The sequence below is a fragment of the Schistocerca serialis genome, unplaced genomic scaffold (assembly GCF_023864345.2).
Source record: "Schistocerca serialis cubense isolate TAMUIC-IGC-003099 unplaced genomic scaffold, iqSchSeri2.2 HiC_scaffold_1417, whole genome shotgun sequence".
In the NCBI taxonomy this organism is placed as follows: domain Eukaryota; kingdom Metazoa; phylum Arthropoda; class Insecta; order Orthoptera; family Acrididae; genus Schistocerca; species Schistocerca serialis.
Genome location: NW_026047644.1, coordinates 31003745 through 31075833, shown reverse-complemented (window position 1 = coordinate 31075833; position 72089 = coordinate 31003745).

The following is a 72089-nucleotide window of genomic DNA, read 5'->3' as shown; positions in this document are numbered from 1 at the left end:
TCGTAATCTAAAACTGGACTCACAGGAAAGGTTCAAATCATAGAACGTGACAGTGTCAGTCCTCTTGTACTTAAGTGGGCATTGTGGCATTTGTATTAAATTCGGATGCAATTTCTGTGTTTCATCGTCAATAAGAATGTCCAAGGGATATAGTAAACCTGAAGTGAAGCATCGGAATTAAAACTGGACTCACGGGAGAGGTTCAAATCATAGAAAGTTAGAGTGTCAGTCCTCTTGTACTTAAGTCGGCATTGTGCCTTTTGTATTAAATTCGGATGCAATTTCTGTGTTTCATCGTCAATAAGAAAGTCCAAGGGATACAGTAAACCAGAAGTGAAGCATCGGAATCTAAAACTAGACTCACAGGTGAGGTTCAAATCATAGAAAGTTAGAGTGATTGTCCTCTTTTACTTAAGTCGGCATTGTGCCTTTCTTATTAAATTCCGATGCAATTTCTATGTTTCATCGTCAATAAGAAGGTGCAAGGTATACAGTAAACCTGGAGTGAAGCATCGGAAATTAAAACCGGACTCACAGGAGAGCTTCAAATCATAGAAAGAGAGAGTGTCAGTCCTCTTGTACTTAAGTCGGCATTGTGCCATTTGTATTAAATTCGGATGCAATTCCTGTGTTTCATAGTCAATAAGACGGTCCAGGGGATACAGGAAACCTGAAGTGAAACATCGGAATCTAAAACTGGACTCACAGGTGAGATTCAAATCATAGAAAGTTAGAGTGTCAGTCCTCTTTTACTTAAGTCGTCATTGTGCCTTTTGTATTAAATTCGGATGAAATTTCTGTGTTTCATCGTCAATAAGAAGGTCCAAGGGATACAGTAAACCTGAAGTGAAGCATCAGAATCTAAAACTGGACTCACAGGAGAGGTTCAAATAATAGAAAGAGAGTGTGTCAGTCCTCTTGTACTTAAGTCGGCATTGTGCCTTTTGAATTTAATTCCGATGCAATTTCTGTGTTTCATCGTCAATAAGAATTAGCAAGGTATACAGTAAACCTGAAGTGAAGCATCGGAATCTGAAACTGGACTCACAGGAGAGGTTCAAATCATAGAAAGTGAGAATGTCAGTCCTCTTGTACTTAAGTCGCCATTGTGCCTTTTGTATTAAATTCGGATCCAATTTCTGTGTTTCATCGTCAATAAGAAGGTCCAAGGGATACAGTAAACCTGAAGTGAAGCATCGGAATCTTAATCTGCACTCACAGGACAGGTTCAAAACATAGAAAGTTAGAGTGTCAGTCCTCTTGTACTTAAGTCGGCATTGTACCTTTTGCATTAAATTCGGATGCAAACACTGTGTTTCATCGTCAGTAAGAAGGTCCAAGGGATACAGCAAACCTGAAGTGAAGCATCGGAATCTAAAACTGGTCTCACAGGAGAGTTTCAAATCATTGAAAGTGAGAGTGTCAGTCCTCTTGTACTTAAGTCGGCATTGTGCCTTTTGAATTTAATTCTGATGCAATTTCTGTGTTTCATCATCAATAAGAAGGTGCAAGGTATACAGTAAACCTGAAGTGAACTATCGCAATCTAAAACTGGACCCACAGGAGGGGTTCAAATAATAGAAAGTGAGTGTGTCAGTCCTCTTCTACTTAGGTTGGCATTGTGCCTTTTGAATTAAATTCCGATGCAATTTCTGTGTTTCATCGTCAATAAGTAGGTCCAAGGGATACAGTAAACATGAAGTGAATCATCGGAATCTAAAACTGACTCACAGGAGAGATTCAATCATAGAAAGTTAAAGTGTCACTCCTCTTGTACATAAGTCGGTATTGTGCCTTTTGTATTAAATTCGGATGCAATTTCTGTGTTTCATCGTCAATAAGAAAGTCCAAGGGATACAGTAAACCTTAAGTGAAGCATCGGAATCTAAAACTGGACTCACTGGACAGGTTCAAATCATAGAAAATTAGAGTGTCAGTCCTCTTTTACTTAGGTCGGCATTGTGCCTTTTGTATTAAATTCCGATGCAATTTCTGTGTTTCATCGTCAATCAGAAGGTGCAAGGTATGCAGTAAACCTGAAGTGAAGCATCGGAATCTAAAACTGCACTCAAAGGAGAGGTTCAAATCATAGAAAGTGAGAGTGTCAGTCCTCTTGTACTTAAAACGGCATTGTGATATTTGTATTAAATTTGGATATAATTTCTGTGTTTCATCGTCAATCAGATGGTCAAAGGTATACAGTAAACCTGAAGTGAAGCATCGGAATCTGAAACTAAACTCACAGGAGAGGTTCAAATCATTGAAAGTGAGAGTGTCAGTCCGCTTGTACTTAAGTCGCCATTGTGCCTTTTGTATTAAATTCGGATCCAATTTCTGTGTTTCATCGTCAATAAGAAGTTCCAAGGGATACAGTAAACCTGAAGTGAAGCATCGGAATCTAAAACTGGACTCACAGGAGGGGTTCAAATCATAGAAAGTTAGAGTGTCATTACTCTTATACTTAGGTCGGCATTGTGCCTTTTGTATTAAATTCGGATGCAAACTCTGTGTTTCATCGTCAATAAGAAGGTCCAAGTGATACAGTAAACCTGAAGTGAAGCATTGGAATCTAAAACTGGTCTCACATTAGAGGTAAAATCATAGATAGTGAGAGTGTCAGTCCTCTTGTACTTAAGTCGGTATTGTGCCATTTGTATTAAATTAGGGTGCAATTTCTGTGTTTCATCGTCAATAAGAAGGTCCAAGGGATTCAGTAAACCTGAAGTGAAGCATCGTAATCTAAAACTGGACTCACAGGAAAGGTTCAAATCATAGAAAGTGACAGTGTCAGTCCTCTTGTACTTAAGTGGGCATTGTGGCATTTGTATTAAATTCGGATGCAACTTCTGTGTTTCATCGTCAATAAGAATGTCCAAGGGATATAGTAAACCTGAAGTGAAGCATCGGAATTAAAACTGGACTCACGGGAGAGGTTCAAATCATAGAAAGTTAGAGTGTCAGTCCTCTTGTACTTAAGTCGGCATTGTGCCTTTTGTATTAAATTCGGATGCAATTTCTGTGTTTCATCGTCAATAAGAAAGTCCAAGGGATACAGTAAACCTGAAGTGAAGCATCGGAATCTAAAACTAGACTCACAGGAGAGGTTCAAATCATAGAAAGTTAGAGTGATTGTCCTCTTTTACTTAAGTCGGCATTGTGCCTTTCTTATTAAATTCCGATGCAATTTCTATGTTTCATCGTCAATAAGAAAGTGCAAGGTATACAGTAAACCTGGAGTGAAGCATCGGAAATTAAAGCCGGACTCACAGGAGAGGTTCAAATCATAGAAAGAGAGAGTGTCAGTCCTCTTGTACTTAAGTCGGCATTGTGCCATTTGTATTAAATTCGGATGCAATTCCTGTGTTTCATAGTCAATAAGAAGGTCCAAGGGATACAGGAAACCTGAAGTGAAACATCGGAATCTAAAACTGGACTCACAGGTGAGATTCAAATCATAGAAAGTTAGAGTGTCACTCCTCTTGTACTTAAGTCGGTATTGTGCCTTTTGTATTAAATTCGGATGCAATTTCTGTGTTTTAACGTCAATAAGGAGGTCCAAGGTATACAGTAAACCTGAAGTGAAGAATCGGAATCTAAAACTGGACTTGCAGGAGAGGTTCAAATCATAGAAAGTTAGAGTGTCAGTCCTCTTTTACTTAAGTCGTCATTGTGCCTTTTGTATTAAATTCGGATGAAATTTCTGTGTTTCATCGTCAATAAGAAGGTCCAAGGGATACAGTAAACCTGAAGTGAAGCATCAGAATCTAAAACTGGACTCACAGGAGAGGTTCAAATCATAGAAAGAGAGTGTGTCAGTCCTCTTGTACTTAAGTCGGCAATGTGCCTTTTGAATTTAATTCCGATGCAATTTCTGTGTTTCATCGTCAATAAGAATTAGCAAGGTATACAGTAAACCTGAAGTGAAGCATCGGAATCTGAAACTGGACTCACAGGAGAGGTTCAAATCATAGAAAGTGAGAGTGTCAGTCCTCTTGTACTTAAGTCGCCATTGTGCCTTTTGTATTAAATTCGGATCCAATTTCTGTGTTTCATCGTCAATAAGAAGGTCCAAGGGATACAGTAAACCTGAAGTGAAACATCGGAATCTAAAACTGGACTCACAGGAGAGGTTCAAATCATAGAAAGTTAGAGTGTCATTACTCTTGTACTTAAGTCGGCATTGTGCCTTTTGTATTAAATTCGGGTGCAAACTCTGTGTTTCATCGTCAATAAGAAGGTCCAAGTGATACAGTAAACCTGAAGTGAAGCATCGGAATCTAAAACTGGTCTCACATTAGAGGTTAAAATCATAGATAGTGAGAGTGTCAGTCCTCTTGTACTTAAGTCGGTATTGTGCCATTTGTATTAAATTCGGGTGCAATTTCTGTGTTTCATCGTCAGTAAGAAGGTCCAAGGGATACAGTAAACCTGAAGTGAAGCATCGGAATCTAAAACTGGACTCACAGGAAAGGTTCAAATCATAGAAAGTGAGAGTGTCAGTCCTCTTTACTTATGTCGGCATTGTGCCTTTTGAATTTAATTCCGATGCAATTTCTGTGTTTCATCGTCAATAAGAAGGTGCAAGGTATACAGTAAACCTGAAGTGAAGCATCGGAATCTAAAACCGGACTCACAGGAGAGGTTAAAATCATAGAAAGTGAGAGTGTCAGTCCTCTTCTACTTAGGTCGGCATTGTGCATTTTGAATTTAATTCCGATGCAATTTCTGTGTTTCAACGTCAATAAGAAAGTCCAAGGGATACAGTAAACCTGATGTGAAGCATCGGAATCTAAAACTGTACTCACAGGAGAGATTCAAATCATAGAAAGTTAGAGTGTCACTCCTCTTGTACTTAAATCGGTATTGTGCCTTCTGTATTAAATTCGGATGCAATTTCTGTGTTTCGTCGTCAATGAGAAGGTCCAAGGGATACAGTAAACCTTAAGTGAAGCATCGGAATCTAAAACTTGACTTCCAGGAGAGGTTCAAATCATAGAATGTTAGAGTGTCAGTCCTCTTTTACTTAAGTCGGCATTGTGCCTTTTGTATTCAATTCGGATGCAATTTCTGTGTTTCATCGTCTATAAGAAGGCCCAAGGGATGCAGTAAACCTGAAGTGAAGCATCAGAATCTAAAACTGGACTCACAGCAGAGGTTCAAATCATAGAAAGTTAGAGTGTCAGTCCTCTTTTACTTAAGTCGGCATTGTGCCTTTTGTATTAAATTCCGATGCAATTTCTGTGTTTCATCGTCAATCAGAAGGTGCAAGGTATACAGTAAACCTAAAGTGAAGTACCGGAATCTGAAACTGGACTCACAAGAGAGGTTCAAATCATAGAAGGAGAGAGTGTCAGTCCTCTTGTACTTAAGTCGCCATTGTGCCTCTTGTATTATATTCGTACGCAATTTCTGTGTTTCATCGTCAATAAGAAGCTCCAAGGGATACAGTAAACCTGAAGTGAAGCATCGGAACCTCAAACTGGACTCACAGGAGAGGTTCAAATCATAGAAATTGAGAGTGTCAGTCATCTTGTACTTAAGTCGGCATTGTGGCATTTGTATTAAATTCGGATGCAATTTCTGTGTTTCATCGTCAATAAGCAGGTCGTAGGGATACAGTAAACCTGAAGTGAAGCATCGGAATCTGAAACTGGACTCACAGGAGAGGTTCAAATCATTGAAAGTGAGAGTGTCAGTCCTCTTGTACTTAAGCCGCCATGGTGACTTTTGTATTAAATTCGGATGCAATTTCTGTGTTTCATCGTCAATAAGAAGGTCCAAGGGATACAGTAAACCTGAAGTGAAGCATCGGAATCTTAAACTGGACTCACAGGAGAGGTTTAAATCATAGAAAGGTAGAGTGTCTGTCCTCTTGAACTTAAGTCGGCATTGTACCTTTTGTAATAAATTCGGTTGCAAACTCTGTGTTTCATCGACAATAAGAAGGTCCAAGGGATACAGCAAACCTGAAGTGAAACATCGGAATCTAAAACTGGACTCACAGGAGAGGTTCAAATCATAGAAAGTGAGAGTGTCAGTCCTCTTTACTTAAGACGGCATTGTGCCTTTTGAATTTAATTCCGATGCAATTTCTGTGTTTCATCGTCAATAAGAAGGTGCAACCTGAAGTAAAGCATCGGAATCTAAAACCGGACTCACAGGAGAGGTTCAAATCATAGAAAGTGAGAGTGTCAGTCCTCTTCTACTTAGGTCGGCATTGTGCATTTTGAATTTAATTCCGATGCAATTTCTGTGTTTCAACGTCAATAAGAAGGTCCAAGGGATACAGTAAACCTGAAGTGAAGCATCGGAATCTAAAACTGTACTCACAGGAGAGATTCAAATCATAGAAAGTTAGAGTGTCACTCCTCTTGTACTTAAATCGGTATTGTGCCTTTTCTATTAAATTCGCATGCAATTTCTGTGTTTCACCGCCAATAAGAAGGTCCAAGGGATACAGTAAACCTTAACTGAAGCATCGGAATCTAAAACTTGACTTGCAGTAGAGGTTTAAATCATAGAATGTTAGAGTGTCAGTCCTCTTTTACTTAAGTCGGCATTGTGCCTTTTGTATTAATTTCGGATGCAATTTCTGTGTTTCATCGTCTATAAGAAGGTCCAAGGAATACAGTAAACCTGAAGTGAAGCATCAGAATCTAAAACTGGACTCACAGGAGAGGTTCAAATCATAGAAAGTTGGAGTGTCAGTCCTCTTTTACTTAAGTCGGCATTGTGCCTTTTGTATTAAATTCCGATGCAATTTCTGTGTTTCATCGTCAATTAGAAGGAGCAAGGTATACAGTAAACCTAAAGTGAAGCACCGGAATCTGAAACTGGACTCACAAGAGAGGTTCAAATCATAGGAGAGAGTGTCAGTCCTCTTGTACTTAAGTCGCCATTGTGCCTCTTGTATTATATTCGGATGCAATTTCTGTGTTTCATCGTCAATAAGAAGGTCCAAGGGATACAGTAAACCTGAAGTGAAGCATCGGAACCTAAAACTGGACTCACAGGAGAGGTTAAATCATAGAAAGTGAGAGTGTCAGTCCTTTTTTACTTAAGTCGGCATTGTGAGTTTCGAATTTAATTCCGATGCAATTGCAGTGTTTCATCGTCAATAAGATGGTCCAAGGGATACAGTAAACCTGAAGTGAAGCATCGGAATCTAAAACTGGACCCACAGGAGAGGTTCAAATCATAGAAAGTGAGAGTGTCGGTCCTCTTGTACTTAAGTCGCCATTGTGATTTTTGGATTAAATTCGGATGCAATTTCTGTGTTTCATCGTCAATAAGAAGGTCCAAGGGATACAGTAAACCTGAAGTGAAGCATCGGAATCTTAATCTGCACTCACAGGACAGGTTCAAAACATAGAAAGTTAGAGTGTCAGTCCTCTTGTACTTAAGTCGGCATTGTACCTTTTGCATGAAATTCGGATGCAAACACTGTGTTTCATCGTCAGTAAGAAGGTCCAAGGGATACAGCAAACCTGATGTGAAGCATCGGAATCTAAAACTGGTCTCACAGGAGAGTTTCAAATCATAGAAAGTGAGAGTGTCAGTCCTCTTGTACTTAAGTCGGCATTGTGCCTTTTGAATTTAATTCTGATGCAATTTCTGTGTTTCATCATCAATAAGAAGGTGCAAGGTATACAGTAAACCTGAAGTGAACTATCGGAATCAAAAACTGGACTCACAGGAGGGGTTCAAATAATAGAAAGTGAGAGTGTCAGTCCTCTTCTACTTAGGTCGGCATTGTGCCTTTTGAATTAAATTCCGATGCAATTTCTGTGTTTCATCGTCAATAAGTAGGTCCAAGGGATACAGTAAACATGAAGTGAAGCATCGGAATCTAAAACTAACTCACAGGAGAGATTCAATCATAGAAAGTTAAAGTGTCACTCCTCTTGTACATAAGTCGGTATTGTGCCTTTTGTATTAAATTCGGATGCAATTTCTGTGTTTCATCGTCAATAAGAAGGTCCAAGGGATACAGTAAACCTTAAGTGAAGCATCGGAATCTAAAACTGGACTCACTGGACAGGTTCAAATCATAGAAAGTTAGAGTGTCAGTCCTCTTTTACTTAGGTCGGCATTGTGCCTTTTGTATTAAATTCCGATGCAATTTCTGTGTTTCATCGTCAATCAGAAGGTGCAAGGTATACAGTAAACCTGAAGTGAAGCATCGGAATCTAAAACTGCACTCAAAGGAGAGGTTCAAATCATAGAAAGTGAGAGTGTCAGTCCTCTTGTACTTAAAACGGCATTGTGATATTTGTATTAAATTTGGATAAAATTTCTGTGTTTCATCGTCAATCAGATGGTCAAAGGTATACAGTAAACCTGAAGTGAAGCATCGGAATCTGAAACTAAACTCACAGGAGAGGTTCAAATCATTGAAAGTGAGAGTGTCAGTCCGCTTGTACTTAAGTCGCCATTGTGCCTTTTGTATTAAATTCGGATCCAATTTCTGTGTTTCATCGTCAATAAGAAGTTCCAAGGGATACAGTAAACCTGAAGTGAAGCATCGGAATCTAAAACTGGACTCACAGGAGGGGTTCAAATCATAGAAAGTTAGAGTGTCATTACTCTTGTACTTAAGTCGGCATTGAGCCTTTTGTATTAAATTCGGATGCAAACTCTGTGTTTCATCGTCAATAAGAAGGTCCAAGTGATACAGTAAACCTGAAGTGAAGCATTGGAATCTAAAACTGGTCTCACATTAGAGGTTAAAATCATAGATAGTGAGAGTGTCAGTCCTCTTGTACTTAAGTCGGTATTGTGCCATTTGTATTAAATTAGGGTGCAATTTCTGTGTTTCATCGTCAATAAGAAGGTCCAAGGGATTCAGTAAACCTGAAGTGAAGCATCGTAATCTAAAACTGGACTCACAGGAAAGGTTCAAATCATAGAACGTGACAGTGTCAGTCCTCTTGTACTTAAGTGGGCATTGTGGCATTTGTATTAAATTCGGATGCAATTTCTGTGTTTCATCGTCAATAAGAATGTCCAAGGGATATAGTAAACCTGAAGTGAAGCATCGGAATTAAAACTGGACTCACGGGAGAGGTTCAAATCATAGAAAGTTAGAGTGTCAGTCCTCTTGTACTTAAGTCGGCATTGTGCCTTTTGTATTAAATTCGGATGCAATTTCTGTGTTTCATCGTCAATAAGAAAGTCCAAGGGATACAGTAAACCTGAAGTGAAGCATCGGAATCTAAAACTAGACTCACAGGTGAGGTTCAAATCATAGAAAGTTAGAGTGATTGTCCTCTTTTACTTAAGTCGGCATTGTGCCTTTCTTATTAAATTCCGATGCAATTTCTATGTTTCATCGTCAATAAGAAGGTGCAAGGTATACAGTAAACCTGGAGTGAAGCATCGGAAATTAAAACCGGACTCACAGGAGAGCTTCAAATCATAGAAAGAGAGAGTGTCAGTCCTCTTGTACTTAAGTCGGCATTGTGCCATTTGTATTAAATTCGGATGCAATTCCTGTGTTTCATAGTCAATAAGAAGGTCCAGGGGATACAGGAAACCTGAAGTGAAACATCGGAATCTAAAACTGGACTCACAGGTGAGATTCAAATCATAGAAAGTTAGAGTGTCAGTCCTCTTTTACTTAAGTCGTCATTGTGCCTTTTGTATTAAATTCGGATGCAATTTCTGTGTTTCATCGTCAATAAGAATTAGCAAGGTATACAGTAAACCTGAAGTGAAGCATCGGAATCTGAAACTGGACTCACAGGAGAGGTTCAAATCATAGAAAGTGAGAATGTCAGTCCTCTTGTACATAAGTCGCCATTGTGCCTTTTGTATTAAATTCGGATCCAATTTCTGTGTTTCATCGTCAATAAGAAGGTCCAAGGGATACAGTAAACCTGAAGTGAAACATCGGAATCTAATACCGGACTCACAGGAGAGGTTCAAATCATAGAAAGTTAGAGTGTCATTACTCTTGTACTTAAGTCGGCATTGTGCCTTTTGTATTAAATTCGGGTGCAAACTCTGTGTTTCATCGTCAATAAGAAGGTCCAAGTGATACAGTAAACCTGAAGTGAAGCATCGGAATCTAAAACTGGTCTCACATTAGAGGTTAAAATCATAGATAGTGAGAGTGTCAGTCCTCTTGTACTTAAGTCGGTATTGTGCCATTTGTATTAAATTCGGGTGCAATTTCTGTGTTTCATCGTCAGTAAGAAGGTCCAAGGGATACAGTAAACCTGAAGTGAAGCATCGGAATCTAAAACTGGACTCACAGGAGAGGTTCAAATCATAGAAAGTGACAGTGTCAGTCCTCTTGTACTTAAGTCGGCATTGTGGCATTTGCATTAAATTCGGATGCAATTTCTGTGTTTCATCGTCAATAAGAAGGTCCAAGGGATATAGTAAACCTGAAGTGAAGCATCGGAATCTAAAACTGGACTCACGGGAGAGGTTCAAATCATAGAAAGTTAGAGTGTCAGTCCACTTGTACTTAAGTCGGCATTGTGCCTTTTGTATTAAATTCGGGTGCAATTTCTGTGTTTCATTGTCAATAAGAAGGTCCAAGGGATACAGTAAACCTGAAGTGAATCATCGGAATCCAAAACTAGACTCACACGAGAGGTTCAAATCATAGAGAGTTAGAGTGTTTGTCCTCTTTTACTTAAGTCGGCATTGTGCCTTTTGTATTAAATTCCGATGCAATTTCTATGTTTCATCGTCAATAAGAAGGTGCAAGGTATACAGTAAACCTGGAGTGAAGCATCGGAAATTAAAACCGGACTCCCAGGAGAGGTTCAAATCATAGAAAGAGAGAGTGTCAGTCCTCTTGTACTTAAGTCGGCATTGTGCCATTTGTATTAAATTCGGATGCAATTCCTGTGTTTCATAGTCAATAAGAATGTCCAAGGGATACAGGAAACCTGAAGTGAAACATCGGAATCTAAAACTGGACTCACAGGAGAGATTCAAATCATTGAAAGTTAGAGTGTCACTCCTCTTGTACTTAAGTCGGTATTGTCCCTTTTGTATTAAATTCGGATGCAATTTCTGTGTTTTATCGTCAATACGAAGGTCCAAGGTATACAGTAAACCTGAAGTGAAGCATCGGAATCTAAAACTGGACTCAAAGGAGAGGTTCAAATCATAGAAAGTTAGAGTGTCAGTCCTCTTTTACTTAAGTCGGCATTGTGGCATTTGCATTAAATTCGGATGCAATTTCTGTGTTTCATCGTCAATAAGAAGGTCCAAGGGATATAGTAAACCTGAAGTGAAGCATCGGAATCCAAAACTGGACACACGGGAGAGGTTCAAATCATAGAAAGTTAGAGTGTTTGTCCTCTTTTACTTAAGTCGGCATTGTGCCTTTTGTATTAAATTCCGATGCAATTTCTATGTTTCATCGTCAATAAGAAGGTGCAAGGTATACAGTAAACCTGGAGTGAAGCATCGGAAATTAAAACCGGACTCACAGGAGAGGTTCAAATCATAGAAAGAGAGAGTGTCAGTCCTCTTGTACTTAAGTCGGCATTGTGCCATTTGTATTAAATTCGGATGCAATTCCTGTGTTTCATAGTCAATAAGAAGGTCCAAGGGATACAGGAAACCTGAAGTGAAACATCGGAATCTAAAACTGGACTCACAGGAGAGATTCAAATCATAGAAAGTTAGTGTCACTCGTCTTGTACTTAAGTCGGTATTGTGCCTTTTGTATTAAATTCGGATGCAATTTCTGTGTTTTATCGTCAATAAGACGGTCCAAGGTATACAGTAAACCTGAAGTGAAGCATCGGAATCTAAAACTGGACTTGCAGGAGAGGTTCAAATCGTAGAAAGTTAGAGTTTTTGTCCTCTTTTACTTAAGTCGGCATTGTGTATTTTGTATTAAATTCCGATGCAATTTCTATGTTTCATCGTCAATAAGAAGGTGCAAGGTATACAGTAAACCTGGAGTGAAGCATCGGAAATTAAAACCGGACTCCCAGGAGAGGTTCAAATCATAGAAAGAGAGAGTGTCAGTCCTCTTGTACTTAAGTCGGCATTGTGCCATTTGTATTAAATTCGGATGCAATTCCTGTGTTTCATAGTCAATAAGAATGTCCAAGGGATACAGGAAACCTGAAGTGAAACATCGGAATCTAAAACTGGACTCACAGGAGAGATTCAAATCATTGAAAGTTAGAGTGTCACTCCTCTTGTACTTAAGTCGGTATTGTCCCTTTTGTATTAAATTCGGATGCAATTTCTGTGTTTTATCGTCAATACGAAGGTCCAAGGTATACAGTAAACCTGAAGTGAAGCATCGGAATCTAAAACTGGACTCAAAGGAGAGGTTCAAATCATAGAAAGTTAGAGTGTCAGTCCTCTTTTACTTAAGTCGGCATTGTGGCATTTGCATTAAATTCGGATGCAATTTCTGTGTTTCATCGTCAATAAGAAGGTCCAAGGGATATAGTAAACCTGAAGTGAAGCATCGGAATCCAAAACTGGACTCACGGGAGAGGTTCAAATCATAGAAAGTTAGAGTGTTTGTCCTCTTTTACTTAAGTCGGCATTGTGCCTTTTGTATTAAATTCCGATGCAATTTCTATGTTTCATCGTCAATAAGAAGGTGCAAGGTATACAGTAAACCTGGAGTGAAGCATCGGAAATTAAAACCGGACTCACAGGAGAGGTTCAAATCATAGAAAGAGAGAGTGTCAGTCCTCTTGTACTTAAGTCGGCATTGTGCCATTTGTATTAAATTCGGATGCAATTCCTGTGTTTCATAGTCAATAAGAAGGTCCAAGGGATACAGGAAACCTGAAGTGAAACATCGGAATCTAAAACTGGACTCACAGGAGAGATTCAAATCATAGAAAGTTAGTGTCACTCGTCTTGTACTTAAGTCGGTATTGTGCCTTTTGTATTAAATTCGGATGCAATTTCTGTGTTTTATCGTCAATAAGACGGTCCAAGGTATACAGTAAACCTGAAGTGAAGCATCGGAATCTAAAACTGGACTTGCAGGAGAGGTTCAAATCGTAGAAAGTTAGAGTTTTTGTCCTCTTTTACTTAAGTCGGCATTGTGTATTTTGTATTAAATTCCGATGCAATTTCTATGTTTCATCGTCAATAAGAAGGAGCAAGGTATACAGTAAACCTGGAGTGAAGCATCGGAAATTAAACCCGGACTCACAGGAGAGGTTCAAATCATAGAAAGAGAGATTGTCAGTCCTCTTGTACTTAAGTCGGCAATGTGCCATTTGTATTAAATTCGGATGCAATTCCTGTGTTTCATAGTCAATAAGAATGTCCAAGGGATACAGGAAACCTGAAGTGAAACATCGGAATCTGAAACTGGACTCACATTAGAGATTCAAATCATAGAAAGTTAGAGTGTCACTCCTCTTGTACTTAAGGCGGTATTGTGCCTTTTGTATTAAATTCGGATGCAATTTCTGTGTTTTATCGTCAATAAGAAGGTCCAAGGTATACAGTAAACCTGAAGTGAAGCATCGGAATCTAAAACTGGACTTGCAGGAGAGGTTCAAATCATAGAAAGTTAGAGTGTCGGTCCTCTTTTACTTAAGTCGGCATTGTGCCTTTTGTATTAAATTAGGATAAAATTTCTGTGTTTCATCGTCAATAAGAAGGTCCAAGGGATACAGTAAACCTGAAGTGAAGCATCGGATTCTTAAACTGGACTCACAGGAGAGGTTCAAATCATAGAAAGTTAGTGTGTCAGTCCACTTGTACTTAAGTCGGCATTGTGCCTTTTGAATTTAATTCCGATGTAATTTCTGTGTTTCATCGTCAATAAGAAGGTGCAAGGTATACAGTAAACCTGAAGTGAAGCATCGGAATCTAAAACTGGACCCACAGGAGAGGTACAAATACTAGAAAGTGAGAGTGTCAGTCCTCTTCTACTTAGGTCGGCATTGTGACTTTTGAATTAAATTCCGATGCAATTTCTGTGTTTCATCGTCAATAAGTAGGTCCAAGAGATACAGTAAACATGAAGTGAAGCATCGGAATCTAAAACTGGACTCTCAGGAGAGTTTCAAATCATAGAATGTTGGAGTGTCAGCCCTCTTGTACTTAAGTCGGCATTGAAACTTTTGTATTAAATTCGGATGCAAACACTGTGTTTCATCGTCAATAAGAAGGTCCAAGGGATACAGTAAACCTGAAGTGAAGCTTCGGAATCTAAAACTGGTCTCACAGGAGACGTTCAAATCATAGAAAGTGAAAGTGTCAGTCCCCTTGTACTTAAGTCGGCATTGTGCCTTTTGAATTTAATTCCGATGCAATTTCTGTGTTTCATCGTCAATAAGAAGGTGCAAGGTATACAGTAAACCTGAAGTGAAGCATCGGAATCTGAAACTGGACTCACAGGAAAGGTTCAAATCATTGAAAGTGAGAGTGTCAGTCCTCTTGTACTTATGTCGGCATTGTGCCTTTTGTATTAAATTCCGATGCAATTCCTATGTTTCATCGTCAATAAGAAGGTGCAAGGTATACAGTAAACCTGGAGTGAAGCATCGGAATTTAAAACCGGACTCACAGGAAAGGTTCAAATCATAGAAAGAGAGAGTGTCAGTCCTCTTGTACTTAAGTCGGCATTGTGCTATTTGTATTAAATTCGGATGCAAATCCTGTGTTTCATAGTCAATAAGAAGGTCCAAGGGAAACAGTAAACCTGAAGTGAAACATCGGAATCTAAATCTGACTCACAGGAGAGATTCAAATCATAGAAAGTTAGAGTGGCACTCCTCTTGTACTTAAGTCGGTATTGTGCCTTTTGTATTAAATTCGGATGCAATTTCTGTGTTTTATCGTCAATAAGAAGGTCCAAGGTATACAGTAAACCTGAAGTGAAGCATCGGCATCTAAAACTGGACTTGCAGAAGAGGTTCAAATCATAGAAAGTTAGAAAGTCAGTCCTCTTTTACTTAAGTCGGAATTGTGCCTTTTGAATTTAATTCCGATGCAATTTCTGTGTTTCTTCATCAATAAGAAGGAGCAAGGTATACAGTAAACCTGAAGTGAAGCATCGGAATCTGAAACTGGACTCACAGGAAAGGTTCAAATCATTGAAAGTGAGAGTGTCAGTCCTCTTGTACTTATGTTGGCATTGTGCCTTTTGTATTAAATTCCGATGCAATTCCTCTGATTCATCGTCAAGAAGAAGGTGCAAGGTATACAGTAAACCTGGAGTGAAGCATCGGAATTTAAAACCGGACTCTCAGGAGAGGTTCAAATAATAGAAAGAGAGAGTGTCAGTCCTCTTGTACTTAGGTCGGCATTGTGCCTTTTGAATTAAATTCCGATGCAATTTCTGTGTTTCATCGTCAATAAGTAGGTCCAAGAGATACAGTAAACATGAAGTGAAGCATCGGAATCTAAAACTGGACTCACAGGAGAGATTCAAATCATAGAATGTTAAAGTGTCACTCCTCCTGTACATAAGTCGCTATTGTGCCTTTTGTATTAAATTCGGATGCAATTTCGGTGTTTCATCGTCAATAAGAAGGTCTAAGAGATACAGTAAACCTGAAGTGAAGCATCGGAATCTAAAACTGGACTCACAGGAGAGGTTCAAATTATAGAAAGTGAGAGTGTCAGTCCTCTTGTACTTAAGTCGGTATTGTGCCATTTGAATTTAATTCCGATGCAATGACTGTGTTTCATCGTCAATAAGAATTTGCAAGGTATACAGTAAACCTGAAGTGAAGCATCGGAATCTGAAACTGGACTCACAGGAGAGGTTCAAATCATTGAAAGTGAGAGTGTCAGTCCTCTTGTACTTAAGTCGCCATTGTGCCTTTTGTATTAAATTCGGATCCAATTTCTGTGTTTCATCGTCAATAAGAAGGTCCAAGGGATACAGTAAACCTGAAGTGAAACATCGGAATCTAAAACTGGACTCACAGGAGCGGTTCAAATCATAGAAAGTTATAGTGTCATGACTCTTGTACTTAAGTCGGCATTGTGCCTTTTGTATTAAATTCGGATGCAAACACTGTGTTTCATCGTCAATAAGAAGGTCCAAGTGATACAGTAAACCTGAAGTGAAGCATCGGAATCTGAAACTGGTCTCACATAGACGTTAAAATCATAGATAGTGAGAGTGTCAGTCCTCTTGTACTTAAGTCGGTATTGTGCCATTTGTATTAAATTCGGGTGCAATTTCTGTGTTTCATTGTCAGTAAGAAGGTCCAAGGGATACAGTAAACCTGAAGTGATGCATCGGAATCTAAAACTGGACTCACAGGAAAGGTTCACATCATAGAATGTGACAGTGTCAGTCCTCTTGTACTTAAGTCGGCATTGTGGCATTTGTATTAAATTCGGATGCAATTTCTGTGTTTCATCGTCAATAAGAAGGTCCAAGGGATATAGTAAACCTGAAGTGAAGCATCGGAATCTAAAACTGGACTCACGGGAGAGGTTCAAATCATAGAAAGTTAGAGTGTTTGCCCTTTTTTACTTAAGTCGGCATTGTGCCTTTTGTATTAAATTCCGATGCAATTTCTATGGTTCATCGTCAATAAGAAGGTGCAAGGTATACAGTAAACCTGGAGTGAAGCATCGGAAATTAAAACCGGACTCACAGGAGAGGTTCAAATCATAGAAAGAGAGAGTAGCAGTTCTCTTGTACTTAAGTCGGCATTGTGCCATTTGTATTAAATTCGGATGCAATTCCTGTGTTTCATAGTCAATAAGAAGGTCCAAGGGATACAGGAAACCTGAAGTGAAACATCGGAATCTAAAACTGGACTCACAGGAGAGATTCAAATCATAGAAAGTTAGAGTGTCACTCGTCTTGTACTTAAGTCTGTATTGTGCCTTTTGTATTAAATTCGGATGCAATTTCTGTGTTTTATCGTCAATAAGACGGTCCAAGGTATACAGTAAACCTGAAGTGAAGCATCGGAATCTAAAACTGGACTTGCAGGAGAGGTTCAAATCATAGAAAGTTAGAGTTTTTGTCCTCTTTTACTTAAGTCGGCATTGTGCCTTTTGTATTAAATTCCGATGCAATTTCTATGTTTCATCGTCAATAAGAAGGAGCAAGGTATACAGTAAACCTGGAGTGAAGCATCGGAAATTAAACCCGGACTCACAGGAGAGGTTCAAATCATAGAAAGAGAGAGTGTCAGTCCTCTTGTACTTAAGTCGGCATTGTGCCATTTGTATTAAATTCGGATGCAATTCCTGTGTTTCATAGTCAATAAGAATGTCCAAGGGATACAGGAAACCTGAAGTGAAACATCGGAATCTGAAACTGGACTCACATTAGAGATTCAAATCATAGAAAGTTAGAGTGTCACTCCTCTTGTACTTAAGTCGGTATTGTGCCTTTTGTATTAAATTCGGATGCAATTTCTGTGTTTTATCGTCAATAAGAAGGTCCAAGGTATACAGTAAACCTGAAGTGAAGCATCGGAAACTAAAACTGGATTTGCAGGAGAGGTTCAAATCATAGAAAGTTAGAGTGTCGGTCCTCTTTTACTTAAGTCGGCATTGTGCCTTTTGTATTAAATTCGGATAAAATTTCTGTGTTTCATCGTCAATAAGAAGGTCCAAGGGATACAGGAAACCTGAAGTGAAGCATCAGAATCTAAAACAGGACTCACACAAGAGGTTCAAATCATAGAAAGAGAGTGTGTCAGGCCTCTTGTACTTAAGTCGCCATTGTGCCTTTAGTATTAAATTTGGATGCAATTACTGTGCTTCATCGTCAATAAGAAGGTCCAAGGATACAGTAAACCTGACGTGAAGCATCGGATTCTTAAACTGGACTCACAGGAGAGGTTCAAATCATAGAAAGTTAGTGTGTCAGTCCACTTGTACTTAAGTCGGCATTGTACCTTTTGTATTTAATTCGTATGTAAACTCTGTGTTTCATCGTCAGTAAGAAGGTCCAAGGGATACAGCAAACCTGAAGTGAAGCATCGGAATCTAAAACTGAACTCACAGGAGAGGTTCAAATCATAGAAAGTGAGAGTGTCAGTCCTCTTGTACTTAAGTCGGCATTGTGCCTTTTGAATTTAATTCCGATGTAATTTCTGTGTTTCATCGTCAATAAGAAGGTGCAAGGTATACAGTAAACCTGAAGTGAAGCATCGGAATCTAAAACTGGACTCACAGGAGAGGTACAAATACTAGAAAGTGAGAGTGTCAGTCCTCTTCTACTTAGGTCGGCATTGTGCCTTTTGAATTAAATTCCGATGCAATTTCTGTGTTTCATCGTCAATAAGTAGGTCCAAGAGATACAGTAAACATGAAGTGAAGCATCGGAATCTAAAACTGGACTCACAGGAGAGATTCAAATCATAGAATGTTAAAGTGTCACTCCTCTTGTACATAAGTCGGTATTGTGCCTTTTGTATTAAATTCGGATGCAATTTCTGTGTTTCATCGTCAATAAGAAGGTCCAAGGGATACAGTAAACCTGAAGTGAAGCATCGGAATCTAAAACTGGACTCACAGGAGAGGTTCAAATCATAGAAAGTGAGAGTGTCAGTCCTCTTGTACTTAAGTCGGTATTGTGCCATTTGTATTACATTCGGATGCAATATCTGTGTTTCATCGTCAATAAGAAAGTCCAAGGGATACAGTAAACCTGAAGTGAAGCATCTGAATCTAAAACTGGACTCACAGGATAGGTTCAAATCATAGAAAGTTAGAGTGTCACTCCTCTTGTACTTAAGTCGGTATTGTGCCATTTGTATTACATTCGGATGCAATTTCTGTGTTTTATCGTCAATAAGAAAGTCCAAGGGATACAGTAAACCTGAAGTGAAGCATCGGAATCTAAAACTGGACTCACAGGATAGGTTCAAATCATAGAAAGTTAGAATCTCAGTCCTCTTGTACTTAAGTCGGCATTGTGCACTTTGTATTAAATTCGGATGCAATTTCTGTGTTTCATCGTCAATACGAAGGTGCAAGGTATACAGTAAACCTAAAGTGAAGCATCGCAAACTAAAACTGGACTCACAGGAGAGGTTCAAATCCTAGAAAGTGAGAGTGTCATTCCTCTTGTACTTAAGTCGGCATTGTGAAATTTGTATTAAATTCGGATGCAATTTCTGTGTTTCATCGTCAATAAGAAGAACCAAGGGATACAGTAAACCTGAAGTGATGCATCGGAATCTAACACTGGACTCAGAGAAGAGTTTCAAATCATAGAAATTGAGAATGTCAGTCCTCTTGTACTTAAGTCGCCATTGTGATTTTTGTATTAAATTCGGATGCAATTTTTGTGTTTCATCGTCAATAAGAAGGTCCAAGGGATACAGTAAACCTGTAGTGAAGCATCGGAATCTAAAACTGGACTTTTAGGAGAGTTTCAAATCATAGAATGTTGGAGTGTCAGCCCTCTTGTACTTAAGTCGGCATTGAAACTTTTGTATTAAATTCGGATGCAAACACTGTGTTTCATCGTCAATAAGAAGGTCCAAGGGATACAGTAAACCTGAAGTGATGCTTCGGAATCTAAAACTGGACTCACAGGGGAGGTTCAAATCATAGAAAGTGAAAGTGTCAGTCCCCTTGTACTTAAGTCGGCATTGTGCCTTTTGAATTTAATTCCGATGCAATTTCTGTGTTTCATCGTCAATAAGAAGGTGCAAGGTATACAGTAAACCTGAAGTGAAGCATCGGAATCTGAAACTGGACTCACAGGAAAGGTTCAAATCATTGAAAGTGAGAGTGTCAGTCCTCTTGTACTTATGTCGGCATTGTGCCTTTTGTATTAAATTCCGATGCAATTCCTATGTTTCATCGACAATAAGAAGGTGCAAGGTATACAGTAAACCTGGAGTGAAGCATCGGAATTTAAAACCGGACTCACAGGAGAGGTTCAAATCATAGAAAGAGAGAGTGTCAGTCCTCTTGTACTTAAGTCGGCATTGTGCTATTTGTATTAAATTCGGATGCAAATCCTGTGTTTCATAGTCAATAAGAAGGTCCAAGGGAAACAGTAAACCTGAAGTGAAACATCGGAATCTAAAACTGACTCACAGGAGAGATTCAAATCATAGAAAGTTAGAGTGGCACTCCTCTTGTACTTAAGTCGGTATTGTGCCTTTTGTATTAAATTCGGATGCAATTTCTGTGTTTTATCGTCAATAAGAAGGTCCAAGGTATACAGTAAACCTGAAGTGAAGCATCGGAATCTAAAACTGGACCTGCAGGAGAGGTTCAAATCATAGAAAGTTAGAAAGTCAGTCCTCTTTTACTTAAGTCGGCATTGTGCCTTTTGAATTTAATTCCGATGCAATTTCTGTGTTTCATCGTCAATAAGAAGGAGCAAGGTATACAGTAAACCTGAAGTGTAGCATCGGAATCTGAAACTGGACTCACAGGTAAGGTTCAAATCATTGAAAGTGAGAGTGTCAGTCCTCTTGTACTTATGTTGGCATTGTGCCTTTTGTATTAAATTCCGATGCAATTCCTCTGTTTCATCGTCAATAAGATGGTGCAAGGTATACAGTAAACCTGGAGTGAAGCATCGGAATTTAAAACCGGACTCACAGGAGATGTTCAAATAATAGAAAGAGAGAGTGTCAGTCCTCTTGTACTTAGGTCGGCATTGTGCCTTTTGAATTAAATTCCGATGCAATTTCTGTGTTTCATCGTCAATAAGTAGGTCCAAGAGATACAGTAAACATGAAGTGAAGCATCGGAATCTAAAACTGGACTCACAGGAGAGATTCAAATCATAGAATGTTAAAGCGTCACTCCTCTTCTACATAAGTCGCTATTGTGCCTTTTGTATTAAATTCGGATGCAATTTCTGTGGTTCATCGTCAATAAGAAGGTCTAAGAGATACAGTAAACCTGAAGTGAAGCATCGGAATCTAAAACTGGACTCACAGGAGAGGTTCAAATCATAGAAAGTGAGAGTGTCAGTCCTCTTGTACTTAAGTCGGTATTGTGCCATTTGTATTACATTCGGATGCAATATCTGTGTTTCATCGTCAATAAGAAAGTCCAAGGGATACAGTAAACCTGAAGTGAAGCATCTGAATCTAAAACTGGACTCACAGGATAGGTTCAAATCATAGAAAGTTAGTGTGTCACTCCTCTTGTACTTAAGTCGGTATTGTGCCATTTGTATTACATTCGGATGCAATTTCTGTGTTATATCGTCAATAAGAAGGTCCAAGGGATACAGTAAACCTGAAGTGAAGCATCGGAATCTAAAACTGGACTCACAGGATAGGTTCAAATCATAGAAAGTTAGAATCTCAGTCCTCTTGTACTTAAGTCGGCATTGTGCCTTTTGTATTAATTTCGGATGCAATTTCTGTGTTTCATCGTCAATACGAAGGTGCAAGGTGTACAGTAAACCTAAAGTGAAGCATCGGAATCTAAAACTGGACTCACAGGAGAGGTTCAAATCCTAGAGAGTGAGAGTGTCAGTCCTCTTGTACTTAAGTCGGCATTGTGACATTTGTATTAAATTCGGATGCAATTTCTGTGTTTCATCGTCAATAAGGAGGACCAAGGGATACAGTAAACCTGAAGTGATGCATCGGAATCTAACACTGGACTCAGAGAAGAGTTTCAAATCATAGAAATTGAGAGTGTCAGTCCTCTTGTACTTAAGTCGCCATTGTGATTTTTGTATTAAATTCGGATGCAATTTCTGTGTTTCATCGTCAATAAGAAGGTCCAGGGGATAGAGTAAACCTGTAGTGAAGCATCGGAATCTAAAACTGGACTCTCAGGAGAGTTTCAAGTCATAGAATGTTGGAGTGTCAGCCCTCTTGTACTTAAGTCGGCATTGAAACTTTTGTATTAAATTCGGATGCAAACACTGTGTTTCATCGTCAATAAGAAGGTCCAAGGGATACAGTAAACCTGAAGTGAAGCTTCGGAATCTAAAACTGGACTCACAGGAGAGGTTGAAATCATAGAAAGTGAGAGTGTCAGTCCCCTTGTACTTAAGTCGGCATTGTGCCTTTTGAATTTAATTCCGATGCAATTTCTGTGTTTCATCGTCAATAAGAAGGTGCAAGGTATACAGTAAACCTGAAGTGAAGTACCGGAATCTAAAACTGGACTTGCAGGAGAGGTTCAAATCATAGAAAGTTAGAAAGTCAGTCCTCTTTTATGTAAGTCGGCATTGTGCCTTTTGAATTTAATTCCGATGCAATTTCTGTGTTTCATCGTCAATAAGAAGCAGCAAGGTATACAGTAAACCTGAAGTGAAGCATCGGAATCTGAAACTGGACTCACAGGAAAGGTTCAAATCATTGAAAGTGAGAGTGTCAGTCCTCTTGTACTTATGTTGGCATTGTGCCTTTTGTATTAAAATCCGATGCAATTCCTCTGTTTCATCGTCAATAAGAAGGTGCAAGGTATACAGTAAACCTGGAGTGAAGCATCGGAATTTAAAACCGGACTCACAGGAGAGGTTCAAATAATAGAAAGAGAGAGTGTCAGTCCTCTTGTACTTAAGTCGGCATTGTGCTATTTGTATTAAATTCGGATTCAATTCCTGTGTTTCATTGTCAATAAGAAGGTCCAAGGGATACAGTAAACCTGAAGTGAACATCGGAATCTAAAACTGGACTCACAGGAGAGATTCAAATCATAGAAAGTTAGAGTGTCACTCCTCTTGTACTTAAGTCGCCATTGTGATATTTGTATTAAATTCGGATGTAATTTCTGTGTTTCATCGTCAATAAGAAGGTCCAAGGGATACAGTAAACCTGTAGTGAAGCATCAGAATCTAAAACTGGACTCACAGGAGAGGTTCAAATCATAGAAAGTTAGAGTGTCAGTCCTCTTGTACTTAAGTCGGCATTGAACCTCTTGTGTTAAATTCGGATGCAAACACTGTGTTTCATCGTCAATAAGAAGGTCCAAGGGATACAGTAAAACTGAAGTGAAGCTTCGGAATCTAAAACTGGACTCACAGGAGAGTTTCAAATCATAGAAAGTGAGAGTGTCAGTCCTCTTGTACTTAAGTCGGCATTGTGCCTTTTGAATTTAATTCCGATGCAATTTCTGTGTTTCATCGTTAATAAGAAGGAGCAAGGTATACAGTAAACCTGAAGTGAAGCATCGGAATCTGAAACTAGACTCACATGAAAGGTTCAAATCATAGAAAGAGAGAGTGTCAGTCCTCTTGTACTTAAGTCGCCATTGTGCCTTTTGTATTAAATTCGGATCCAATTTCTGTGTTTCATCGTCAATAAGAAGGTCCAAGGGATACAGTAAACCTGAAGTGAAGCATCGGAATCTAAAACTGGACGCACAGGAGGGGTTCAAATCATAGATAGTGAGAGTGTCAGTCCTCTTGTACTTAAGTCGGTATTGTGCCATTTGTATTAAATTCGGGTGCATTTTCTGTGTTTCATCGTCAATAAGAAGGTCCAAGGGAAACAGTAAACCTGAAGTGAAGCATCAGATTCTAAAACTGGACTCACAGGAAAGGTTCAAATCATAGAAAGTGACAGTGTCAGTCCTCTTGTACTTAAGTCGGCAATGTGGCATTTGTATTAAATTCGGATGCAATTTCTGTGTTTCATCGTCAATAAGAAGGTCCAATGGATATAGTAAACCTGAAGTGAAGCATCGGAATCTAAAACTGGACTCATGGAAGAGGTTCAAATCATAGAAATTTAGAGTGTCAGTCCTCTTGTACTTAAGTTGGCATTGTGCCTTTTGTATTAAATTCGTATGCAATTTCTGTGTTTCATCGTCAATAAGAAGGTCCAAGGGATATAGTAAACCTGAAGTGAAGCATCGGAATCTAAAACTGGACTCACGGGAGAAGTTCAAATCATAGAAAGTTAGAGTGTCAGTCCTCTTGTACTTAAGTTGGCATTGTGCCTTTTGTATTAAATTCGGATCCAATTTCTGTGTTTCATCGTCAATAAGAAGGTCCAAGGGATACAGTAAACCTGTAGTGAATCATCGGAATCTAAAACTGGACTCACAGGAGCGTTTCAAATCATAGAATGTAGGAGTGTCAGCGCTCTTGTACTTAAGTCGGCATTGAACCTTTTGTATTAAATTCGGATGCAAACACTGTGTTTCATCGTCAATAAGAAGGTCCAAGGGATACAGTTAACCTGAAGTGAAGGTTCGGAAACTAAAACTGGACTCACAGGATAGGTTCTAATCATAGAAAGTGAGAGTGTCAGTCCCCTTGTACTTAAGTCGGCATTGTGCCTTTTGAATTTAATTCCGATGCAATTTCAGTGTTTCATCGTCAATAAGAAGGTGCGAGGTATACAGGAAACCTGAAGTGAAGCATCGGAATCTGAAACTGGACTCACAGGAAAGGTTCAAATCATTGAAAGTGAGAGTGTCAGTCCTGTTGTACTTACGTCGGCATTGTGCCTTTTGTATTAAATTCCGATGCAATTCCAATGTTTCATCGTCAATAAGAAGGTGCAAGGTATACAGTAAACCTGGAGTGAAGCATCGGAACTTAAAGCCGGACTCACAGGAGAGGTTCAAATCATAGAAAGTTAGAGTGTCAGTCCTCTTGTACTTAAGTCGGCATTGTGCTATTTGTATTAAATTCGTATTCAATTCCTCTGTTTCATAGTCAATAAGAAGGTCCAAGGGATACTGTAAACCTGAAGTGAAACATCGGAATTCAAAACTGGACTCACAGGAGAGATTCAAATCATAGAAAGTTAGAGTGTCACTCGTCTTGTACTTATGTCGGTATTGTGCCTTTTGTATTAAGTTCGGATGCAATTTCTGTGTTTTATCGTCAATAAGAAGGTCCAAGGGATACAGTAAACCTGAAGTGAAGCTTCGGAATCTTAAACTGGACTCACAGGAGAGGTTCAAATCATAGAGAATGAGAGTGTCAGTCCCCTTGTACTTAAGTCGGCATTGTGCCTTTTGAATTTAATTCCGATGCAATTTCTGTGTTTCATCGTCAATAAGAAGGTGCAAGGTATACAGTAAACCTGAAGTGAAGCATCGGAATCTGAAACTGGACTCACAGGAAAGGTTCAAATCATTGAAAGTGATAGTGTCAGTCCTCTTGTACTTATGTCGGCATTGTGCCTTTAGTATTAAATTCCGATGCAATTCCTATGTTTCGTCGTCAATAAGAAGGTGCAAGGTATACAGTAAACCTGGAGTGAAGCATCGGAACTTAAAACCGGACTCACAGGAGTGGTTCAAATCATAGAAAGTTAGAGTGTCAGTCCTCTTGTACTTAAGTCGGCATTGTGCTATTTGTATTAAATTCGTATTCAATTCCTGTGTTTCATAGTCAATAAGAAGGTCCAAGGGATACTGTAAATCTGAAGTGAAACATCGGAATCCAAAACTGGACTCACAGGAGAGATTCAAATCATAGAAAGTTAGAGTGTCACTCCTCTTGTACTTAAGTCGGTATTGTGCCTTTTGTATTAAGTTCGGATGCAATTTCTGTGTTTTATCGTCAATAAGAAGGTCCAAGGTGTACAGTAAACCTGAAGTGAAGCATCGGAATCTAAAACTGGACTTGTAGGAGAGGTTCAAATCATAGAAAGTTAGAGTGTCAGTCCTCTTTTACTTAAGTCGGCATTGTGCTTTTTGTATTAAATTCGGATGAAATTTCTGTGTTTCATCGTCAATAAGGAGGTCCAAGGGATACAGTAAACCTGAACTGGATCATCAGAATCTAAAACTGGACTCACAGGAGAGGTTCAAATCATAGAAAGAGAGAGTGTCAGTCCTCTTGTACTTAAGTCGCCATTGTGCCTTTTGTATTAAATTCGGATGCAATTTCTGTGTTTCATCGTCATTAAGAAGGTCCAAGGGATACAGTAAACCTGAAGTGAAGCATCGGATTCTTACTCTGGACTCACAGCAGAGGTTCAAAACATAGAAAGTTAGTGTGACAGTCCTCTTGTACTTAAGTCGGCATTGTACCTTTTGTATTAAATTCGGATGCAAACTCTGTGTTTCATCGTCAGTAAGAAGGTCCAAGGGATACAGTAAACCTGAAGTGAGGCATCGGATTCTTAAACTGGACTCACAGGAGAGGTTCAAATCATAGACAGTTAGTGTGTCAGTCCTCTTGTACTTAAGTCGGCATTGTGCCTTTTGAATTTAATTCCGATGCAATTTCTGTCTTTCATCGTCAATAAGAAGGTGCAGGGTATACAGTAAACCTGAAGTGAAGCATCGGAATCTAAAACTGGACTCACAGGAGAGGTTCAAATCATAGAAAGTTAGAGTGTCAGTCCTCTTGTACTTAAGTCGGCATTGTGCCTTTTGTATTAAATTCGGATGCAAACTCTGTGTTTCATCGTCAATAAGAAGGTCCAAGGGATACAGTAAACCTGAAGTGAAGCATCGGAATCTAAAACTGGACTCACAGGAGAGGTTCAAATCATAGAAAGTTATAGTGTCAGTCCTCTTGTACTTAAGTCGGCATTGTGATTTTTGAATTTAATTCCGATTCAATTTCTGTGTTTCATTGTCAATAAGTAGGTCTAAGTGATACAGTAAACCTGAAGTTAAGAATCAGAATCTAAAACTGGGCTCACAGGAGTGGTTCAAATCATAGAAAGTGAGAGTGTCAGTCCTCTTTTACTTAAGTCGGCATTGTGAGTTTCGAATTTAATTCCGATGCAATTTCTTTGTTTCATCGTCAATAAGAAGGTCCAAGGGATACAGGAAACCTGAAGTGAAGCATCGGAATCTAAAACTAGACTCACAGGAGAGGTTCAAATCATAGAAAGTGAGAGTGTCAGTCCTCTTGTACTTAAGTCGGTATTGTGCCATCTGTATTACATTCGGATGCAATTTCTGTGTTTCATCATCAATAAGAAAGTCCAAGGGATACAGTAAACCTGAAGTGAAGCATCGGTATCTAAAACTGGACTCACAGGATAGGTTCAAATCATAGAAAGTTAGAGTGTCACTCCTCTTGTACTTAAGTCGGTATTGTGCCATTTGTATTACATTCGGATGCAATTTCTGTGTTTCATCGTCAATAAGAAAGTCCAAGGGATACAGTAAACCCGAAGTGAAGCATCGGAATCTAAAACTGGACTCACAGGATAGGTTCAAATCATAGAAAGTTAGAATGTCAGTCCTCTTGAACTTAAGTTGGCATTGTGCCTTTTGTATTAAATTCGGATGCAATTTCTGTGTTTCATCGTCAATAAGAAGGTGCAAGGTATACAGTAAACCTAAAGTGAAGCACCGGAATCTAAAACTGGACTCACAGGAGAGGTTCAAATCATAGAAAGTGAGAGTGTCAGTCCTCATGTACTTAAGTCAGCATTGTGGCATTTATATTAAATTCGGATGCAATTTCTGTGTTTCATCGTCAATAAGAAGGTCCAAGGGATACAGTAAACCTGAAGTGATGCATCGGAATCTAACACTGGACTCACAGAAGAGTTTCAAATCATAGAAAGTGAGAGTGTCAGTCCTCTTGTACTTAAGTCGCCATTGTGATTTTTGTATTAAATTCGGATGCAATTTGTGTGTTTCATCGTCAATAAGAAGGTCCAAGGGATACAGTAAACCTGAAGTGAAGCATCGGAATCTAAAACTGGACTCACAGGAGAGTTTCAAATCATAGAATGTTGGAGTGTCAGCCCTCTTGTACTTACGTCGGCATTGAACCTTTTGTATTAAATTCGGATGCAAACACTGTGTTTCATCGTCAATAAGAAGGTCCAAGGGATACAGTAAACCTGAAGTGAAGCTTCGGAATCTTAAACTGGACTCACAGGAGAGGTTCAAATCATAGAAAATGAGAGTGCCAGTCCCCTTGTACTTAAGTCGGCATTGTGCCTTTTGAATTTAATTCCGATGCAATTTCTGTGTTTCATCGTCAATAAAAAGGTGCAAGGTATACAGTAAACCTGAAGTGAAGCATCGGAATCTGAAACTGGACTCACAGGAAAGGTTCAAATCATTGAAAGTGAGAGTGTCAGTCCTCTTGTACTTATGTCGGCATTGTGCCTTTTGTATTAAATTCCGATGCAATTCCTATGTTTCGTCGTCAATAAGAAGGTGCAAGGTATACAGTAAACCTGGAGTGAAGCATCGGAATTTAAAACCGGACTCACAGGAGAGGTTCAAATCATAGAAAGAGAGAGTGTCAGTCCTCTTCTACTTAAGTCGGCATTGTGCTATTTGTATTAAAATCGGATGCAATTCCTGTGTTTCATAGTCAATAAGAAGGTCCAAGGGATACAGTAAACCTGAAGTGAAACATCGGAATCTAAAACTGGACTCACAGGAGAGATTCAAATCATAGAAAGTTAGAGTGTCACTCCTCTTGTACTTAAGTCGGTATTGTGCCTTTTGTATTAAATTCGGATGCAATTTCTGTGTTTTGTCGTCAATAAGAAGATCCAAGGTATACAGTAAACCTGAAGTGAAGCATCGGAATCTATAACTGGACTTGCAGGAGAGGTTCAAATCATAGAAAGTTAGAAAGTCAGTCCTCTTTTACTTAAGTCGGCATTGGGCTTTTTGTATTACATTCGGATGAAATTTCTGTGTTTCATCGTCTATAAGAAGGTCCAAGGGATACAGTAAACCTGAAGTGAAGCATCAGAATCTAATACTGGACTCACAGGAGAGGTTCAAATCATAGAAAGTTAGTGTGTCAGTCCTCTTGTACTTAAGTCGGCATTGTACCTTTTGTATTAAATTTGGATGCAAACTCTGTGTTTCATTGTCAATAAGATGATCCAAGGGATACAGTAAACCTGAAGTGAAGCATCAGAATCTAAAACTGGACTCACAGGAGAGGTTCAAATCACAGAAAGTGAGAGTGTCAGTCCTCTTGTACTTAAGTCGCCATTGTGATTTTTGTATTAAATTCGGATGCAATTTCTGTGTTTCATCGTCAATGAGAAGGTCCAAGGGATACAGTAAACCTGAAGTGAAGCTTCGGAATCTAAAACTGGACTAACAGGAGAGGTTCAAATCATAGAAAGTGAGAGTGTCAGTCCTCTTGTACTTAAGTCGGCATTGTGGCTTTTGAATTTAATTCCGATGCAATTTCTGTGTTTCATCGTCAATAAGAAGGTGCAAAGTATACAGTAATCCTGAAGTGAAGCATCGGAATCTGAAACTAGATTCACAGGAAAGGTTCAAATCATTGAAAGTGAGAGTGTCAGTCCTCTTGTACTTAAGTCGCCATTGTGCCTTTTGTATTAAATTCGGATCCAATTTCTGTGTTTCATCGTCAATAAGAAGGTCCAAGGGATACAGTAAACCTGAAGTGAAGCATCGGAATCTTAAACTGGACGCAAAGGAGAGGTTCAAATCATTGATAGTGAGAGTGTCAGTCCTCTTGTACTTAAGTCGGTATTGTGCCGTTTGTATTAGATTCGGGTGCATTTTCTGTGTTTCATCGTCAATAAGAAGGTCCAAGGGATACAGTAAACCTGAAGTGAAGCATCAGAATCTAAAACTGGACTCACAGGAAAGGTTCAAATCGTAGAAAGTGACAGTGTCAGTCCTCTTGTACTTATGTCGGCAATGTGGCATTTGTATTAAATTCGGATGCAATTTCTGTGTTTCATCGTCAATAAGAAGGTCCAATGGATATAGTAAACCTGAAGTGAAGCATCGGGATCTAAAACTGGACTCACGGGAGAGGTTCAAATCATAGAAAGTTAGAGTGTCAGTCCTCTTGTACTTAAGTCGGCATTGTGCCTTTTGTAGTAAATTCGGATGCAATTTCTGTGTTTCATCGTCGATAAGAAGGTCCAAGGGATACAGTAAACCTGAAGTGAAGCATCAGAATCTAAAACTAGACTCACAGGAAAGGTTCAAATCATAGAAAGTTAGAGTGTTTGTCCTCTTTTACTTAAGTCGGCATTGTGCCTTTTGTATTAAATTCCGATGCAATTTCTATGTTTCATCGTCAATAAGAAGGTGCAAGGTATACAGTAAACCTGGAGTGAAGCATCGGAATGTAAAACCGGACTCACAGGGGAGCTTCAAATCATAGAAAGAGAGAGTGTCAGTCCTCTTGTACTTAAGTCGGCATTGTGCTATTTGTATTAAATTCGGATGCAATTCCTGTGTTTCATAGTCAATAAGAAGGTCCAGGGAATACAGTAAACCTGAAGTGAAACATCGGAATCTAAAACTGGACTCACAGGAGAGATTCAAATCATAGAAAGTTAGAGTGTCACACCTCTTGTACTTATGTCGGTATTGTGCCTTTTGTATTAAATTCGGATGCAATTTCTGTGTTTTATCGTCAATGAGAAGGTCCAAGGTATACAGTAAACCTGAAGTGAAGCATCGGAATCTAAAACTGGACTTGTGGGAGAGGTTCAAATCATAGAAAGTTAGAGTGTCAGTCCTCTTGTACTTAAGTCGTCATTGTGATTTTTGTATTAAATTCGGAAGCAATTTCTGTGTTTCATCGTCAATAAGAAGGTCCAAGGGATACAGTAAACCTGAAGTGAGGCATCGGATTCTTAAACAGGACTCACAGGAGAGGTTAAAATCTTAGAAAGTTAGTGTGTCAGTCCTCTTGTACTAAGTCGGCATTGTACCTTTTGTATTAAGTTCGGATGCAAACTCTGTGTTTCATCGCCAATAAGAAGGTCCAAGGGAAGCAGTAAACCTAAAGTGAAGCATCGGAATCTAAAACTGGATTCACAGGAGAGGTTCAAATCATAGAAAGTGAGAGTGTCTGTCCTCTTGTACTTAAGTCGGCATTGTGCCTTTTGAATTTAATTCCGATGCAATTTCTGTCTTTCATCGTCGATAAGAAGGTGCAGGGAATGCAGTAAACCTGAAGTGAAGCATCGGAATCTAAAACTGGACTCACAGGAGAGGTTCAAATCATAGAAAGTTAGAGTGTCTGTCCTCTTGTAGTTAAGTCGGCATTGTGCCTTTTGTATTAAATTCGGATGAAAACTCTGTGTTTCATCGTCAATAAGAAGGTCCAAGGGATACAGTAAACCTGAAGTGAAGCATCTGAATCTAAAACTGGACTCACAGGAGAGGTTCAAATCATAGAAAGTTATAGTGTCAGTCCTCTTGTACTTAAGTCGGCATTGTGATTTTTGAATTTAATTCCGATGCAATTTCTGTGTTTCATTGTCAATAAGTAGGTCTAAGTGATACTGTAAACCTGAAGTTAAGCATCGGAATCTAAAACTGGGCTCACAGGAGTGGTTCAAATCATAGAAAGTGAGAGTGTCAGTCCTCTTTTGCTTAAGTCGGCATTGTGAGTTTAGAATTTCATTCCGATGCAATTGCATTGTTTCATCGTCAATAAGAAGGTCCAAGGGATACAGCAAACCTTAAGTGAAGCATCGGAATCTAAAACTGGACTCACAGGAGAGGTTCAAATCATAGAAAGTGCGAGTGTCAGTCCTCTTTTACTTAAGTCGGCATTGGGAGTTTCGAAATTAATTCCGATGCAATTTCTGTGTTTCATCGTCAATAAGAAGGTCCAAGGGATACAGTAAACCTGAAGTGAAGCATCGGAATCTGAAACTGGACTCCCAGGAGAGGTTCAAATCATAGAAAGTGAGAGTGTCAATCCTCTTGTACTTAAGTCGGCATTGTGCCTTTTGAATTTAATTCCGATGCAATTTCTGTGTTTCATCGTCAATAACAAGGTGCAAGGTATACAGTAAACCTGAAGTGAAGCATCGGAATCTGAAACTGGACTCACAGGAGAGGATCAAATCATTGAAAGTGAGAGTGTCAGTCCTCTTGTACTTAAGTCGCCATTGTGCCTTTTGTATTAAATTCGGATCCAATTTCTGTGTCTCATCGTCAATAAGAAGGTCCAAGGGATACAGTAAACCTGAAGTGAAGCATCGGAATCTAAAACTGGACTCACAGGAGGGGTTCAAATCACAGAAAGTTAGAGTGTCATTACTCTTGTACTTAAGTCGGCATTGTGCCTTTTGTATTAAATTCGGATGCATTTTCTGTGTTTCATGGTCAATAAGAAGGGCCAAAGGGTACAGTAAACCTGAAGTGAATCATCGGAATCTAAAACTGGACTCACGGGAGAGGTTCAAATCATAGAAAGTTAGAGTGTCAGTCCTCTTGTACTGAAGTCGGCATTGTGCCTTTTGTATTAAATTCGGATGCAATTACTGTGTTTCATCGGCGATAAGAAGGTCCAAGGGATACAGTAAACCTGAAGTGAAGCATCAGAATCTAAAACTAGACTCACAGGAGAGGTTCAAATCATAGAAAGTTAGAGTGTTTGTCCTCTTTTACTTAAGTCGGCATTGTGCCTTTTGTATTAAATTCCGATGCAATTTCTAAGTTTCATCGTCAATAAGAAGGTGCAAGGTATACCGTAAACCGGGAGTGAAGCATCGGAACTTAAAACCGGACTCACAGGGGAGGTTCAAATCATAGAAAGAGAGAGTGTCAGTCCTCTTGTACTTAAGTCGGCATTGTGCTATTTGTATTAAATACGGATGCAATTCCTGTGTTTCCTAGTCAATAAGAAGGTCCAAGGGATACAGTAAACGTGAAGTGAAACATCGGAATCTAAAACTGGACTCACAGGAGAGATTCAAATCATAGAAAGTTAGAGTGTCACTCCTCTTGTACTTATGTCGGTATTGTGCCTTTTGTATTAAATTCGGATGCAATTTCTGTGTTTTATCGTCAATAAGAAGGTCCAAGGTATACAGTAAACCTGAAGTGAAGCATCGGAATCTAAAACTGGACTTGTAGGAGAGGTTCAAATCATAGAAAGTTAGAGTGTCAGTCCTCTTTTACTTAAGTCGGCATTGTGACTATTGTATTAAATTCGGATGAAATTTCTGTGTTTCATCGTCAATAAGAAGGTCCAAGGGATACAGTAAACCTGAAGTGAAGCATCAGAATCTAAAACTGGACTCACACGAGAGGTTCAAATCATAGAAAGAGAGAGTGTCAGTCCTTTTGTACTTGAGTCGCCATTGTGCCTTTTGTATTAAATTCGGATGCAATTTCTGTGTTTCATCGTCATTAAGAAGGTCCAAGGGATACAGTAAACCTGAAGTGAAGCATCGGATTCTTAAACTGGACTCACAGGAGAGTTTCAAATCATCGAAAGTTAGTGTGTCAGTCCTCTTTTACTTAAGTCGGCATTGTACCTTTTGTATTAAATTCGGATGCAAACTCTGTATTTCATCGTCAATAAGAAGGTCCAAGGGATACAGTAAACCTGAAGTGAAGCATCGGAATCTAAAACTGGACTTGCAGGAGAGGTTCAAATCATAGAAAGTTAGAAAGTCAGTCCTCTTTTACTTAAGTCGGCATTGTGCCTTTTGTATTAAATGCGGATGAAATTTCTGTGTTTCATCGCCTATAAGAAGGTCCAAGGGATACAGTAAACCTGAAGTGAAGCATCAGAATCTAATACTGGACTCACAGGAGAGGTTCAAATCATAGAAAGTTAGTGTGTCAGTCCTCTTGTACTTAAGTCGGCATTGTACCTTTTGTATTAAATTCGGATGCAAACTCTGTGTTTCATCGTCAATAAGAAGGTCCAAGGGATACAGTAAACTGAAGTGAAGCATCAGAATCTAAAACTGGACTCACAGGAGAGGTTCAAATCATAGAAAGTGAGAGTGCCAGTCCTCTTGTACTTAAGTCGCCATTGTGATTTTTGTATTAAATTCGGATGCAATTTCTGTGTTTCATCGTCAATGAGAAGGTCCAAGGGATACAGTAAACCTGAAGTGAAGCTTCGGAATCTAAAACTGGACTAACAGGAGAGGTTCAAATCATAGAAAGTGAGAGTGTCAGTCCTCTTGTACTTAAGTCGGCATTGTGGCTTTTGAATTTAATTCCGATGCAATTTCTGTGTTTCATCGTCAATAAGAAGGTGCAAAGTATACAGTAAACCTGAAGTGAAGCATCGGAATCTGAAACTAGATTCACAGGAAAGATTCAAATCATTGAAAGTGAGAGTGTCAGTCCTCTTGTACTTAAGTCGCCATTGTGCCTTTTGTATTAAATTCGGATCCAATTTCAGTGTTTCATCGTCAATAAGAAGGTCCAAGGGATACAGTAAACCTGAAGTGAAGCATCGGAATCTTAAACTGGACGCAAAGGAGGGGTTCAAATCATAGATAGTGAGAGTGTCAGTCCTCTTGTACTTAAGTCGGTATTGTGCCATTTGTATTAAATTCGGGTGCATTTTCTGTGTTTCATCTTCAATAAGAAGGTCCAAGGGATACAGTAAACATGAAGTGAAGCATCAGAATCTAAAACTGGACTCACAGGAAAGGTTCAAATCGTAGAAAGTGACAGTGTCAGTCCTCTTGTACTTAAGTCGGCAATGTGGCATTTGTATTAAATTCGGATGCAATTTCTGTGTTTCATCGTCAATAAGAAGGTCCAATGGATATAGTAAACCTGAAGTGAAGCATCGGAATCAAAAACTGGACTCACGGGAGAGGTTCAAATCATAGAAAGTTAGAGTGTCAGTCCTCTTGTACATAAGTCGGCATTGTGCCTTTTGTAATAAATTCAGATGCAATTTCTGTGTTTCATCGTCGATAAGAAGGTCCAAGGGATACAGTAAACCTGAAGTGAAGCATCAGAATCTAAAACTAGACTCACAGGAGAGGTTCAAATCATAGAAAGTGAGAGTGTCAGTCCTCTTGTACTTAAGTCGTCATTGTGATTTTTGTATTAAATTCGGAAGCAATTTCTGTGTTTCATCGTCAATAAGAAGGTCCAAGGGATACAGTAAACCTGAAGTGAGGCATCGGATTCTTAAACTGGACTCACAGGAGAGGTTCAAATCATAGAAAGTTAGTGTGTCAGTCCTCTTGTACTTAAGTCGGCATTGTACCTTTTGTATTAAATTCGGATGCAAACTCTGTGTTTCATCGCCAATAAGAAGGTCCAAGAGATACAGTAAACCTAAAGTGAAGCATCGGAATCTAAAACTGGATTCACAGAAGAGGTTCAAATCATAGAAAGTGAGAGTGTCAGTCCTCTTGTAGTTAAGTCGACATTGTGCCTTTTGTATTAAATTCGGATGCAAACTCTGTGTTTCATCGTCAATAAGAAGGTCCGAGGGATACAGTAAACCTGAAGTGAAGCATCGGAATCTAAAACTGGACTCACAGGAGAGGTTCAAATCATAGAAAGTTATAGTGTCAGTCCTCTTGTACTTAAGTCGGCATTGTGATTTTTGAATTTAATTCCGATGCAATTTCTGTGTTTCATTGTCAATAAGTAGGTCTAAGTGATACTGTAAACCTGAAGTTAAGCATCGGAATCGAAAACTGGGCTCACAGGAGTGGTTCAAATCATAGAAAGTAAGAGTGTTAGTCCTCTTTTGCTTAAGTCGGCATTGTGAGTTTAGAATTTAATTCCGATGCAATTTCATTGATTCATCGTCAATAAGAAGGTCCAAGGGATACAGCAAACCTTAAGTGAAGCATCGGAATCTAAAACTGGACTCACAGGAGAGGTTCAAATCATAGAAAGTGCGAGTGTCAGTCCTCTTTTACTTAAGTCGGCATTGTGAGTTTCGAAATTAATTCCGATACAATTTCTGTGTTTCATCGTCAATAAGAAGGTCCAAGGGATACAGTAAACCTGAAGTGAAGCATCGGAATCTGAAACTGGACTCCCAGGAGAGGTTAAAATCATTGAAAGTGAGAGTGTCAGTCCTCTTGTACTTAAGTCGGCATTGTGCCTTTTGTATTAAATTCGGATCCAATTTCTGTGTCTCATCGTCAATAAGAAGGTCCAAGGGATACAGTAAACCTGAAGTGAAGCATCGGATTCTTAAACTGGACTCACAGGAGAGGTTCAAATCATAGGAAGTTAGAGTGTCATTACTCTTGTACTTAAGTCGGCATTGTGCCTTTTGTATTAAATTCGGATGCAATTCCTGTGTTTCCTAGTCAATAAGAAGGTCCAAGGGATACAGTAAACCTGAAGTGAAACATCGGAATTTAAAACTGGACTCACAGGAGAGATTCAAATCATAGAAAGTTAGAGTGTCACTCCTCTTGTACTTATGTCGGTATTGTGCCTTTTGTATTAAATTCGGATGCAATTTCTGTGTTTTATCGTCAATAAGAAGGTCCAAGGTATACAGTAAACCTGAAGTGAAGCATCGGAATCTAAAACTGGACTTGTAGGAGAGGTTCAAATCATAGAAAGTTAGAGTGTCAGTCCTCTTTTACTTAAGTCGGCATTGTGACTTTTGTATTAAATTCGGATGAAATTTCTGTGTCTCATCGTCAATAAGAAGGTCCAAGGGATACAGTAAACCTGAAGTGAAGCATCAGAATCTAAAACTGGACTCACAGGAGAGGTTCAAATCATAGAAAGAGAGAGTGTCAGTCCTCTTGTACTTTAGTCGCCATTGTGCCTTTTGTATTAAATTCGGATGCAATTTCTGTGTTTCATCGTCATTAAGAAGGTCCAAGGGATACAGTAAACCTGAAGTGAAGCATCGGATTCTTAAACTGGACTCACAGGAGAGGTTCAAATCATAGAAAGTTAGTGTGTCAGTCCTCTTGTACTTAAGTCGGCATTGTACCTTTTGTATTAAATTCGGATACAAACTCTGTGTTTCATCGTCAATAAGAAGGTCCAAGGGATACAGTAAACCTGAAGTGAAGCATCAGAATCTAAAACTGGACTCACAGGAGAGTTTCAAATCATAGAAAGTGAGAGTGTCAGTCCTCTTGTACTTAAGTCGTCATTGTGATTTTTGTATTAAATTCGGAAGCAATTTCTGTGTTTCATCGTCAATAAGAAGGTTTAAGGGATACAGTAAACCTGAAGTGAGGCATCGGATTCTTAAACTGGACTCACAGGAGAGGTTCAAATCATAGAAAGATAGTGTGTCAGTCCTCTTGTACTTAAGTCGGCATTGTACCTTTTGTATTAAATTCGGATGCAAACTCTGTGTTTCATCGCCAATAAGAAGGTCCAAGAGATACAGTAAACCTAAAGTGAAGCATCGGAATGTAAAACTGGATTCACAGAAGAGGTTCAAATCATAGAAAGTGAGAGTGTCAGTCCTCTTGTACTTAAGTCGGCATTGTGCCTTTTGAATTTAATTCCGATGCAATTTCTGTCTTTCATCGTCGATAAGAAGGTGCAGGGTATACAGTAAACCTGAAGTGAAGCATCGGAATCTATACCTGGACTCACAGGAGAGGTTCAAATTATAGAAAGTTAGAGTGTCAGTCCTCTTGTAGTTAAGTCGGCATTGTGCCTTTTGTATTAAAGTCGGATGCAAACTCTGTGTTTCATCGTCAATAAGAAGGTCCAAGCGATACAGTAAACCTGAAGTGAAGCATCGGAATCTAAAACTGGACTCACAGGAGAGGTTCAAATCATAGAAAGTTATAGTGTCAGTCCTCTTGTACTTAAGTCGGCATTGTGATTTTTGAATTTAATTCCGATGCAATTTCTGTGTTTCATTGTCAATAAGTAGGTCTAAGTGATACTGTAAACCTGAAGTTAAGCATCAGAATCTAAAACTGGGCTCACAGGAGTGGTTCAAATCATAGAAAGTGAGAGTGTCAGTCATCTTTTGCTTAAGTCGGCATTGTGAGTTTAGAATTTAATTCCGATGCAATTTCTTTGTTTCATCGTCAATAAGAAGGTCCAAGGGATACAGCAAACCTGAAGTGCAGCTTCGGAATCTAAAACTGGACTCACAGGAGAGGTTCAAATCATAGAAAGTGCGAGTGTCAGTCCTCTTATACTTAAGTCGGCATTGTGAGTTTCGAAATTAATTCCGATGCAATTTCTGTGTTTCATCGTCAATAAGAAGGTCCAAGGGATGCAGTAAACCTGAAGTGAAGCATCGGATTCTAAAACTGGACTCCCAGGAGAGGTTCAAATCATAGAAAGTGAGAGTGTCAGTCCTCTTGTACTTAAGTCGGCATTGTGCCTTTTGAATTTAATTCCGATGCAATTTCTGTCTTTCATCGTCGTTAAGAAGGTGCAGGGAATATAGTAATTCTGAAGTGAAGCATCGGAATCTAAAACTGGACTCACAGAAGAGGTTCAAATCATAGAAAGTGAGAGTGTCAGTCCTCTTGTACTTAAGTCGTCATTGTGATTTTTGTATTAAATTCGGAAGCAATTTCTGTGTTTCATCGTCAATAAGAAGGTCCAAGGGATACAGTAAACCTGAAGTGAGGCATCGGATTCTTAAACTGGACTCACAGGAGAGGTTCAAATCATAGAAAGTTAGTGTGTCAGTCCTCTTGTACTTAAGTCGGCATTGTACCTTTTGTATTAAATTCGGATGCAAACTCTGTGTTTCATCGCCAATAAGAAGGTCCAAGAGATACAGTAAACCTAAAGTGAAGCATCGGAATCTAAAACTGGATTCACAGAAGAGGTTCAAATCATAGAAAGTGAGAGTGTCAGTCCTCTTGTAGTTAAGTCGACATTGTGCCTTTTGTATTAAATTCGGATGCAAACTCTGTGTTTCATCGTCAATAAGAAGGTCCGAGGGATACAGTAAACCTGAAGTGAAGCATCGGAATCTAAAACTGGACTCACAGGAGAGGTTCAAATCATAGAAAGTTATAGTGTCAGTCCTCTTGTACTTAAGTCGGCATTGTGATTTTTGAATTTAATTCCGATGCAATTTCTGTGTTTCATTGTCAATAAGTAGGTCTAAGTGATACTGTAAACCTGAAGTTAAGCATCGGAATCGAAAACTGGGCTCACAGGAGTGGTTCAAATCATAGAAAGTAAGAGTGTTAGTCCTCTTTTGCTTAAGTCGGCATTGTGAGTTTAGAATTTAATTCCGATGCAATTTCATTGATTCATCGTCAATAAGAAGGTCCAAGGGATACAGCAAACCTTAAGTGAAGCATCGGAATCTAAAACTGGACTCACAGGAGAGGTTCAAATCATAGAAAGTGCGAGTGTCAGTCCTCTTTTACTTAAGTCGGCATTGTGAGTTTCGAAATTAATTCCGATGCAATTTCTGTGTTTCATCGTCAATAAGAAGGTCCAAGGGATACAGTAAACCTGAAGTGAAGCATCGGAATCTGAAACTGGACTCGCAGGAGAGGTTAAAATCATTGAAAGTGAGAGTGTCAGTCCTCTTGTACTTAAGTCGGCATTGTGCCTTTTGTATTAAATTCGGATCCAATTTCTGTGTCTCATCGTCAATAAGAAGGTCCAAGGGATACAGTAAACCTGAAGTGAAGCATCGGAATCTAAAACTGGACTCACAGGAGGGGTTCAAATCATAGGAAGTTAGAGTGTCATTACTCTTGTACTTAAGTCGGCATTGTGCCTTTTGTATTAAATTCGGATGCAATTCCTGTGTTTCCTAGTCAATAAGAAGGTCCAAGGGATACAGTAAACCTGAAGTGAAACATCGGAATCTAAAACTGGACTCACAGGAGAGATTCAAATCATAGAAAGTTAGAGTGTCACTCCTCTTGTACTTATGTCGGTATTGTGCCTTTTGTATTAAATTCGGATGCAATTTCTGTGTTTTATCGTCAATAAGAAGGTCCAAGGTATACAGTAAACCTGAAGTGAAGCATCGGAATCTAAAACTGGACTTGTAGGAGAGGTTCAAATCATAGAAAGTTAGAGTGTCAGTCCTCTTTTACTTAAGTCGGCATTGTGACTTTTGTATTAAATTCGGATGAAATTTCTGTGTCTCATCGTCAATAAGAAGGTCCAAGGGATACAGTAAACCTGAAGTGAAGCATCAGAATCTAAAACTGGACTCACAGGAGAGGTTCAAATCATAGAAAGAGAGAGTGTCAGTCCTCTTGTACTTTAGTCGCCATTGTGCCTTTTGTATTAAATTCGGATGCAATTTCTGTGTTTCATCGTCATTAAGAAGGTCCAAGGGATACAGTAAACCTGAAGTGAAGCATCGGATTCTTAAACTGGACTCACAGGAGAGGTTCAAATCATAGAAAGTTAGTGTGTCAGTCCTCTTGTACTTAAGTCGGCATTGTACCTTTTGTATTAAATTCGGATACAAACTCTGTGTTTCATCGTCAATAAGAAGGTCCAAGGGATACAGTAAACCTGAAGTGAAGCATCAGAATCTAAAACTGGACTCACAGGAGAGTTTCAAATCATAGAAAGTGAGAGTGTCAGTCCTCTTGTACTTAAGTCGTCATTGTGATTTTTGTATTAAATTCGGAAGCAATTTCTGTGTTTCATCGTCAATAAGAAGGTTTAAGGGATACAGTAAACCTGAAGTGAGGCATCGGATTCTTAAACTGGACTCACAGGAGAGGTTCAAATCATAGAAAGATAGTGTGTCAGTCCTCTTGTACTTAAGTCGGCATTGTACCTTTTGTATTAAATTCGGATGCAAACTCTGTGTTTCATCGCCAATAAGAAGGTCCAAGAGATACAGTAAACCTAAAGTGAAGCATCGGAATGTAAAACTGGATTCACAGAAGAGGTTCAAATCATAGAAAGTGAGAGTGTCAGTCCTCTTGTACTTAAGTCGGCATTGTGCCTTTTGAATTTAATTCCGATGCAATTTCTGTCTTTCATCGTCGATAAGAAGGTGCAGGGTATACAGTAAACCTGAAGTGAAGCATCGGAATCTATACCTGGACTCACAGGAGAGGTTCAAATTATAGAAAGTTAGAGTGTCAGTCCTCTTGTAGTTAAGTCGGCATTGTGCCTTTTGTATTAAAGTCGGATGCAAACTCTGTGTTTCATCGTCAATAAGAAGGTCCAAGCGATACAGTAAACCTGAAGTGAAGCATCGGAATCTAAAACTGGACTCACAGGAGAGGTTCAAATCATAGAAAGTTATAGTGTCAGTCCTCTTGTACTTAAGTCGGCATTGTGATTTTTGAATTTAATTCCGATGCAATTTCTGTGTTTCATTGTCAATAAGTAGGTCTAAGTGATACTGTAAACCTGAAGTTAAGCATCAGAATCTAAAACTGGGCTCACAGGAGTGGTTCAAATCATAGAAAGTGAGAGTGTCAGTCATCTTTTGCTTAAGTCGGCATTGTGAGTTTAGAATTTAATTCCGATGCAATTTCTTTGTTTCATCGTCAATAAGAAGGTCCAAGGGATACAGCAAACCTGAAGTGAAGCTTCGGAATCTAAAACTGGACTCACAGGAGAGGTTCAAATCATAGAAAGTGCGAGTGTCAGTCCTCTTATACTTAAGTCGGCATTGTGAGTTTCGAAATTAATTCCGATGCAATTTCTGTGTTTCATCGTCAATAAGAAGGTCCAAGGGATGCAGTAAACCTGAAGTGAAGCATCGGAATCTAAAACTGGACTCCCAGGAGAGGTTCAAATCATAGAAAGTGAGAGTGTCAGTCCTCTTGTACTTAAGTCGGCATTGTGCCTTTTGAATTTAATTCCGATGCAAATTCTGTGTTTCATCGTCAATAACAAGGTGCAAGGTATACAGTAAACCTGAAGTGAAGCATCGGAATCTGAAACTGGACTCCCAGGAGAGGTTCAAATCATAGAAAGTTAGTGTGTCAGTCCTCTTTTACTTAAGTCGGCATTGTACCTTTTGTATTAAATTCGGATGCAAACTCTGTGTTTCATCGTCAATAAGAAGGTCCAAGGGATACAGTAAACCTGAAGTGAAGCATCGGAATCTAAAACTGGACTTGCAGGAGAGGTTCAAATCATAGAAAGTTAGAAAGTCAGTCCTCTTTTACTTAAGTCGGCATTGTGCCTTTTGTATTAAATGCGGATGAAATTTCTGTGTTTCATCGCCTATAAGAAGGTCCAAGGGATACAGTAAACCTGAAGTGAAGCATCAGAATCTAATACTGGACTCACAGGAGAGGTTCAAATCATAGAAAGTTAGTGTGTCAGTCCTCTTGTACTTAAGTCGGCATTGTACCTTTTGTATTAAATTCGGATGCAAACTCTGTGTTTCATCGTCAATAAGAAGGTCCAAGGGATACAGTAAACTGAAGTGAAGCATCAGAATCTAAAACTGGACTCACAGGAGAGGTTCAAATCATAGAAAGTGAGAGTGTCAGTCCTCTTGTACTTAAGTCGCCATTGTGATTTTTGTATTAAATTCGGATGCAATTTCTGTGTTTCATCGTCAATGAGAAGGTCCAAGGGATACAGTAAACCTGAAGTGAAGCTTCGGAATCTAAAACTGGACTAACAGGAGAGGTTCAAATCATAGAAAGTGAGAGTGTCAGTCCTCTTGTACCTAAGTCGGCATTGTGGCTTTTGAATTTAATTCCGATGCAATTTCTGTGTTTCATCGTCAATAAGAAGGTGCAAAGTATACAGTAAACCTGAAGTGAAGCATCGGAATCTGAAACTAGATTCACAGGAAAGATTCAAATCATTGAAAGTGAGAGTGTCAGTCCTCTTGTACTTAAGTCGCCATTGTGCCTTTTGTATTAAATTCGGATCCAATTTCAGTGTTTCATCGTCAATAAGAAGGTCCAAGGGATACAGTAAACCTGAAGTGAAGCATCGGAATCTTAAACTGGACGCAAAGGAGGGGTTCAAATCATAGATAGTGAGAGTGTCAGTCCTCTTGTACTTAAGTCGGTATTGTGCCATTTGTATTAAATTCGGGTGCATTTTCTGTGTTTCATCTTCAATAAGAAGGTCCAAGGGATACAGTAAACCTGAAGTGAAGCATCAGAATCTAAAACTGGACTCACAGGAAAGGTTCAAATCGTAGAAAGTGACAGTGTCAGTCCTCTTGTACTTAAGTCGGCAATGTGGCATTTGTATTAAATTCGGATGCAATTTCTGTGTTTCATCGTCAATAAGAAGGTCCAATGGATATAGTAAACCTGAAGTGAAGCATCGGAATCAAAAACTGGACTCACGGGAGAGGTTCAAATCATAGAAAGTTAGAGTGTCAGTCCTCTTGTACATAAGTCGGCATTGTGCCTTTTGTAATAAATTCAGATGCAATTTCTGTGTTTCATCGTCGATAAGAAGGTTCAAGGGATACAGTAAACCTGAAGTGAAGCATCAGAATCTAAAACTAGACTCACAGGAGGGGTTCAAATCATAGAAAGTTAGAGTGTTTGTCCTCTTTTACTTAAGTCGGCATTGTGCCTTTTGTATTAAATTCCGATGCAATTTCTATGTTTCATCGTCAATAAGAAGGTGCAAGGTATACAGTAAACCTGGAGAGAAGCATCGGAATGTAAAACCGGACTCACAGGGAAGCTTCAAATCATAGAAAGAGAGAGTGTTAGTCCTCTTGTACTTAAGTCGGCATTGTACCTTTTGTATTAAATTCGGATGCAAACTCTGTGTTTCATCGCCAATAAGGAGGTCCAAGAGATACAGTAAACCTAAAGTGAAGCATCGGAATCTAAAACTGGATTCACAGAAGAGGTTCAAATCATAGAAAGTGAGAGTGTCAGTCCTCTTGTAGTTAAGTCGACATTGTGCCTTTTGTATTAAATTCGGATGCAAACTCTGTGTTTCATCGTCAATAAGAAGGTCCGAGGGATACAGTAAACCTGAAGTGAAGCATCGGAATCTAAAACTGGACTCACAGGAGAGGTTCAAATCATAGAAAGTTATAGTGTCAGTCCTCTTGTACTTAAGTCGGCATTGTGATTTTTGAATTTAATTCCGATGCAATTTCTGTGTTTCATTGTCAATAAGTAGGTCTAAGTGATACTGTAAACCTGAAGTTAGGCATCGGAATCGAAAACTGGGCTCACAGGAGTGGTTCAAATCATAGAAAGTAAGAGTGTTAGTCCTCTTTTGCTTAAGTCGGCATTGTGAGTCTAGAATTTAATTCCGATGCAATTTCATTGATTCATCGTCAATAAGAAGGTCCAAGGGATACAGCAAACCTTAAGTGAAGCATCGGAATCTAAAACTGGACTCACAGGAGAGGTTCAAATCATAGAAAGTGCGAGTGTCAGTCCTCTTTTACTTAAGTCGGCATTGTGAGTTTCGAAATTAATTCCGATGCAATTTCTGTGTTTCATCGTCAATAAGAAGGTCCAAGGGATACAGTAAACCTGAAGTGAAGCATCGGAATCTGAAACTGGACTCCCAGGAGAGGTTAAAATCATTGAAAGTGAGAGTGTCAGTCCTCTTGTACTTAAGTCGGCATTGTGCCTTTTGTATTAAATTCGGATCCAATTTCTGTGTCTCATCGTCAATAAGAAGGTCCAAGGGATACAGTAAACCTGAAGTGAAGCATCGGAATCTAAAACTGGACTCACAGGAGGGGTTCAAATCATAGAAAGTTAGAGTGTCATTACTCTTGTACTTAAGTCGGCATTGTGCCTTTTGTATTAAATTCGGATGCAATTCCTGTGTTTCCTAGTCAATAAGAAGGTCCAAGGGTTACAGTAAACCTGAAGTGAAACATCGGAATCTAAAACTGGACTCACAGGAGAGATTCAAATCATAGAAAGTTAGAGTGTCACTCCTCTTGTACTTATGTCGGTATTGTGCCTTTTGTATTAAATTCGGATGCAATTTCTGTGTTTTATCGTCAATAAGAAGGTCCAAGGTATACAGTAAACCTGAAGTGAAGCATCGGAATCTAAAACTGGACTTGTAGGAGAGGTTCAAATCATAGAAAGTTAGAGTGTCAGTCCTCTTTTACTTAAGTCGGCATTGTGACTTTTGTATTAAATTCGGATGAAATTTCTGTGTCTCATCGTCAATAAGAAGGTCCAAGGGATACAGTAAACCTGAAGTGAAGCATCAGAATCTAAAACTGGACTCACAGGAGAGGTTCAAATCATAGAAAGAGAGAGTGTCAGTCCTCTTGTACTTTAGTCGCCATTGTGCCTTTTGTATTAAATTCGGATGCAATTTCTGTGTTTCATCGTCATTAAGAAGGTCCAAGGGATACAGTAAACCTGAAGTGAAGCATCGGATTCTTAAACTGGACTCACAGGAGAGGTTCAAATCATAGAAAGTTAGTGTGTCAGTCCTCTTGTACTTAAGTCGGCATTGTACCTTTTGTATTAAATTCGGATACAAACTCTGTGTTTCATCGTCAATAAGAAGGTCCAAGGGATACAGTAAACCTGAAGTGAAGCATCAGAATCTAAAACTGGACTCACAGGAGAGTTTCAAATCATAGAAAGTGAGAGTGTCAGTCCTCTTGTACTTAAGTCGTCATTGTGATTTTTGTATTAAATTCGGAAGCAATTTCTGTGTTTCATCGTCAATAAGAAGGTCCAAGGGATACAGTAAACCTGAAGTGAGGCATCGGATTCTTAAACTGGACTCACAGGAGAGGTTCAAATCATAGAAAGATAGTGTGTCAGTCCTCTTGTACTTAAGTCGGCATTGTACCTTTTGTATTAAATTCGGATGCAAACTCTGTGTTTCATCGCCAATAAGAAGGTCCAAGAGATACAGTAAACCTAAAGTGAAGCATCGGAATGTAAAACTGGATTCACAGAAGAGGTTCAAATCATAGAAAGTGAGAGTGTCAGTCCTCTTGTACTTAAGTCGGCATTGTGCCTTTTGAATTTAATTCCGATGCAATTTCTGTCTTTCATCGTCGATAAGAAGGTGCAGGGTATACAGTAAACCTGAAGTGAAGCATCGGAATCTATACCTGGACTCACAGGAGAGGTTCAAATTATAGAAAGTTAGAGTGTCAGTCCTCTTGTAGTTAAGTCGGCATTGTGCCTTTTGTATTAAATTCGGATGCAAACTCTGTGTTTCATCGTCAATAAGAAGGTCCAAGCGATACAGTAAACCTGAAGTGAAGCATCGGAATCTAAAACTGGACTCACAGGAGAGGTTCAAATCATAGAAAGTTATAGTGTCAGTCCTCTTGTACTTAAGTCGGCATTGTGATTTTTGAATTTAATTCCGATGCAATTTCTGTGTTTCATTGTCAATAAGTAGGTCTAAGTGATACTGTAAACCTGAAGTTAAGCATCAGAATCTAAAACTGGGCTCACAGGAGTGGTTCAAATCATAGAAAGTGAGAGTGTCAGTCATCTTTTGCTTAAGTCGGCATTGTGAGTTTAGAATTTAATTCCGATGCAATTTCTTTGTTTCATCGTCAATAAGAAGGTCCAAGGGATACAGCAAACCTGAAGTGAAGCTTCGGAATCTAAAACTGGACTCACAGGAGAGGTTCAAATCATAGAAAGTGCGAGTGTCAGTCCTCTTATACTTAAGTCGGCATTGTGAGTTTCGAAATTAATTCCGATGCAATTTCTGTGTTTCATCGTCAATAAGAAGGTCCAAGGGATACAGTAAACCTGAAGTGAAGCATCGGAATCTAAAACTGGACTCCCAGGAGAGGTTCAAATCATAGAAAGTGAGAGTGTCAGTCCTCTTGTACTTAAGTCGGCATTGTGCCTTTTGAATTTAATTCCGATGCAAATTCTGTGTTTCATCGTCAATAACAAGGTGCAAGGTATACAGTAAACCTGAAGTGAAGCATCGGAATCTGAAACTGGACTCACAGGAGCGGATCAAATCATTGAAAGTGAGAGTGTCAGTCCTCTTGTACTTAAGTCGCCATTGTGCCTTTTGTATTAAATTCGGATCCAATTTCTGTGTCTCATCGTCAATAAGAAGGTCCAAGGGATACAGTAAACCTGAAGTGAAGCATCGGAATCTAAAACTGGACTCACAGGAGGGGTTCAAATCATAGAAAGTTAGAGGGTCATTACTCTTGTACTTAAGTCGGCATTGTGCATTTTGTATTAAATTCGGATGCAAACTCTGTGTTTCATCGTCAAAAAGCAGGTCCAAGCTATACAATAAACCCGAAGTGGAGCATCGGAATCTAAAACTGGACCCACAGGAGAGGTTCAAATCATAGATAGTGAGAGTGTCAGTCCTCTTGTACTTAAGTCGGCATTGTGCCATTTGTATTAAATTCGGATGCAATTTCTGTGTTTCATCGTCAATAAGAAGGTCCAAGGGATACAGTAAACCTGAAGTGAAGCATCGGATTCTTAAACTGGACTCACAGGAGAGGTTCAAATCATAGAAAGTGAGAGTGTCAGTCCTCTTGTACTTAAGTCGGCATTGTGATTTTTGAATTTAATTCCGATGCAATTTCTGTGTTTCATTGTCAATAAGTAGGTCTAAGTGATACTGTAAACCTGAAGTTAAGCATCGGAATCTAAAACTGGGCTCACAGGAGTGGTTCCAATCATAGAAAGTGAGAGTGTCAGTCCTCTTTTGCTTAAGTCGGCATTGTGAGTTTAGAATTTAATTCCGATGCAATTTCATTGTTTCATCGTCAATAAGAAGGTCCAAGGGATACAGCAAACCTTAAGTGAAGCATCGGAATCTAAAACTGGACTCACAGGAGAGGTTCAAATCATAGAAAGTGCGAGTGAAAGTCCTCTTTTACTTAAGTCGGCATTGTGAGTTTCGAAATTAATTGCGATGCAATTTCTGTGTTTCATCGTCAATAAGAAGGTCCAAGGGATACAGTAAACCTGAAGTGAAGCATCGGAATCTGAAACTGGACTCCCAGGAGAGGTTCATATCATTGAAAGTGAGAGTGTCAGTCCTCTTGTACTTAAGTCGGCATTGTGCCTTTTGAATTTAATTCCGATGCAATTTCTGTGTTTCATCGTCAATAACAAGGTGCAAGGTATACAGTAAACCTGAAGTGAAGCATCGGAATCTGAAACTGGACTCACAGGAGAGGATCAAATCATTGAAAGTGAGAGTGTCAGTCCTCTTGTACTTAAGTCGCCATTGTGCCTTTTGTATTAAATTCGGATCCAATTTCTGTGTCTCATCGTCAATAAGAATGTCCAAGGGATACAGTAAACCTGAAGTGAAGCATCGGAATCTAAAACTGGACTCACAGGAGGGGTTCAAATCATAGAAAGTTAGAGTGTCATTACTCTTGTACGTAAGTCGGCATTGTGCCTTTTGTATTAAATTCGGATGCAATTCCTGTGTTTCTAGTCAATAAGAAGGTCCAAGGGATACAGTAAACCTGAAGTGAAACATCGGAATCTAAAACTGGACTCACAGGAGAGATTCAAATCATAGAAAGTTAGAGTGTCACTCCTCTTGTACTTATGTCGGTATTGTGCCTTTTGTATTAAATTCGGATGCAATTTCTGTGTTTTATCGTCAATAAGAAGGTCCAAGGTATACAGTAAACCTGAAGTGAAGCATCGGAATCTAAAACTGGACTTGTAGGAGAGGTTCAAATCATAGAAAGTTAGAGTGTCAGTCCTCTTTTACTTAAGTCGGCATTGTGATTTTTGTATTAAATTCGGATGAAATTTCTGTGTTTCATCGTCAATAAGAAGGTCCAAGGGATACAGTAAACCTGAAGTGAAGCATCTGAATCTAAAACTGGACTCACAGGAGAGGTTCAAATCATAGAAAGAGAGAGTGTCAGTCCTCTTGTACTTAAGTCGCCATTGTGCCTTTTATATTAAATTCGGATGCAATTTCTGTGTTTCATCGTCATTAAGAAGGTCCAAGGGATACAGTAAACCTGAAGTGAAGCATCGGAATCTTAAACTGGACTCACAGGAGAGGTTCAAATCATAGAAAGTTAGTGTGTCAGTCCTCTTGTACTTAAGTCGGCATTGTACCTTTTGTATTAAATTCGGATGCAAACTCTGTGTTTCATCGTCAATAAGAAGGTCCAAGGGATACAGTAAACCTGAAGTGAAGCATCAGAATCTAAAACTGGACTCACAGGAGAGTTTCAAATCATAGAAAGTGAGAGTGTCAGTTCTTTTGTACTTAAGTCGTCATTGTGACTTTTGTATTAAATTCGGAAGCAATTTCTGTGTTTCATCGTCAATAAGAAGGTCCAAGGGATACAGTAAACCTGAAGTGAGGCATCGGATTCTTAAACTGGACCCACAGGAGAGGTTCAAATCATAGAAAGTTAGTGTGTCAGTCCTCTTGTACTCTAGTCGGCATTGTACCTTTTGTATTAAATTCGGATGCAATTTCTGTGTTTCATCGCCAATCAGAAGGTCCAAGGGATACAGTAAACCTAAAGTGAAGCATCGGAATCTAAAACTGGATTCACAGAAGAGGTTCAAATCATAGAAAGTGAGAGTGTCAGTCCTCTTGTACTTAAGTCGGCATTGTGCCTTTTGTATTACATTCGGATGCAAACTCTGTGTTTCATCGTCAAAAAGAAGGTCCAAGGGATACAGTAAACCTGAAGTGGAGCATCGGAATCTAAAACTGGACTCACAGGAGAGGTTCAAATCATAGATAGTGAGAGTGTCAGTCCTCTTGTACTTAAGTCGGCATTGTGCCATTTGTATTAAATTCGGATGCAATTTCTGTGTTTCATCGTCAATAAGAAGGTCCAAGGGATACAGTAAACCTGAAGTGAAGCATCGGATTCTTAAACTGGACTCACAGGAGAGGTTCAAATCATAGAAAGTTAGTGTGTCAGTCCTCTTGTACTTAAGTCGGCATTGTACCTTTTGTATTAAATTCGGATGCAAACTCTGTGTTTCATCGTCAATAAGAAGGTCCAAGGGATACAGTAAACCTGAAGTGAAGCATCAGAATCTAAAACTGGACTCACAGGAGAGGTTCAAATCATAGAAAGTGAGAGTGTCAGTCCTCTTGTACTAATGTCGCCATTGTGATTTTTGTATTAAATTTGGAATCAATTTCTGTGTTTCATCGTCAATAAGAAGGTCCAAGGGTTACAGTATACCTGAAGTGAAGCATCGGATTCTTAAACTGGACTCACAACAGAGGTTCAAATCATAGAAAGTTAGTGTGTCAGTCCTCTTGTACTTAAGTCTGCATTGTACCTTTTGTATTAAATTCGGATGCAAACTCTGTGTTTCATCGTTAATAAGAAGGTCCAAGGGATACAGTAAACCTGAAGTGAAGCATCGGAATCTAAAACTGGACTCACAGGCGAGGTTCAAATCATAGAAAGTGAGAGTGTCAGTACTCTTGTACTTAAGTCGGCATTGTGCCTTTTCAATTTAATTCCGATGCAATTTCTGTGTTTCATCGTCAATAAGAAGGTGCAGGGTATACAGTAAACCTGAAGTGAAGCATCGGAATCTAAAACTGGACACACAGTTGAGGTTCAAATCATAGAAAGTTAGAGTGTCAGTCCTCTTGTACTTAAGTCGGCATTGTTCCTTTTGTATTAAATTCGGATGCAAACTCTGTGTTTCATCGTCAATAAGAAGGTCCAAGGGATACAGTAAACATGAAGTAATGCATCGGAATCTAAAACTGGACTCACAGGAGAGGTTCAAATCATAGAAAGTTATAGTGTCAGTCCTCTTGTACATAAGTCGGCATTGTGATTTTGAATTTAATTCCGATGCAATTTCTGTGTTTCATCGCCAATAAGAAGGTCTAAGTGATACAGTAAACCTGAAGTGAAGCATCGGAATCTAAAACTAGACTCACAGGAGAGGTTCAAATCATAGAAAGTGAGAGTGTCAGTCCTCTTTTACTTAAGTCGGCATTGTGAGTTTCGAATTTAATTCCGATGCAATTTCTGTGTTTCATCGTCGATACGAAGGTCCAAGGGATACACTAGACCTGAAGTGGAGCATCGGAATCTAAAACTGGACTCACAGGAGAGGCTCAAATCATAGAAAGTGAAAGTGTCAGTCCTCTTGTACTTAAGTTGGCATTGTGCCATTTGAATTAAATTCAGGTGCAATGTTAGTGTTTCATCGTCAATAAGAAGGTCCAAGGGATACAGTAAACCTGAAGTGAAGCATCGGAATCTAAAACTGGACTCACAGGAAATGTTCACATCATAGAAAGTGGGGGTGTCAGTCCTCTTGTACTTAAGTCGGCATTGTGGCATTTGTATTAAATTTGGATGCAATTTCTGTGTTTCATCGTCAATAAGAAGGTGCAAGGTATACAGTAAACCTGAAGTGAAGCATCGGAATCTGAAACTGGACTCACAGGAGAGGTTCAAATCTTAGAAAGTGAGAGTGTCAGTCCTCTTGTACTTAAGTCGTCATTGTGATTTTTGTATTAAATTCGGAAGTAATTTCTGTGTTTCATCGTCAATAAGAAGGTCCAAGGGATACAGTAAACCTGAAGTGAAGCATCGGAATCTAAAACTGGACTCACAGGAAATGTTCACATCATAGAAAGTGGGGGTGTCAGTCCTCTTGTACTTAAGTCGGCATTGTGGCATTTGTATTAAATTTGGATGCAATTTCTGTGTTTCATCGTCAATAAGAAGGTGCAAGGTATACAGTAAACCTGAAGTGAAGCATCGGAATCTAAAACTGGACTCACAGGAGAGGTTCAAATCTTAGAAAGTGAGAGTGTCAGTCCTCTTGTACTTAAGTCGTCATTGTGATTTTTGTATTAAATTCGGAAGTAATTTCTGTGTTTCATCGTCAATAAGAAGGTCCAAGGGATACAGTAAACCTGAAGTGAGGCATCGGATTCTTAAACTGGAGTCACAGGAGAGGTTCAAATCATAGAAAGTTAGTGTGTCAGTCCTCTTGTACTTAAGTCGGCATTGTACCTTTTGTATTATATTCGGATGCAAACTCTGTGTTTCATAGCCAATAAGAAGGTCCAAGGGATACAGTAAACCTAAAGTGAAGCATCGGAAACTAAAACTGGATTCACAGGAGAGGTTCAAATCATAGAAAGTGAGAGTGTCAGTCCTCTTGTACTTAAGTCGGCATTGTGCCTTTCGAATTTAATTCCGATGCAATTTCTGTCTTTCATCGTCAATAAGAAGGTGCAGGGTATACAGTAAACCTGAAGTGAAGCATCGGAATCTAAAACTGGACTCACAGGAGAGGTTCAAATAATAGAAAGTTAGAGAGTCAGTCCTCTTGTACTTAAGTCGGCATTGTGCCTTTTGTACTATATTCGGATGCAAACTCTGTGTTTCATCGTCAGTAAGAAGGTCCAAGGGATACAGTAAACCTGAAGTGGAGCATCGGAATCTAAAACTGGACTCACAGGAGAGGTTCAAATCATAGATAGTGAGAGTGTCAGTCCTCTTGTACTTAAGTCGGCATTGTGCCATTTGTATTAAATTCGGATGCAATTTCTGTGTTTCATCGTCAATAAGAAGGTCCAAGGGATACAGTAAACCTGAAGTGAAGCATCGGATTCTTAAACTGGACTCACAGGAGAGGTTCAAATCATAGAAAGTTAGTGTGTCAGTCCTCTTGTACTTAAGTCGGCATTGTACCTTTTGTATTAAATTCGGATGCAAACTCTGTGTTTCATCGTCAATAAGAAGGTCCAAGGGATACAGTAAACCTGAAGTGAAGCATCAGAATCTAAAACTGGACTCACAGGAGAGGTTCAAATCATAGAAAGTGAGAGTGTCAGTCCTCTTGTACTAATGTCGCCATTGTGATTTTTGTATTAAATTTGGAATCAATTTCTGTGTTTCATCGTCAATAAGAAGGTCCAAGGGTTACAGTATACCTGAAGTGAAGCATCGGATTCTTAAACTGGACTCACAACAGAGGTTCAAATCATAGAAAGTTAGTGTGTCAGTCCTCTTGTACTTAAGTCTGCATTGTACCTTTTGTATTAAATTCGGATGCAAACTCTGTGTTTCATCGTTAATAAGAAGGTCCAAGGGATACAGTAAACCTGAAGTGAAGCATCGGAATCTAAAACTGGACTCACAGGCGAGGTTCAAATCATAGAAAGTGAGAGTGTCAGTCCTCTTGTACTTAAGTCGGCATTGTGCCTTTTCAATTTAATTCCGATGCAATTTCTGTGTTTCATCGTCAATAAGAAGGTGCAGGGTATACAGTAAACCTGAAGTGAAGCATCGGAATCTAAAACTGGACACACAGTTGAGGTTCAAATCATAGAAAGTTAGAGTGTCAGTCCTCTTGTACTTAAGTCGGCATTGTTCCTTTTGTATTAAATTCGGATGCAAACTCTGTGTTTCATCGTCAATAAGAAGGTCCAAGGGATACAGTAAACATGAAGTAATGCATCGGAATCTAAAACTGGACTCACAGGAGAGGTTCAAATCATATAAAGTTATAGTGTCAGTCCTCTTGTACATAAGTCGGCATTGTGATTTTTGAATTTAATTCCGATGCAATTTCTGTGTTTCATCGCCAATAAGAAGGTCTAAGTGATACAGTAAACCTGAAGTGAAGCATCGGAATCTAAAACTAGACTCACAGGAGAGGTTCAAATCATAGAAAGTGAGAGTGTCAGTCCTCTTTTACTTAAGTCGGCATTGTGAGTTTCGAATTTAATTCCGATGCAATTTCTGTGTTTCATCGTCGATACGAAGGTCCAAGGGATACACTAGACCTGAAGTGGAGCATCGGAATCTAAAACTGGACTCACAGGAGAGGCTCAAATCATAGAAAGTGAAAGTGTCAGTCCTCTTGTACTTAAGTTGGCATTGTGCCATTTGAATTAAATTCAGGTGCAATGTTAGTGTTTCATCGTCAATAAGAAGGTCCAAGGGATACAGTAAACCTGAAGTGAAGCATCGGAATCTAAAACTGGACTCACAGGAAATGTTCACATCATAGAAAGTGGGGGTGTCAGTCCTCTTGTACTTAAGTCGGCATTGTGGCATTTGTATTAAATTTGGATGCAATTTCTGTGTTTCATCGTCAATAAGAAGGTGCAAGGTATACAGTAAACCTGAAGTGAAGCATCGGAATCTGAAACTGGACTCACAGGAGAGGTTCAAATCTTAGAAAGTGAGAGTGTCAGTCCTCTTGTACTTAAGTCGTCATTGTGATTTTTGTATTAAATTCGGAAGTAATTTCTGTGTTTCATCGTCAATAAGAAGGTCCAAGGGATACAGTAAACCTGAAGTGAAGCATCGGAATCTAAAACTGGACTCACAGGAAATGTTCACATCATAGAAAGTGGGGGTGTCAGTCCTCTTGTACTTAAGTCGGCATTGTGGCATTTGTATTAAATTTGGATGCAATTTCTGTGTTTCATCGTCAATAAGAAGGTGCAAGGTATACAGTAAACCTGAAGTGAAGCATCGGAATCTAAAACTGGACTCACAGGAGAGGTTCAAATCTTAGAAAGTGAGAGTGTCAGTCCTCTTGTACTTAAGTCGTCATTGTGATTTTTGTATTAAATTCGGAAGTAATTTCTGTGTTTCATCGTCAATAAGAAGGTCCAAGGGATACAGTAAACCTGAAGTGAGGCATCGGATTCTTAAACTGGAGTCACAGGAGAGGTTCAAATCATAGAAAGTTAGTGTGTCAGTCCTCTTGTACTTAAGTCGGCATTGTACCTTTTGTATTATATTCGGATGCAAACTCTGTGTTTCATAGCCAATAAGAAGGTCCAAGGGATACAGTAAACCTAAAGTGAAGCATCGGAAACTAAAACTGGATTCACAGGAGAGGTTCAAATCATAGAAAGTGAGAGTGTCAGTCCTCTTGTACTTAAGTCGGCATTGTGCCTTTCGAATTTAATTCCGATGCAATTTCTGTCTTTCATCGTCAATAAGAAGGTGCAGGGTATACAGTAAACCTGAAGTGAAGCATCGGAATCTAAAACTGGACTCACAGGAGAGGTTCAAATAATAGAAAGTTAGAGAGTCAGTCCTCTTGTACTTAAGTCGGCATTGTGCCTTTTGTACTATATTCGGATGCAAACTCTGTGTTTCATCGTCAGTAAGAAGATCCAAGGGATACAGTAAACCTGAAGTGAAGCATCGGAATCTAAAACTGGACTCACAGGAGAGGTTCAAATCATAGAAAGTTATAGTGTCAGTTCTCTTTTGCTTAAGTCGGCATTGTGAGTTTCGAATTTAATTCCGATGCAATTTCTTTGTTTCATCGTCAATAAGAAGGTCCAAGGGATACAGCAAACCTGAAGTGAAGCATCGGAATCTAAAACTGGACCCACAGGAGAGGTTCAAATCATAGAAAGTGCGGGTGTCAGTCCTCTTTTACTTAAGTCTGCATTGTGAGTTTCGAATTTAATTCCGAAGCAATTTCTGTGTTTCATCGTCAATAAGAAGGTCCAAGGGATACAGTAAACCTGAAGTGTAGCATCGGAATCTAAAACTGGACTCCCAGGAGAGGTTCAAATAATAGAAATTGAGAGTGTCAGTCCTCTTGAACTTAAGTCGGCATTGTGCCTTTTGAATTTAATTCCGATGCAATTTCTGTGTTTCATCGTCAATAACAAGGTGCAAGGTATACAGTAAACCTGAAGTGAAGCATCGGAATCTGAAACTGGACTCACAGGAGAGGATCAAATCATTGAAAGTGAGAGTGTCAGTCCTCTTCTACTTAAGTCGCCATTGTGCCTTTTGTATTAAATTCGGATCCAATTTCTGCGTCTTATCGTCAATAAGAAGGTCCAAGGGATACAGTAAACCTGAAGTGCAGCATCGGAATCTAAAACTGGACTCACAGGAGGGGTTCAAATCATAGAAAGTTAGAGTGTCATTACTCTTGTACTTAAATCGGCATTGTGCCTTTTGTATTAAATTCGGATGCAAACTCTGTGTTTCATCGTCAATAAGAAGGTCCAAGGGATACAGTAAACCTGAAGTGGAGCATCGGAATCTAAAACTGGACTCACAGGAGAGGTTCAAATCATAGAAAGTGAGAGTGTCAGTCCTCTTGTACTTAAGTCTGCATTGTGCCATTTGTATTAAATTCGGGTGCAATTTCTGTGTTTCATCGTCAATAAGAAGGTCCAAGGGATACAGTAAACCTGAAGTGAAGCATCGGATTCTTAAATTGGACTCACAGGACCGGTTCATATCATAGAAAGTTAGTGTGTCAGACCTCTTGTACTTAAGTCAGCATTGTACATTTTGTATTAAATTCGGATGCAAACTCTGTGTTTCATCGTCAATAAGAAGGTCCAAGGGATACAGTAAACCCGAAGTGAAGCATCAGAATCTAAAACTGGACTCACAGGAGAGGTTCAAATCATAGAAAGTGAGAGTGTCAGTCCTCTTGTACTTAAGTCGCCATTGTGATTTTTGTATTAAATTCGGAAGCAATTTCTGTGTTTCATCGTCAATAAGAAGGTCCGGGGGATTACAGTATACCTGAAGTGAAGCATCGGATTCTTAAACTGGACTCACAGGAGAGGTTCAAATCATAGAAAGTTAGTGTGTCAGTCCGCTTGTACTTAAGTCGGCATTGTGCCTTTTGTATTAAATTCGGATGCAAACTCTGTGTTTCATCGTCAATAAGAAGGTCCAAGGGATATAGTAAACCTGAAGTGATGCATGGGAATCTAAAACTAGACTCACAGGAGTGGTTCAAATCATAGAAAGTAATAGTGTCAGTCCTCTTGTACTTAAAACGGCATTGTGATTTTTGAATTTAATTCCGATGCAATTTCTGTGTTTCATCGTCAATAAGAAGGTCTAAGTGCTACAGTAAACCTGAAGTGAAGCATCGGAATCTAAAACTAGACTCACAGGAGAGGTTCAAATCATAGAAAGTGAGAGTGTCAGTCCTCTTTTACTTAAGTCGGCATTGTGAGTTTCGAATTTAATTCCGATGCAATTTCTGTGTTTCATCGTCAATACGAAGGTCCAAGGGATACACTAGACCTGAAGCGGAGCATCGGAATATAAAACTGGACTCACAGGAGAGGTTCAAATCGTAGAAAGTGAAAGTGTCAGTCCTCTTGTACTTAAGTTGGCATTGTGCCATTTGTATTGCATTCAGGTGCAATGTTAGTGTTTCATCGTCAATAAGAAGGTCCAAGGGATACAGTAAACCTGAAGTGAAGCATCGGAATCTAAAACTGGACTCACAGGAAATGTTCAAATCATAGAAAGTGGGGGTGTCAGTCCTCTTGTACTTAAGTCGGCATTGTGGCATTTGTATTAAATTTGGATGCAATTTCTGTGTTTCATCGTCAATAAGAAGGTGCAAGGTATACAGTAAACCTGGAGTGAAGCATCGGAATCTAAAACTGGACTCACAGGAGAGGTTCAAATCATGGAAAGTGAGAGTGTCAGCCCTCTTGTAATTAAGTCGTCATTGTGCTTTTGTATTAAATTCGGAAGCAATTTCTGTGTTTCATCGTCAATAAGAAGGTCCAAGGGATACAGTGAACCTGAAGTGAGGCATCGGATTCTTAAACTGGAGTCACAGGAGAGGTTCAAATCATAGAAATTTAGTGTGTCAGTCCTCTTGTACTTAAGTCGGCATTGTACCTTTTGTTTTAAATTCGGATGCAAACTCTGTGTTTCATCGACAAAAAGAAGGTCCAAGGGATACAGTAAACCTAAAGTGAAGCATCGGAATCTTAAACTGGATTCACAGGAGAGGTTCAAATCATAGAAAGTGAGAGTGTCAGTCCTCTTGTACTTAAGTCGGCATTGTGCCTTTTGAATTTAATTCCGATGCAATTTCTGTCTATCATCGTCAATAAGAAGGTGCAGGGTATACTGTAAACCTGAAGTGAAACATCGGAATATAAAACTGGACTCACAGGAGAGGTTCAAATCTTAGAAAGTTAGAGTGTCAGTCCTCTTGTACTTAAGTCGGCATTGTGCCTTTTGTATTAAATTCGGATGCAAACTCTGTGTTTCATCGTCAGTAAGAAGGTCCAAGGGATACAGTAAACCTGAAGTGAAGCATCGGAATCTAAAACTGGACTCACAGGAGAGGTTCAAATCATAGAAAGTTATAGTGTCAGTCCTCTTGTACTTAAGTCGGCATTGTGAGTTTTGAATTTAATTCCAATGCAATTTCTGTGTTTCATTGTCAATAAGTAGGTCTAAGTGATACAGTAAACCTGAAGTTAAGCATCGGAATCTAAAGCTGGGCTCACAGGAGTGGTTCAAATCATAGAAAGCGAGAGTGTCAGTCCTCTTTTGCTTAAGTCGGCATTGTGAGTTTCGAATTTAATTCCGATGCAATTTCTTTGTTTCATCGTCAATAAGAAGGTCCAAGGGATACAGCAAACCTGAAGTGAAGCATCGGAATCTAAAACTGGACTCACAGGAGAGGTTCAAATCATAGAAAGTGCGAGTGTCAGTCCTCTTTTACATAAGTCGGCATTGTGAGTTTCGAATTTAATTCCGATGCAATTTCTGTGTTTCATCGTCAGTAAGTAGGTCCAAGGGATACAGTAAACCTGAAGTGAAGCATCGGAATCTAAAACTGGACTCCCAGGAGAGGTTCAAATAATAGAAAGTGAGAGTGTCAGTCCTCTTGTACTTAAGTCGGCATTGTGCCTTTTGAATTTAATTCCGATGCAATTTCTGTGTTTCATCGTCAATAACAAGGTGCAAGGTATACAGTAAACCTGAAGTGAAGCATCGGAATCTGAAACTGGACTCACATGAGAGGATCAAATCATTGAAAGTGAGAGTGTCAGTCCTCTTGTACTTAAGTCGCCATTGTGCCTTTTGTATTAAATTCGGATCCAATTTCTGTGTCTCATCGTCAATAAGAAGGTCCAAGGGATACAGTAAACCTGAAGTGAAGCATCGGAATCTAAAACTGGACTCACAGGAGGGGTACAAATCATAGAAAGTTAGAGTGTCATTACTCTTGTACTTAAGTCGGCATTGTGCCTTTTGTATTAAATTCGGATGCAAACTCTGTGTTTCATCGTCAATAAGAAGGTCCAAGGGATACAGTAAACCTGAAGTGCAGCATCGGAATCTAAAACTGGACTCACAAGAGAGGTTCAAATCATAGATAGTTAGAGTGTCAGTCCTCTTGTACTTAAGTCAGCATTGTGCCATTTGTATTAAATTCGGGTGCAATTTCTGTGTTTCATCGTCAATAAGAAGGTCGACGGCATACAGTAAACCTGAAGTGAAGCATCGGATTCTTAAACTGGACTCACAGGAGAGGTTCAAATCATAGAAAGTTAGTGTGTCAGTCCTCTTTTTACTTAAGTCGGCATTGTACGTTTGTATTAAATTCGGATGCAAACTCTGTGTTTCATCGTCAATAAGAATGTCCAAGGGATACAGTAAACCTGAAGTGAAGCAACAGAATCTAAAACTGGACTCACTGGAGAGGTTCAAATCATAGAAAGTGTGAGTGTCAGTCCTCTTGTACTTAAGTCGCCATTGTGATTTTTGTATTAAATTCGGAAGCAATTTCTGTGTTTCATCGTCAATAAGAAGGTCCAAGGGATACAGTATACCTGAAGTGAAGCATCGGATTCTTAAACTGGACTCACAGGAGAGGTTCAAATCATAGAAAGTTAGTGTGTCAGTCCTCTTGTACTTAAGTCGGCATTGTACCTTTTGTATAAAATTCGGATGCAAACTCTGTGTTTCATCGTTAATAAGAAGGTCCAAGGGATACAGTAAACCTGAAGTGAAGCATCGGAATCTAAAACTGGACTCACAGGAGAGGTTCAAATCATAGAAAGTGAGAGTGTCAGTCCTCTTGTACTTAAGTCGGCATTGTGCCTTTTGAATTTAATACCGATGCAATTTCTGTGTTTCATCGTCAATAAGAAGGTGCAGGGTATACAGTAAACCTGAAGTGAAGCATCGAAATCTAAAACTGGACACACAGGAGAGGTTCAAATCATAGAAAGTTAGAGTGTCAATCCTCTTGTACCTAAGTCGGCATTGTGCCTTTTGTATTAAATTCGGGTGCAATTTCTGTGTTTCATCGTCAATAAGAAGGTCCAAGGGATACAGTAAACCTGAAGTGAAGCATCGGATTCTTAAACTGGACTCACAGGAGAGGTTCAAATCATAGAAAGTTAGTGTGTCAGTTCTATTTTTACTTAAGTCGGCGTTGTACCTTTTGTATTAAATTCGGATGCAAACTCTGTGTTTCATCGTCAATAAGAAGGTCCAAGGGATACAGTAAACCTGAAGTGAAGCATCAGAATCTAAAACTGGACTCACTGGAGATGTTCAAATCATAGTAAGTGAGAGTGTCAGTCCTCTTGTACTTAAGTCGCCATTGTGATTTTTGTATTAAAATCCGAAGCAATTTCTGTGTTTCATCGTCAATAAGAAGGACCAAGGGATACAGTATACCTGAAGTGAAGCATCGGATTCTTAAACTGGACTCACAGGAGAGGCTCAAATCATAGAAAGTTAGTGTGTCATTACTCTTGTACATAAGTCGGCATTGTGCCTTTTGTATTAAATTCGGATGCAAACTCTGTGTTTCATCGTCAATAAGAAGGTCCAAGGGATACAGTAAACCTGAAGTGCAGCATCCGAATCTAAAACTGGACTCACAAGTGAGGTTCAAATCATAGATAGTGAGAGTGTCAGTCCTCTTGTACTTAAGTCAGCATTGTGCCATTTGTATTAAATTCGGGTGCAATTTCTGTGTTTCATCTCTAATAAGAAGGTCGACGGCATACAGTAAACCTGAAGTGAGGCATCGGATTCTTAAACTGGACTCACAGGAGAGGTTCAAATCATAGAAAGTTAGTGTGTCAGTCCTCTTTTTACTTAAGTCGGCATTGTACCTTTTGTATTAAATTCGGATGCAAACTCTGTGTTTCATCGTCAATAAGAATGTCCAAGGGATACAGTAAACCTGAAGTGAAGCATCAGAATCTAAAACTGGACTCACTGGAGAGGTTCAAATCATAGAAAGTGAGAGTGTCAGTCCTCTTGTACTTAAGTCGCCATTGTGATTTTTGTATTAAATTCGGAAGCAATTTCTGTGTTTCATCGTCAATAAGAAGGTCCAAGGGATACAGTATACCTGAAGTGAAGCATCGGATTCTTAAACTGGACTCACAGGAGAGGTTCAAATCATAGAAAGTTAGTGTGTCAGTCCTCTTGTACATAAGTCGGCATTGTACCTTTTGTATAAAATTCGGATGCAAACTCTGTGTTTCATCGTTAATAAGAAGGTCCAAGGGATACAGTAAACCTGAAGTGAAGCATCGGAATCTAAAACTGGACTCACAGGAGAGGTTCAAATCATAGAAAGTGAGAGTGTCAGTCCTCTTGTACTTAAGTCGGCATTGTGCCTTTTGAATTTAATACCGATGCAATTTCTGTGTTTCATCGTCAATAAGAAGGTGCAGGGTATACAGTAAACCTGAAGTGAAGCATCGAAATCTAAAACTGGACACACAGGAGAGGTTCAAATCATAGAAAGTTAGAGTGTCAATCCTCTTGTACCTAAGTCGGCATTGTGCCTTTTGTATTAAATTCGGGTGCAATTTCTGTGTTTCATCGTCAATAAGAAGGTCCAAGGGATACAGTAAACCTGAAGTGAAGCATCGGATTCTTAAACTGGACTCACAGGAGAGGGTCAAATCATAGAAAGTTAGTGTGTCAGTTCTCTTTTTACTTAAGTCGGCATTGTACCTTTTGTATTAAATTCGGATGCAAACTCTGTGTTTCATCGTCAATAAGAAGGTCCAAGGGATACAGTAAACCTGAAGTGAAGCATCAGAATCTAAAACTGGACTCACTGGAGATGTTCAAATCATAGTAAGTGAGAGTGTCAGTCCTCTTGTACTTAAGTCGCCATTGTGATTTTTGTATTAAATTCGGAAGCAATTTCTGTGTTTCATCGTCAATAAGAAGGACCAAGGGATACAGTATACCTGAAGTGAAGCATCGGATTCTTAAACTGGACTCACAGGAGAGGCTCAAATCATAGAAAGTTAGTGTGTCAGTCCTCTTGTACTTAAGTCGGCATTGTACCTTTTGTATTAAATTCGGATGCAAACTCTGTGTTTCATCGTTAATAAGAAGGTCCAAGGGATACAGTAAACCTGAAGTGAAGCATCGGAATCTAAAACTGGACTCACAGGAGAGGTTCAAATCATAGAAAGTGAGAGTGTCAGTCCTCTTGTACTTAAGTCGGCATTGTACCTTTTGAATTTAATTCCGATGCAATTTCTGTGTTTCATCGTCAATAAGAAGGTGCAGGGTATACAGTAAACCTGAAGTGAAGCATCGAAATCTAAAACTGGACACACAGGAGAGGTTCAAATCATAGTAAGTTAGAGTGTCAATCCTCTTGTACTAAAGTCGGCATTCTGCCTTTTGTATTAAATTCGGATGCAAACTCTGTGTTTCATCGTCAATAAGAAGGTCCAAGGGATACAGTAAACCTGAAGTGATGCATCGGAATCTAAAACTGGAGTCACAGGAGAGGTTCAAATCATAGAAAGTTATAGTGTCAGTCCTCTTGTACTTAAGTCGGCATTGTGATTTCTGAATTTAGTTCCGATGCAGTTTCTGTGTTTCATCGTCAATAAGAAGGTCTAAGTGATACAGTAAACCTGAAGTGAAGCATCGGAATCTAAAACTAGACTCACAGGAGAGGTTCAAATCATAGAAAGTGAGAGTGTCAGTCCTCTTTTACTTAAGTCGGCATTGTGAGTTTCGAATTTAATTCCGATGCAATTTCTGTGTTTCATCGTCAATAACAAGGTGCAAGGTATACAGTAAACCTGAAGTGAAGCATCGGAATCTGAAACTGGACTCACATGAGAGGATCAAATCATTGAAAGTGAGAGTGTCAGTCCTCTTGTACTTAAGTCGCCATTGTGCCTTTTGTATTAAATTCGGATCCAATTTCTGTGTCTCATCGTCAATAAGAAGGTCCAAGGGATACAGTAAACCTGAAGTGAAGCATCGGAATCTAAAACTGGACTCACAGGAGGGGTACAAATCATAGAAAGTTAGAGTGTCATTACTCTTGTACTTAAGTCGGCATTGTGCCTTTTGTATTAAATTCGGATGCAAACTCTGTGTTTCATCGTCAATAAGAAGGTCCAAGGGATACAGTAAACCTGAAGTGCAGCATCGGAATCTAAAACTGGACTCACAAGAGAGGTTCAAATCATAGATAGTTAGAGTGTCAGTCCTCTTGTACTTAAGTCAGCATTGTGCCATTTGTATTAAATTCGGGTGCAATTTCTGTGTTTCATCGTCAATAAGAAGGTCGACGGCATACAGTAAACCTGAAGTGAAGCATCGGATTCTTAAACTGGACTCACAGGAGAGGTTCAAATCATAGAAAGTTAGTGTGTCAGTCCTCTTTTTACTTAAGTCGGCATTGTACCTTTTGTATTAAATTCGGATGCAAACTCTGTGTTTCATCGTCAATAAGAATGTCCAAGGGATACAGTAAACCTGAAGTGAAGCATCAGAATCTAAAACTGGACTCACTGGAGAGGTTCAAATCATAGAAAGTGAGAGTGTCAGTCCTCTTGTACTTAAGTCGCCATTGTGATTTTTGTATTAAATTCGGAAGCAATTTCTGTGTTTCATCGTCAATAAGAAGGTCCAAGGGATACAGTATACCTGAAGTGAAGCATCGGATTCTTAAACTGGACTCACAGGAGAGGTTCAAATCATAGAAAGTTAGTGTGTCAGTCCTCTTGTACTTAAGTCGGCATTGTACCTTTTGTATAAAATTCGGATGCAAACTCTGTGTTTCATCGTTAATAAGAAGGTCCAAGGGATACAGTAAACCTGAAGTGAAGCATCGGAATCTAAAACTGGACTCACAGGAGAGGCTCAAATCATAGAAAGTGAGAGTGTCAGTCCTCTTGTACTTAAGTCGGCATTGTGCCTTTTGAATTTAATACCGATGCAATTTCTGTGTTTCATCGTCAATAAGAAGGTGCAGGGTATACAGTAAACCTGAAGTGATGCATCGAAATCTAAAACTGGACACACAGGAGAGGTTCAAATCATAGAAAGTTAGAGTGTCAATCCTCTTGTACCTAAGTCGGCATTGTGCCTTTTGTATTAAATTCGGGTGCAATTTCTGTGTTTCATCGTCAATAAGAAGGTCCAAGGGATACAGTAAACCTGAAGTGAAGCATCGGATTCTTAAACTGGACTCACAGGAGAGGTTCAAATCATAGAAAGTTAGTGTGTCAGTTCTATTTTTACTTAAGTCGGCATTGTACCTTTTGTATTAAATTCGGATGCAAACTCTGTGTTTCATCGTCAATAAGAAGGTCCAAGGGATACAGTAAACCTGAAGTGAAGCATCAGAATCTAAAACTGGACTCACTGGAGATGTTCAAATCATAGTAAGTGAGAGTGTCAGTCCTCTTGTACTTAAGTCGCCATTGTGATTTTTGTATTAAAATCCGAAGCAATTTCTGTGTTTCATCGTCAATAAGAAGGACCAAGGGATACAGTATACCTGAAGTGAAGCATCGGATTCTTAAACTGGACTCACAGGAGAGGCTCAAATCATAGAAAGTTAGTGTGTCATTACTCTTGTACATAAGTCGGCATTGTGCCTTTTGTATTAAATTCGGATGCAAACTCTGTGTTTCATCGTCAATAAGAAGGTCCAAGGGATACAGTAAACCTGAAGTGCAGCATCGGAATCTAAAACTGGACTCACAAGTGAGGTTCAAATCATAGATAGTGAGAGTGTCAGTCCTCTTGTACTTAAGTCAGCATTGTGCCATTTGTATTAAATTCGGGTGCAATTTCTGTGTTTCATCTCTAATAAGAAGGTCGACGGCATACAGTAAACCTGAAGTGAAGCATCGGATTCTTAAACTGGACTCACAGGAGAGGTTCAAATCATAGAAAGTTAGTGTGTCAGTCCTCTTTTTACTTAAGTTGGCATTGTACCTTTTGTATTAAATTCGGATGCAAACTCTGTGTTTCATCGTCAATAAGAATGTCCAAGGGATACAGTAAACCTGAAGTGAAGCATCAGAATGTAAAACTGGACTCACTGGAGAGGTTCAAATCATAGAAAGTGAGAGTGTCAGTCCTCTTGTACTTAAGTCGCAATTGTGATTTTTGTATTAAATTCGGAAGCAATTTCTGTGTTTCATCGTCAATAAGAAGGTCCAAGGGATACAGTATACCTGAAGTGAAGCATCGGATTCTTAAACTGGACTCACAGGAGAGGTTCAAATCATAGAAAGTTAGTGTGTCAGTCCTCTTGTACATAAGTCGGCATTGTACCTTTTGTATAAAATTCGGATGCAAACTCTGTGTTTCATCGTTAATAAGAAGGTCCAAGGGATACAGTAAACCTGAAGTGAAGCATCGGAATCTAAAACTGGACTCACAGGAGAGGTTCAAATCATAGAAAGTGAGAGTGTCAGTCCTCTTGTACTTAAGTCGGCATTGTGCCTTTTGAATTTAATACCGATGCAATTTCTGTGTTTCATCGTCAATAAGAAGGTGCAGGGTATACAGTAAACCTGAAGTGAAGCATCGAAATCTAAAACTGGACACACAGGAGAGGTTCAAATCATAGAAAGTTAGAGTGTCAATCCTCTTGTACCTAAGTCGGCATTGTGCCTTTTGTATTAAATTCGGGTGCAATTTCTGTGTTTCATCGTCAATAAGAAGGTCCAAGGGATACAGTAAACCTGAAGTGAAGCATCGGATTCTTAAACTGGACTCACAGGAGAGGGTCAAATCATAGAAAGTTAGTGTGTCAGTTCTCTTTTTACTTAAGTCGGCATTGTACCTTTTGTATTAAATTCGGATGCAAACTCTGTGTTTCATCGTCAATAAGAAGGTCCAAGGGATACAGTAAACCTGAAGTGAAGCATCAGAATCTAAAACTGGACTCACTGGAGATGTTCAAATCATAGTAACTGAGAGTGTCAGTCCTCTTGTACTTAAGTCGCCATTGTGATTTTTGTATTAAATTCGGAAGCAATTTCTGTGTTTCATCGTCAATAAGAAGGACCAAGGGATACAGTATACCTGAAGTGAAGCATCGGATTCTTAAACTGGACTCACAGGAGAGGCTCAAATCATAGAAAGTTAGTGTGTCAGTCCTCTTGTACTTAAGTCGGCATTGTACCTTTTGTATTAAATTCGGATGCAAACTCTGTGTTTCATCGTTAATAAGAAGGTCCAAGGGATACAGTAAACCTGAAGTGAAGCATCGGAATCTAAAACTGGACTCACAGGAGAGGTTCAAATCATAGAAAGTGAGAGTGTCAGTCCTCTTGTACTTAAGTCGGCATTGTACCTTTTGAATTTAATTCCGATGCAATTTCTGTGTTTCATCGTCAATAAGAAGGTGCAGGGTATACAGTAAACCTGAAGTGAAGCATCGAAATCTAAAACTGGACACACAGGAGAGGTTCAAATCATAGTAAGTTAGAGTGTCAATCCTCTTGTACTAAAGTCGGCATTCTGCCTTTTGTATTAAATTCGGATGCAAACTCTGTGTTTCATCGTCAATAAGAAGGTCCAAGGGATACAGTAAACCTGAAGTGATGCATCGGAATCTAAAACTGGAGTCACAGGAGAGGTTCAAATCATAGAAAGTTATAGTGTCAGTCCTCTTGTACTTAAGTCGGCATTGTGATTTCTGAATTTAGTTCCGATGCAGTTTCTGTGTTTCATCGTCAATAAGAAGGTCTAAGTGATACAGTAAACCTGAAGTGAAGCATCGGAATCTAAAACTAGATTCACAGGAGAGGTTCAAATCATAGAAAGTGAGAGTGTCAGTCCTCTTTTACTTAAGTCGGCATTGTGAGTTTCGAATTTAATCCCGATGCAATCTCTGTGTTTCATCGTCAATACGAGGGGCCAAGGGATACAGTAGACCTGAAGTGGAGCATCGGAATCTAAAACTGGACTCACAGGAGAGGTTCAAATCATAGAAAGTGAAAGTGTCAGTCCTCTTGTACTTAAGTCGGCATTGTGCCATTTGAATTAAATTCAGGTGCAATGTTAGTGTTTCATCGTCAATAAGAAGGTCCAAGGGATACAGTAAACCTGAAGTGAAGCATCGGAATCTAAAACTGGACTCACAGGAAATGTTCAAATCATAGAAAGAGGGGGTGTCAGTCCTCTTGTACTTAAGTCGGCATTGTGGCATTTGTATTAAATTCGGATGCAATTTCTGTGTTTCATCGTCAATAAGAAGGTCCAAGGGATACAGTAAACCTGAAGTGAAGCATCGGATTCCTAAACTGGACTCACAGGACAGCTACAAATCATAGAAAGTTAGTGTGTCAGTCCTCTTGTACTTAAGTCGGCATTGTACCTTTTGTATTAAATTCGGATGCAAACTCTGTGTTTCATCGTCAATAAGAAGGTCCAAGGGATACAGTAAACCTGAAGTGAAGCAACAGAATCTAAACCTGGACTCACAGGAGAGGTTCAAATCATAGAAAGCGAGAGTGTCAGTTTTCTTGTACTTAAGTCGCCATTGTGATTTTTGTATTAAATTCGGAAGCAATTTCTGTGTTTCATCGTCAATAAGAAGGTCCGGGGGATTACAGTATACCTGAAGTGAAGCATCGGATTCTTAAACTGGACTCACAGGAGAGGTTCAAATCATAGAAAGTTAGTGTGTCAGTCCTCTTGTACCTAAGTCGGCATTGTGCCTTTTGTATTAAATTCGGATGCAAACTCTGTGTTTCATCGTCAATAAGAAGGTCCAAGGGATATAGTAAACCTGAAGTGTTGCATCGGAATCTAAAACTGGATTCACAGGAGAGGTTCAAATCATAGAAAGTGAGAGTGTCAGTCCTCTCGTACTTAAGTCGGCATTGTGCCTTTTGAATTTAATTCCGATGCAAACTCTGTGTTTCATCGTCAATAAGAAGGTCCAAGGGATACAGTAAACCTGAAGTGAAGCATCAGAATCTAAACCTGGACTCACAGGAGAGGTTCAAATCATAGAAAGTTAGTGTGTCAGTCCTCTTGTACTTAAGTCGGCATTGTACGTTTTGTATAAAATTCGGATGCAAACTCTGTGTTTCATCGTTAATAAGATGGTCCAAGGGATACAGTAAACCTGAAGTGAAGCATCGGAATCTAAAACTGGACTCACAGGAGAGGTTCAAATCATAGAAAGTGAGAGTGTCAGTCCTCTTGTACTTAAGTCGGCATTGTGCCTTTTGAATTTAATACCGATGCACTTTCTGTGTTTCATCGTCAATAAGAAGGTGCAGGGTATACAGTAAACCTGAAGTGAAGCATCGAAATCTAATACTGGACACACAGGAGAGGTTCAAATCATAGAAAGTTAGAGTGTCAATCCTCTTGTACCTAAGTCGGCATTGTGCCTTTTGTATTAAATTCGGGTGCAATTTCTGTGTTTCATCGTCAATAAGAAGGTCCAAGGGATACAGTAAACCTGAAGTGAAGCATCGGATTCTTAAACTGGACTCACAGGAGAGGTTCAAATCATAGAAAGTTAGTGTGTCAGTTCTCTTTTTACTTAAGTCGGCATTGTACCTTTTGTATTAAATTCGGATGCAAACTCTGTGTTTCATCGTCAATAAGAAGGTCCAAGGGATACAGTAAACCTGAAGTGAAGCATCAGAATCTAAAACTGGACTCACTGGAGATGTTCAAATCATAGTAAGTGAGAGTGTCAATCCTCTTGTACTTAAGTCGCCATTGTGATTTTTGTATTAAATTCGGAAGCAATTTCTGTGTTTCATCGTCAATAAGAAGGACCAAGGGATACAGTATACCTGAAGTGAAGCATCGGATTCTTAAACTGGACTCACAGGAGAGGCTCAAATCATAGAAAGTTAGTGTGTCAGTCCTCTTGTACTTAAGTCGGCATTGTACCTTTTGTATTAAATTCGGATGCAAACTCTGTGTTTCATCGTTAATAAGAAGGTCCAAGGGATACAGTAAACCTGAAGTGAAGCATCGGAATCTAAAACTGGACTCACAGGAGAGGTTCAAATCATAGAAAGTGAGAGTGTCAGTCCTCTTGTACTTAAGTCGGCATTGTACCTTTTGAATTTAATTCCGATGCAATTTCTGTGTTTCATCGTCAATAAGAAGGTGCAGGGTATACAGTAAACCTGAAGTGAAGCATCGAAATCTAAAACTGGACACACAGGAGAGGTTCAAATCATAGTAAGTTAGAGTGTCAATCCTCTTGTACTTAAGTCGGCATTCTGCCTTTTGTATTAAATTCGGATGCAAACTCTGTGTTTCATCGTCAATAAGAAGGTCCAAGGGATACAGTAAACCTGAAGTGATGCATCGGAATCTAAAACTGGAGTCACAGGAGAGGTTCAAATCATAGAAAGTTATAGTGTCAGTCCTCTTGTACTTAAGTCGGCATTGTGATTTCTGAATTTAGTTCCGATGCAGTTTCTGTGTTTCATCGTCAATAAGAAGGTCTAAGTGATACAGTAAACCTGAAGTGAAGCATCGGAATCTAAAACTAGACTCACAGGAGAGGTTCAAATCATAGAAAGTGAGAGTGTCAGTCCTCTTTTACTTAAGTCGGCATTGTGAGTTTCGAATTTAATCCCGATGCAATCTCTGTGTTTCATCGTCAATACGAGGGGCCAAGGGATACAGTAGACCTGAAGTGGAGCATCGGAATCTAAAACTGGACTCACAGGAGAGGTTCAAATCATAGAAAGTGAAAGTGTCAGTCCTCTTGTACTTAAGTCGGCATTGTGCCATTTGAATTAAATTCAGGTGCAATGTTAGTGTTTCATCGTCAATAAGAAGGTCCAAGGGATACAGTAAACCTGAAGTGAAGCATCGGAATCTAAAACTGGACTCACAGGAAATGTTCAAATCATAGAAAGAGGGGGTGTCAGTCCTCTTGTACTTAAGTCGGCATTGTGGCATTTGTATTAAATTCGGGTGCAATTTCTGTGTTTCATCGTCAATAAGAAGGTCCAAGGGATACAGTAAACCTGAAGTGAAGCATCGGATTCCTAAACTGGACTCACAGGACAGCTTCAAATCATAGAAAGTTAGTGTGTCAGTCCTCTTGTACTTAAGTCGGCATTGTACCTTTTGTATTAAATTCGGATGCAAACTCTGTGTTTCATCGTCAATAAGAAGGTCCAAGGGATACAGTAAACCTGAAGTGAAGCATCAGAATCTAAACCTGGACTCACAGGAGAGGTTCAAATCATAGAAAGCGAGAGTGTCAGTTTTCTTGTACTTAAGTCGCCATTGTGATTTTTGTATTAAATTCGGAAGCAATTTCTGTGTTTCATCGTCAATAAGAAGGTCCGGGGGATTACAGTATACCTGAAGTGAAGCATCGGATTCTTAAACTGGACTCACAGGAGAGGTTCAAATCATAGAAAGTTAGTGTGTCAGTCCTCTTGTACCTAAGTCGGCATTGTGCCTTTTGTATTAAATTCGGATGCAAACTCTGTGTTTCATCGTCAATAAGAAGGTCCAAGGGATATAGTAAACCTGAAGTGATGCATCGGAATCTAAAACTGGATTCACAGGAGAGGTTCAAATCATAGAAAGTGAGAGTGTCAGTCCTCTCGTACTTAGGTCGGCATTGTGCCTTTTGAATTTAATTCCGATGCAATTTCTGTCTTTCATCGTCAATAATAAAGTGCAGGGTATACAGTAAACCTGAAGTGAAGCATCGGAATCAAAAACTACACTCACAGGAGAGGTTCAAATCATAGAAAGTTAGAGTGTCAGTCCTCTTGTACTTAAGTCGGCATTGTGCCTTTTGTATTAAATTCGGATGCAAACTCTGTGTTTCATCGTCAATAAGAAGGTCCAAGGGATACAGTAAACCTGAAGTGAAGCATCAGAATCTAAACCTGGACTCACAGGAGAGGTTCAAATCATAGAAAGTTAGTGTGTCAGTCCTCTTGTACTTAAGTCGGCATTGTACGTTTTGTATAAAATTCGGATGCAAACTCTGTGTTTCATCGTTAATAAGATGGTCCAAGGGATACAGTAAACCTGAAGTGAAGCATCGGAATCTAAAACTGGACTCACAGGAGAGGTTCAAATCATAGAAAGTGAGAGTATCAGTCCTCTTGTACTTAAGTCGGCATTGTGCCTTTTGAATTTAATACCGATGCAATTTCTGTGTTTCATCGTCAATAAGAAGGTGCAGGGTATACAGTAAACCTGAAGTGAAGCATCGAAATCTAAAACTGGACACACAGGAGAGGTTCAAATCATAGAAAGTTAGAGTGTCAATCCTCTTGTACCTAAGTCGGCATTGTGCCTTTTGTATTAAATTCGGGTGCAATTTCTGTGTTTCATCGTCAATAAGAAGGTCCAAGGGATACAGTAAACCTGAAGTGAAGCATCGGATTCTTAAACTGGACTCACAGGAGAGGTTCAAATCATAGAAAGTTAGTGTGTCAGTTCTCTTTTTACTTAAGTCGGCATTGTACCTTTTGTATTAAATTCGGATGCAAACTCTGTGTTTCATCGTCAATAAGAAGGTCCAAGGGATACAGTAAACCTGAAGTGAAGCATCAGAATCTAAAACTGGACTCACTGGAGATGTTGAAATCATAGTAAGTGAGAGTGTCAGTCCTCTTGTACTTAAGTCGCCATTGTGATTTTTGTATTAAATTCGGAAGCAATTTCTGTGTTTCATCGTCAATAAGAAGGACCAAGGGATACAGTATACCTGAAGTGAAGCATCGGATTCTTAAACTGGACTCACAGGAGAGGCTCAAATCATAGAAAGTTAGTGTGTCAGTCCTCTTGTACTTAAGTCGGCATTGTACCTTTTGTATTAAATTCGGATGCAAACTCTGTGTTTCATCGTTAATAAGAAGGTCCAAGGGATACAGTAAACCTGAAGTGAAGCATCGGAATCTAAAACTGGACTCACAGGAGAGGTTCAAATCATAGAAAGTGAGAGTGTCAGTCCTCTTGTACTTAAGTCGGCATTGTACCTTTTGAATTTAATTCCGATGCAATTTCTGTGTTTCATCGTCAATAAGAAGGTGCAGGGTATACAGTAAACCTGAAGTGAAGCATCGAAATCTAAAACTGGACACACATTAGAGGTTCAAATCATAGTAAGTTAGAGTGTCAATCCTCTTGTACTTAAGTCGGCATTCTGCCTTTTGTATTAAATTCGGATGCAAACTCTGTGTTTCATCGTCAATAAGAAGGTCCAAGGGATACAGTAAACCTGAAGTGATGCATCGGAATCTAAAACTGGAGTCACAGGAGAGGTTCAAATCATAGAAAGTTATAGTGTCAGTCCTCTTGTACTTAAGTCGGCATTGTGATTTCTGAATTTAGTTCCGATGCAGTTTCTGTGTTTCATCGTCAATAAGAAGGTCTAAGTGATACAGTAAACCTGAAGTGAAGCATCGGAATCTAAAACTAGACTCACAGGAGAGGTTCAAATCATAGAAAGTGAGAGTGTCAGTCCTCTTTTACTTAAGTCGGCATTGTGAGTTTCGAATTTAATCCCGATGCAATCTCTGTGTTTCATCGTCAATACGAAGGGCCAAGGGATACAGTAGACCTGAAGTGGAGCATCGGAATCTAAAACTGGACTCACAGGAGAGGTTCAAATCATAGAAAGAGAAAGTGTCAGTCCTCTTGTACTTAAGTCGGCATTGTGCCATTTGAATTAAATTCAGGTGCAATGTTAGTGTTTCATCGT